This window comes from Elephas maximus, chromosome 2 (genome assembly GCF_024166365.1).
Source record: "Elephas maximus indicus isolate mEleMax1 chromosome 2, mEleMax1 primary haplotype, whole genome shotgun sequence".
In the NCBI taxonomy this organism is placed as follows: domain Eukaryota; kingdom Metazoa; phylum Chordata; class Mammalia; order Proboscidea; family Elephantidae; genus Elephas; species Elephas maximus.
This window is the reverse complement of record NC_064820.1, coordinates 232,749,332-232,819,975: the sequence shown is the minus strand read 5'-3', so window position 1 is coordinate 232,819,975 and position 70,644 is coordinate 232,749,332. Positions and strand designations below refer to the sequence as shown.

Here is a 70,644-nt window from a genome sequence, read left to right as displayed (position 1 = left end):
TTGTCCCGCCTGGGTGTCCTTCTCCTTGGCTGGCTAAAGTCAGTTCTGCCCTGCTTGTCCTTCCTCAGTCTCCCTTCTCATGCCACAGCCAGCATCTGCTGGGGCTGGGAGGGAGGGTGTGTGCTCTGGGGAGTCTGCCTGCGGAGCTGGCACTCAGGGGCCCCTGGGATCATCCCGGCCACAGCATGCAGACAGCTGTCTTCTCAGGGACCCTCTGTCTCAACCTGCCCTGAGGGTAGCTGCGATGTGTAGGTGAACGGGGCATCACCTGCCCACTGTGCACCCCTTTTTCTCCCAGGGTTGTGCCAAGGGGGCCCATGCCTGGTGCCAACTGCTAGGACATCTCTGCCAGGTGCCCCCCCATTAGCGCCCCTTTCCTCAGCTTGCCTGTGCCCCTACCATGTCAGCATCCCCTCCTCCAAAAGGCGGTGGAACACTGCCCTCTCCACTGTCCCCATAGATGGTCTCCAGGGACCTTTTGTCCCCTGCTGTGCTATCTGCAGGGCTTGGGGCATGGGGGGCGCTGACCTGAGCCTCAAAACCTTGAGGGCTGAGGGGAAAAGAAGACACACGGCACAGGGGCCAGGACTGTGGGCAATGCCACCTGTGAGAGTGGGGGGGGCTTTCCAGCCCTGTGGCTACAAGATTCCATAGTGAGGGCAGGGCCAGCACAGCCCCTCAGCAGGGGGTGATCCCACAGAGACCCCACTGACAGCTGGGCTCCAAGCTTCAGCTTCCCAAGCTGTGGTCTGAGATGGGCCCCATGCTGTCTCATACCATCTGCCTGTTCACCTGTCGGGCCAGTCTCTCCTGAGCACAAGGTCCAACTTCAACACCCAATAGAAGCAGGCCCTGCAGCCGTCTTGGGGGCCATTTCCCCACTGGTGACCAGGAGAGCTCGTGGGTGGCCACGTCCCCATGGGGCCAGCTCACTGTGTCCTCCCTTACCACAGGACCTCCGGGTCCAGCTCCCCCTCCACAAGAAAGCATGAGCACTCCATCCTCCGCCACCCCAAGACTGTGCCGCCTGCCCTGAGCCCCAGCCCCCAGCATGACACCACTGAATTTGGGTGCATGTCCACTTTGAGATCCACAGTATCTTGAGGGCCCATGTTGCAGGTAGACAAACAGACAGGAGAAGGGTGCCCAGATCACACAGAGGAGGAGGCAGGTCTGGGGAAGGTTGTCAGGGTATAGACAGGCTACCAAAGAGCCAGCAATAAGGCTACCAAGGAGGCTGAGCAGTGGGATGTGGCAGGGCTGAGCAAGCTCCCCATGAAGACCCCTACCCTTTCATGGCCCAGGCGCAAGGTGAGACGGAGCACAAAGGATGGCTCCCTGAGTCCCAGTGCCCCCCCATGACACAAGAGGAAGAACTGAGGTCCAGGGAGCAGTGGGTCCTGCCTTCCCCCTGAGCACGTGACAACCCCCATGTCCCTCCACTGTCCACAGGGAGCCCTGAGACCTTGAGAGAGCCAAACACCTTTGGGGTCCCTAGTGGTCATGGTACTGCTCAGGAGGCACCTGGGGGCCACAATTCCTCCAGGCATTAGGGCCTTCTGGGGTCAGGGTCAGGGCTGAGGCTGAGGTCAGCCTGGTGTCAGGGCCAGGGTCAGGGCTGAGGCTGAGGTCAGCCTGGGGTCAGGGTCTGGGTCAGGTTGAGGCTGAGGTCAGCCTGGGGTCAGGGTCTGGGTCAGGTTGAGGCTGAGGTCAGCCTGGGGTCAGGGTCTGGGTCAGGTTGAGGTCAACCTGGGGTCAGGGTCTGGGTCAGGTGTGAGGCTGAGGGCAGCCTGGGGTCAAAGTCTGAGTCAGGTCTGAAGCTGAGGTCAGCCTGGGGTCAGGATCTCAGGCTCTTTGGGACCCCCCCCCATGCTCCCTTAGGACCTACAGCCACTTGCATCTCTGGAGACTAGCGTGGATCCCAAACTGGCCAGGAACCCGCCCAAGCAGCCCTGACTCGGCCTGTCCCCACCCTGAGGGACACCCCAGAGGCCTCTAGGACAGCCTCTAAGCCCACAGTGGGGCCTTGGGAGGGGATGGCAGCCAGACAGGACAAGAAGTCAGGCCTCCTGGAGGAGGGAATGGCATGACTGGGTCTGGAAGGATTAGTGTAAGGATTGGGGAGACTGAGAGGGAGTGGGGAGGCCGAGGGGAGCCTAAGTTAACCATCCAGCAAATAGAGTTCATCGGGCCTTCTGGTGGGGCGGGCAGGGCTTGTGATCTGTGAGGGGTGTGCAGCTTGATGGAGGGCAGCAGGGCCTGTGGACGTGAGGAAGCGAGGTGAAAGGTTGGGGGGTGTGGGGCTGCAGACCTCCCTGAGGTGAGGGACAGCGTCCTGGGGACAGGACACAGGCATACAGAGAGAGCACCTGAGGACAGGGACAGAGCCAGGCCTAGTCTCCAGTGCTTGCACAGCACCCCTCCCCCCCCCACCCCCCACCCCACAAACAGACACAGGAAGCACCGTGAGGAGATGCAGCTCCATCTGGCCTCTCCCCCACTCTGGGAAGCCTGTCCTCCTCTGGACTGGGACTGTGGAGCCCACCCTCGGGGATAGACTCTCTCAGGCCTCTGCAGCTCCTCAGCTGGCCTCTCTCCACCATGCACCTCAGCACCGTCTTCAGAGTCGTGGGTGACACCCTGGTCCTGTCCTGCAGATGGACAGAGGGCTGAGGGAGGTGGCCGGGCTCAGCAGTGCCCCAGCTGAGACAAGCCCTCTAGGCCTCCTGCCAGCCGAGTCCTGCCCCTCATGCCACACTCCTGACCCCTCTCCAGACTTTGTTTCCAGCCCTGCTGCTGACCAGTCATGTGACCCCAGGTCCCTCTGGAACCTCAGCCACCCCACTACAGAGTGGGTGAAGGACCAGAACAACGGGTTCCAGGCAAAGGCCCTCCCGGGACTGCACTGGGAGGGGGTGGCTGGTGAATCCATGCAGAGGAGTCTCGGCATCCCAGCAGGAGAGGCCTGGCCACAAAAGAGGGCAGGACTGAGGGAAAGAGACAGGCGCAGGCTCAGGCAGGCGCAGGCGCAGCACGGCCCATCACAAAGGAACGTGTCCTCTCCCCAAGCCCACCTCCAGCCTCTGTCTCACGGGGGTACGCATTCTGCTCTCGCCTCCAGACATCTGGGCCCGTCTCCTGTAACACAAGCAGTGAGGCAGGCTTCCTGGGCCCACACCAGACCACAGGGGCCAGGGTGGGTGGTGGTCCCCCACAGGGCCACCTGTGCTGTATGAAAACACGTCGGGGGGAGACCTGTTCCCCAGGGCAGCAGTAAATAAAGTACATGACCCACCCACATCTACAGGAGGATGCCAAAGCAGCCAGCCGAGCCCTGCTCTAGATCCTTGTCCACAGCAGAGCTGGAAAAGTCAGGCCTCTCTGGGGACAGGCTCCAGACAGACGTGGGAGCGCAGCTCTGGGATGTAGGGGAGTCCATCTGGGCATGGGGAGAAGGGGACCCCCAGGGTATGGCACCCCAGCCTCTGTGCTGTGGGGAGCTTGGGAGTAAGGACTTCCCAGAGTTACCCCAAATCAAGGTGAGGGGCAAGCCTCCACACCCCATGGGACTGTCGCAGGGTGGCCCTGCAAGGGGGCCTGACCTCAGGAGAGGGGCTTAGCGCCATAGCTGGGAGGGGAGGGCACATCTGCTTGTAGAGTACTACAGACTCTGACAACTACTACCGACTCTGACCACTCCGTGATTCCAGTTTGGACAGCAGAGGGGAGGCCCATTCGTGTGCAGACAGCCAGGGGAAGGCAGGCCCCGCTCCCTCCTTCTTTCCTCCCCTCCCTCCCTGAGATATTCCTGATCACCAGGCCTGTCAGTGTCCTGGGAAAGCAGTGGTGACAAAGCAGACCTGTCCCTACCTCCCTGGAGACTGCAGCCAAGATGGGGGCGGGGCAAGGGGAAGGGGAGAAGGGGAGATTAATAAGCAAGTCAGTGGAAAAATGTATAATTTCAACACATGACAAACGCTTATTAAAAAAAAAAAAAACAGGGTAGAAGAGAGCAACACTGGGAAACCGTGTTCAGCTAGGCCACCGACAAAGGCTTGTCTGGGGACTAAGGACAAGCACTGGGTCCATAAAGGTTCACGGTGATGTGGGGAGAGGGTCACGCGGGCAAGAGTGAACGTCCATCAGCAGGTGATGGTGCACAGGCAGCCCGGGTGGGCAATGAGGACTCCTGCCTGGGAGCTGGCTGCCAAGACAGGTGAGAACAAGGGAGCAAGAGGAGGGATAGCTCTGCCTTGAGCGCCAGGGGCGTGGATGCAGGGACATGGACAAGACAGAGAGGAAAGGATCTGGGGCTAGCTGTGAATTTTGCCTTTGGGCCCTCGTGGCCATTTTCCTTCTCCAGAAGTGGCCACAGTAATATTTCAGGTCCCACATGCTGTTCTGGAACCTTGCCACTTCCCCACCAAGAAGTGAGGTCTATGCTGGCCCAACGGAGACTGGAGAAACCCTGAGAGTATGACCCCGGAAATGCTTTCAGCTCAGTAATGAAGTCACTGCTGAGGTTCGCCCTTCAGCCAAAGACTGGACAGGCCCATAAAACAAAATGAGACTAAGGGGGCACACCAGCCCTGGGGCAGGGACTTGGAGGCAGGAGGGGACACGAAAGCTGGCAATAGGGAACCCAAGGTTGAGAAGGGAGATTGTCAACATGTCATGGGGTTGTTAACCAAGGTCATAGAACAAAGTGTGCCCTGATTGTTTAATGAGAAGCTAGTTTGTTCCGTAAACCTTCATCTAAAGTACAATAAAAAATTAAAATAAAAAAAAAGTGAAGCCTATTTCCTTTCTCTTGAAACTGAGGAGGGGGACCTTTGTGATGGCTAACATACATAAAATTCCATACAAGTGGCTCTGGAGAACCTCCGAGGCTGAGGACAGGAGGTGATACAGCCTCCACTTGGCCCACTCTCCTCTTGGGATTCTCGCTCTCAGAATCCAGCTGCCATGCTGTGAGGAAGCCCAAGGTACAAGGAGAGGTCACATGTGGGTGTCTGGCAGACAGCCAGTGCCATCTTCCCAGGGCCGTGTTCTGGCTGGGGCTCTGGTGGGTCACAGGGACCATGAGGCCAGAGAAGGGAAGCTGAGGAGGCAGATATGTTAGTTCCATTGCCCCCACCCAACCAGCCAGCAGCTCCCTGAGCCTGTGAACTCATGGTGAAATTGGCCCATAAGGCCAAGGGACCCAGGCTGTTGTGGCACCCCTCAGCCACAGCAGCGGGCTGGGAAACCTCTGGAGGAGTGGGCCTGCTATACGGCCAGAAAGGGTGCCCTAGGGAGGGATGTCAAGTGCCCTTCAAAGGTCATGCAGAGATTGGGGGCCTGGGCCCTTAGGAGCCCCCTGAAAACCTCAGCCCACAGGTATAATGTCCTTACCCTCTGCCTGGCATCTGAGGCTCTCTGTGGCTCTTGTCTCTGGCTATACTGACCTCCCACACCCAGTATATCCTCTCTGGACACCGGCCCTCCTCCTGCAGGAAGTCCCCCCCAACCATCTCCCCTTGTGCTCCTGGCCAGATGTGGGCCGGGTGTGTGCAGGGAGAAACCAGGGCTGCAGACAGCAAGTCTGCACCCAAGGTGTCTTAGAGGCCCTTGTCAGCAGCACCCAGGGGTGGGGCTAACAAGAGAGAAAAAATCAGGGGTGGGTGAGAGTGTTGGGGGCTTTTAGGAGATCCCCAAATTTCCACTTCTCCAGGCACTGTCCAGGAGCCCTGCAGTGTGGGTGCTGGAAAGGCCTAGTCACAGCCGGGTCTGTGGAGACAGGGGGCTGCCAGCGTTTGTCCCCACCTGTCCTGCCTGGCCCCCTCCAACACTCTCTCCACCCTCCCCTCCCCGTCCTGAAACATCCACAGCAGAACTCTGGAAACTGCAAGGAAAAACACAAAAACAAGGCAAAAGGAGTCAACTTATCTCCTGGAGCGTCTTGCACATTTTTCTCCTGAACCTTAGAAAAATAAACCTGTCACTTTGAAGCCTGCCTCAAGGAGTGGAATTTCTCCAGCTGCATCAGATTTTTCCATGAGAGAAGGGAGCATGTGGGGTGGGGCAGGGCCACATCTCCCGATGCATCTGCACTTCTGTGTCCCTACTCTCTGCTCACACGGAAGTTGGGGTGTGCACACACATCCATGCACACACATGCACGCACACACACGCATGCACGCACACACCTGCACATACACACACATGCAAGCACATATGCACGTAGAAGCACATACATACGCACGTGCATGCACGCACACGCATACACACAGGCACAGGCGTGCAGGCATATGTTCACACACGTACATGAACATGAGTAAGCACACACATGCACACAGACACACAGGTGCATGCATGCAGGCACATTCACACACATGCACACTGTCCATGGAGTTTGGAAAGAGGGAAAGAAGGGGGACCTTGAGAGCTGGGGTAAGGGAACCCCAGGAAGGGGGGATGCCTGGTAGAGAGGAGGCATGCAAAGGGCCTCTAATCCAAACTGGTCTTCCTGGGCAGGGGTGCCCCTGCCACCTTGGAGCCCCCCAGGTCAGGGGAGCATGGCCGGCCTAGGTGGGCCCACCATTCCTCTCACTTGTCCATCTGTCACCTCTGCAAAGGGCTTCCCTCCCAGCCCGCCCCCATTTCCTCGGACGTGCAAGGGGCAGCCAGGGGGCAGCGGGGTGCACAAAAGATGTCCCTGCACTTGCCCCCACGCCCTCCACCTGACTCCCACCCCCACCAGATGCACTGGCCACCCTGAGGGGCCACCCTACGCTCGAGGGCCATGAGCTGGGCGGCAGTGCAGTCCCCTAGACCCACAGGCAGGGGCCTGAGCGCCACCACCTGGGTGAGCACAAGGTGGACAGGGTGAGTGCCACCACCGACTGTCCCTCCTGAGGGGCACATGGGGCCAGGGGAGACCCCACCCTGCAACAGCACCCACACCAGCCCTGTCTTCAAGGCCTCATTCTTCACATTCCATCAGAGGGCAAGATCCCATAGGGCTCCTCCCAGGACTCTTTTCCCAGAGCAGACCTGGCAGGCTGCTCTGCACCGGGCCCCTGCGAAAAGCCTAGCTGGGCAAAGATGCCTGGCAGCAGCTGCCTTCACCGTCCATGCCCTCAGGAACAGGGCCTGGACTGCCCAGGGGAAGCGGGCACAAAGGGGCAGTCAGTCCAAGGAAGGCCCAAGGGAAGATGGAGCCAGACTCAAGTCTGCCTTTGTCTCTACCTCAGTTTCCCTATCTGGGTGTCCTCCTGCCACCCACTGATCAGTGTTCATTCCCTGAATAGTTCCTGTGCTGACTCCATGCCGGGCCCCAGTCAGGTGCCCACAAGCAGGCACAGGTGCACACAGAGCAGCAAGGGCAGGCCCATAGCAAAAAGGCACCTAGGGCGCTATGGGCATCCTGCTTTCATTCCAGGGGACTGCAGTCAGGAAGGGGGCCAGCAAGGGATCTGTCCCCAGGGCCTCCTGGGTCAGCTCTGACCAAGGCATGGCCCACCAGCTCACCAAGGATCAGCCCTCAGAAGGCAGATGGGAGCAGGCCAAGTGCCCCAGGCTCACGGTCAGCATCACATCTGTTTAGAGAATGAATGGGCAAGGGATCAATGAGGAATGAATGATTTTGTCTTTCAGCGGGCATCTCCCAAGAGCCTAGGGTCAGTTTCCCAGTCCCAGGGTCAGGGCAGCTAAAGGGGTCAGAGGCCAGGAAGAAGGCCAGGGCTCGTTTTCCTAGAAGACTCCAGGGATAATCCAGGTGATCCAAGGCCCCTGCCTGGCAGCCCTGTGCCCTAGGGTGGGAGTCAGCATGCAGCCAGGGCCTTTCCACACCCCCTTGACTGGTCCATGCAGGTCAGCTGAGCCACCACCCAGAGCATGGTCCCCTCTCTCACCTGTGAACACTGAGGTGGGGGAGGCAGAAGGATGAGGGAGCTGACTTCACTGGCTCTGGGACTTCGGGCACCACACCCCTCTCTGAGCCTCAGTATCTCCCCTGTCAAGTGTGTTTCAGTTGTCATGTCCCTCTGGGCAAGTCACTGTGGCCAAGTGGAAGCCAAGCTGGAAAAGGAGAGCTGTGTGTCTGGGGCTGTGTGGCCAGCACACCCAGGCAATGTTTCTCCACCTTCCTGGGCCTCAGTTTCCCCATAAGAAAAACGACAGAGGGAGATTAGACCCACTGTCTTGGTCACCAAGTAAGGTCACGCAGCCCAGCAAGCGGCAGGGCTGAGTTCCTAGCTGGGTAGGCCTACCTCCAGCCCAAGCTGGGACAACTTCACACTCAAACCACACACAGCCACAGACATACACACACCCCCCAGTCACATATACACGACCTCATACTCAAACCACACACAGCCACATGCACCCACACCCCCCAGTCACATATACACCTCATACTCAAACCACACACAGCCACATACACCCACACCCCCAGTCACATATACACGACCTCACACTAAAACCACACACAGCCACATACACCCACACCCCCCAGTCACATATACATGACCTCACACTCAAACCGCACACACCCACACCCCAGTCATGTATACATGACCTCAGACTCAAACCACACACAGCCACACCCCCTCAGTCACATGTATAAATCTCACACTCAAACCACACACAGTCGTCACCACACTCAACCACACAAGAGCTACACCCTCCCTCAACTACACAAGCACGGCCATGCCCAGCCCACAGGCACACATAAGCACACATGCACAGGTGTCTTCCTTGCTCCCAGGACAGGGACCCGCAACAGTCTTAGGCCTCCCTGCAACCTTCTCCTCCATCCTCACCTAGGCCGCCTCCCCTCTGTTCACCCTCCTTACCACCCAGACTTACCTAAGCCCACCCCTTCCTGCTGCCCAGCAGCTGTAGCCCATCTTTGCAGACTCACATCCCCACCATTCGCCTAGCCCTCTCCTCCAGGAAGCCTTCCCTGATTGCCCAGGTGTGTGTCAGATCTCTCTTTCCCGGGTCTCTATGTTCCCTGTAGGAGGAGACCCTAGCTTCATGTCAGCCCTGGTTTGTGATGGTGACTAACCAAAGGGGAAATGAACACTCCCTCTCAGAGCTTCTCCGTCCTTGCATGAAAATGGGCTGAGGGAGCATTCCATCTGCTGGCCACCTGCGGTGGGTGTTTGGGAGAAGGGCCAGCCTGGCTGCTCAGGGCATCACATCTTCAGGGTCCTGTTCCAAGCTGGCCACAGGGTCAGCAGGCCAAGGGCAGGAGTTTGTCCTGACCCTTGGATCCATGGGCATGGGGAGTGCCCAGAGGCCAAGGCTCAGCACCCCTGCCCCTTGCTGGACTGAAAATGCTCAGGCCTCTTACTCACTGAGGTAGACTAGAATCCCAGATCCCTAACCCAGAATCTCAGAACCCAGGCCTGAGCCTTCCCCCACCAAAGCCCACCTCGGCTTCTGGATCCAAGGATGGACAACAAGGAGTCCCAGGGTTCCTATCTCCTCCCAAAGCCCAACAGGGACTGAGAGCAGGGGGCCCACCCAGACTACCGTGCCACCAGTGCTGCCATGAAGGGCAGAGGGAAGAGCTGAGTCCGCAAGCGGGGCCCAGGCTCCCTGAGTGTGCTCAGTGACAGAGTTGGGGACTGGCAGAAACCCGCCCCCCCCTTCAGAGCTGCTTTGCTGTCACTCACACAGCCGCTGTATCCCAGAGCCGACTGCAGAGAGAACCTCCTGGAGCAGCTTTGTTGCTAGGCCCCCACCACCAGGAAAGGGGTCCCAGGGGTAGGTTTACCTGGGTATTCTGGGCTGAATTGTGTCCCCTCCCCAAAAGATGTGTTCAAGCCCAAACCCCTCTACCTGTGTACTTGACCTTGCTCATAAATCATTTGGCAATGTCATCAGTTAGGCTAACCTGAGGTCATCCTTGAGTAGGGTGGGTACTAAGCGTATATGGTAGGAGCCCTAGTGACACAGCGGGTAGAGCAATTGACTGCTGACCAAAACCACCAGCAGCTCAAAGGGAGAAAGATGTGACATTCTGCTTGGGTAAAAATTTGCAGCCTTGGAAACCCTGTGGGATTGCTATGAGTCAGAATCAACTTGACGGTAGTGGTTTGATTTTGGTTTTTTAATCCTGTTTAACTCCTTATAAAAGAGAAGAGATGCACAGACAGGGAGACAGAGAGAGGTTGCCAAGTGACACTGCAGCAGCAAGCCAAGGAGCACCAAGGGTCGCCAGCCGCTACCAGAAGCTGCAAGAGAGGCCCCAGAAGATGTCAACAGGGTCTACACTCCGACTTGGACTCCCAACCTCCAGCACTGCGTGACAATAAACTTCCATTCTTAAAACCACCCCCTTTGTGGTATTTTGTTACAGCAGCTGCAGGAAACTAAGACTCTGGGCAATGTGAATTGAGTAAGCCTCTCCAGGACCCGGACTGGGAGCCCCTCGGCGGGTGCCTGTTGAAGAAGAGCTCCGTTCTATCAGGGAGAGCTCTCAGCTGAAGGGGAGCTCCAGGCTGAGCAGGGAGGCTCGGCTTAACCAGGGGAGCCTTGAGTCTGAGGGAGAATCCTCATCCGATGGGAAACCACCATCTGAGGGGAAGGTCTTGCTGAGCAGGAGACAACGCACACAGCCAGGAGATTCCGGGGAACCCGCGGCCACCCCCAAGCCTGCTGGTCTGCACCGGCTCCAGGAGCCAGCTCCTCACCAACCTACTGAGTGCCAGGTTGGGGTCAGTCAGCTGGAGCCCTCTGTATTAGGGCACACAGTGACCAGGTCCTGGGACTGTCCTGGGCACCAGGTAGACACATGGATGGAGGCACAGGGCGGAAGAGGGAAAGTCAGATGAATTGTTGGGTTTCTGGGTGGTGGAGCATGGATGAGTTGGGCTGGCAGGCAGGTGGGCAGGTGGATAGATGCTAGGGAAATGGATGGCTACAGGCTGTTAGACATATCTATTGTCCAGTAGTGGAAGCAGGACTGGCGCGTGACATCCTGTGGGTACAAACCACTGGGCCCCCCTAGACCCTCACGGCCCCTCCCCCCATTCATCTCAGAGCTTTGGGTTCCAGTGCAAGCATGTGTTTTCCACCATGAGCACGCGTTTTCCACCACAGGTGTTCCTGCATGCCCACACGACCAGGCATGGGGCACACACACATGCACTCACAGGCACACAAACCTGTATACACACGCACGTGCGCCACATACGCTCCTGCACACACACATATCTATCTGCACGCAAGGGCACATGTTCCTGCATATGCACGCAGGTGTACGAACACATGCGCACATGCAGGTGCATGTGTCTGCATACACACACATACGTGTGCACACATGCTCCTGCGTAAGCACACTCACGTCCATACAGCACACACCTGATTTCTAAGAAGCATAAAGCAAGGTGAGGCCTTGTCATCAGGGAGGTCGAGGGACCCTGAGAAGTGGTGCTGAGGTCAGAGGGGAAGGTCCATTGTCAGGGTGGGAGCCAGCATCCCAGGGGGAGAGGGCAGAGGGACTAGCACACACACAGTCCTGCACACACGTACACATACACATGTGCATCCACGCACACTCCTACACAAGCACACACATGTGCATGCAGCAAGCACATGCACACACAGACACACGTTCCTGCATATACACACATGGGTACACACTCTCCCACACAGGCATGCAGCACACATGTGCACACGCAGACACACGTTTCTTCATATACACACGCATTCACACTCTCCCGCACATACACAGGCATGCAGCACACACATGTGCACACGCAGACACACGTTCCTGCATATACACACACATTTACATCCTCCCGCACAAACGCAGGCATGCAGCACACACACACACGTGCACACACAGACTCATGCTCCTGTAGCACACACACAGTCACATGAACACATGCTCACCGTGTGTTTCAGGCTCACCCCTACTCTGCTCCCAGCCCGGGGCCTCACTTCTGGAGGCTTCTGGGTCTATGGCCATCTTCTGTTACACACCCCACCCCACCCCACCCTCCCTGACACAGCCCAGCCTCTCTGGGCCTTTCTGTCCACTGTACCGGCCCTAGGCCCAGCAAACACCAAGCCCATTTCTGGTGACTTATAACTCGCACTGGGGACCTGAGACAGTGGTCAGAGAGAAAGGACTGGAGCAGAGGGAGCAGCCCAGCAAGAGGAGGGAGAGGATGTTTCTGCTGGGTTTTCAACTGCAAATGTAGAATGAACAGCTGGATGACAAAGCAAACATCTGTTTCGCTGATCCCTCTGCCCTCCTCCCACCCTGATGGCCAGCAAGAGTCTGGACCTCCCCCTCTGACCTCCTCAATGCCACGTCTCAGGGTCCCTCGACCTCCCTGCTGCTGACAAGGCAGCCGCCTGCCACTCCCTCCTCACTCTCATTGCCTCTTTTTGCTTCAAGCTTCTGAGAGCATCTACCTGACATCAGGACTCTTTTATCTTCCTCTGTCTCTTTCCTCCTATCTTTCTCTGTTTTTCTGTCTGTTTCTCTGTGTCTCTCTCCTTCTCTCTGTCTCTATGTGTCTCTCTCTGTCTCTGCCTCTGTATCTCTTGTCTCTGTCTTTGTCAGTCTCCAGCTGTCTCTGTCTCTCTTTTTCTGCCTCTGTATCTTTCATTTCTGTCTGTCTCTCTCTCTGTCTCTTTTTCTGTCTCTGTGTATCTCTCTGTGTCTCTATCAGTCTGTGTCTGTCAGTCTCTATCTCTGTCTCTCTGTCTCCATATCTCTCATCTCTATCTCTCCCTCTCAGTCTCTATCTCTGTCTCTATCTCTGTCTTTCTGTCTCTGTTTCTCTGTCTCTCTATGTCTCTATGTGTTTCTCTCTGTCTCTGTATCTCTTGTCTCTGTCAGTCTACATCTCTGTCTCTGTCTTTCTTTTTCTATCTCTGTGTATCTCTGTCTCTGTCAGTCTCTAGCTCTGTCTCTGTCTCTGCCTTTTTCTGTCTCTGTGTATGTCTGTCTGTCTCTATCAGTCTCTATCTCTGTCTCTGTATCTCTCATCTCTGTCTCTGTCAGTCTCTAGCTCTTTCTCTGTCTCTCGCTGTCTTTTTCTGTCTCTGTGTATCTCTCTCTGTCTCTGTCAGTCTCTATCCCTGTCTTTCTGTCTGTCTCTGATTCTCTCTCTGACTCTCAGCTACACATCCTTCTCCTTCCAGACTCTCCTCCTCCCAGCTGTTTTCCTCTGGGTTGAGTGACGGGGAGGGGGAGGAGCTGGAGGCTAATGGCTCTCACATGATGCTCTGTTGTTGCAAAGTTCCCTTCATCTAGAGCCAAGAACCAGAGCGTGGAGGCTGGAGCAGGGAGGAGGGGCGGCAACCTGCCATCGTTCACTGGCCTGGGAACAGCGCAGCACAAATTCCTCCTGGAGGGAGGGGCTTTGGGGGAGGAGGATGGGTACCCACCTCGGGTGTGTCTGCAGTCCTGACCTCACCCGTGTTGGGAGACCCGTCAGAGCCCTGTTTCCGTGTGAGGCGGGGCCAGGAAGAGGTCTCACCAGCCCCATCATTCCCCTGCCCCCAACCTCGGGCCTCTTTCCAGGACCACTCCCCTTCCCGCACCCCGCGGGGCCACAGACAAGCCCTTACTCCTCCATCTTCCCCCATACAGAAACCCCGTCCTGACCCCGCCATCTGCAGCAAACCTCCTTGAGGCCGCATGCCAGTCCTCACAGGAGGGTCCCCAGCCCCGTGCGGGCATGGTACATCATGCTGCTCAGTCCACAGGAATGGCATCTCCCCACGCCGCCTCCATCTCTGGGCCTCTGAGTGTCTGAGGCCCCAGGGCTCAGCCTGAACCCCACCTCTGCCTACACTGGACTCCTGGGTGCCCTCGCCTGTCTCCAAGCTCACGCCTCCAAGTGTGTGCCAGCCTGCAGCGGGAGCTCTGCCCTGGACACCAGGTCCCATGTGGATGTCCACGGCCCCCACAGCCCCCACCTCTCATGAGCCAAAGTCCTTGGCATCCCCCTGGACTCCTCTCCGGCACCACATCCACCTCACAGCACACTGGTGAGGGGCTCGGAGGCCTCCAGAGCTCCCTCTTCTCCATCACTGTCGCCATTCTCTGAGCGTCACCCTTCCCCCCCACCACCACCACCACCAACACGGCAGCAGCCTAGGAGTTGAGGCAGGTGAGGCTGGCCCAAACCTACAGGGTCTCTGCCCACCCCCATCACTGCTCCTTCCAGTGACCCTCTTCAGCAAGCTCTCCCCCCACCCAGCCCAGTCACCCCTCTTCTTGGGCTCAAGTTCCTCGGAGGTACTTCTTCCCTTGACTTATCAGTTCATTGTTCATCCTTCTGGGTGAGGGTAGATTTGAAGTCCGTGCCGTGTGGTGCTGGGCCTCAGTGCTCCTCGTCCTGGTCCGCAGCTTCCCCACCCGGGGGGCTGTGGGGGGGAGCATTGAGAAGCCTGGCGGTGACAAGGATGTGTGCGCCCAGCCCTGCGAACAGCCGAGCCCTGGGTCCCTCCAGACCTCCCCACCCAGCAGGGTGCCCTTGCCAGCCCTCCTCCAGCCCCATTCTCCCCAACCCTGCCCTTAAGGAGTGGACATTCTAGAAAGAGAGACAAACAGCCAGCTTGGTGCACCCCTGTCCAGAGCCCTTCACCTGCAGTGCTGGAGAACAGTGAGGCCCCTGCAGGGGCTTGAGGGATTGCTCAAGTGCCTGGCTGGGCTTCAGGGGGCAAGCGGCCGGCCCACCCAGAGAGCAGCCTGCCTTCCTCCCAGGGTTGGAAGGGGCCCTGCCAGCACCTGCTCAGCCCTGACCTGCTGCAGGACCCAGACCCTACCCAGGGACCCTGTGCCATCTCTGGGCTTCTTTCCAGGCCTGGACATGCTCTCCAGGAGCCTGCTACCTTAGGCTCTGCCCTTGTGGCCCCAAGATGCTCCAAGGCCCCCTTCCCAGGCCCCCACACTGGGCAGGGCCCCTCCCTGAGCCTCTCCCCACCCTTCTGCGCCAGCTCAGCTCCCCCCACATTAGAGGATGATGATTTCACCCTGCTAGAATCCTAGAATCCAGCAGCATGCAGTATTTACATAAATACACCCCCGCCCTGGAACGGGGCTGTCTGTGGGCTGCTCCCTCCCTCCCCCTAGCCCTGCAGGCCTCCTGTCTCCTGGTTTCCCTCTAGGTTCCAGGCAGCCAGCTCAGACAGTTTCTCTCTGGAGCTGCTTCTAAGGCTGCAAACGTTCAAGGCCAGGAGCTCTGCACAGAGGGAGAAGGGAGCCCACCCCAGCTCTCCCTGGCCAGCCCACCCTGACCTCAGGGTGGCTACCTCTCCCTGTGGGCATTGTCTTAGAGGGCAGTGTAACCACTGCCCCTACCTGAGAGCCACAGGAAACATTCTCACTGAGAGGTCAAACCCTCTGCCTGGGGCGACCCAGGGAGGCTGCTGTTGACTTGAGTCTCTCCGGATGAGATTTTACCAAGCAATGAGGGGCTGGAATGGACCAGGCAGAGGGGCCAGAACAAGCAATAGTTCAGAGGACTCGCAGCAGTGTGAGCCACAAGAAGGGACAGAAAGCCTAGCCACAGGGCCCCGGGCATCGGTGCAGGAAGGCAGATGGGCAAGCAGAGTGGGCCTGAGGCTCTAGCCAGGGGTGGTCCTTAGAATGACCTGAGACCAGCTTTGCTGGAGGCATGGGCCCTGGCAGAGGAAGGCAGCAGCCCACAGCTTTCTGGGTAGGGGTTTTGGAGAGTGGGCTGAGTAGAGGGGGAGATGATAGGTGAATAAAATCATGGATGTGGATGCTCAGGGGAAGAGTGGTTTGAGGGGTGCCCAGAACAGAGGCCAGCGAGTGGGGCCAGCTCAGGGCATAGGCTCCACCCTCTCTTGAACTTGATCTGTCCAATCCAAGTCCAGTCTTGGCAGCCCCAAGAAATGGAAGAAGAGGGCCTAGGTGGGAAGGGGCCCCCAGCTCTCCCAGCTGCTCCCCTGGGACCTCAGACCCCTTCCCCAGCAGCCACAAGCCACCCTGCCCAGACCAAAACCTGTGTCTCCCTCCCTGTCTCGCTCCTTCTCCAATGAGCCGCTGTGATGGCAAGAAAAACACCTGGCCCACCTACCAGCTCCGGGCCTCCTGGTTGGTAGAAGCATTGACATGCCTTTATCTCCCTCTTCCTCCACAGCTCTGGGTGCTGTGCCGACATCCCTCACCCTGAGGGCTGTGGCTTGCTGAGGGCCCTGAGGGAGGGGAGAGTGAGACTCTTGAATGGCTTTAAGAAAACAATTGGCCAGGCAGGATTGGGACCCCAGGGCCAGGGGTTGGGACAAGAAGACATAGTTGGAGGGGCTGGGGCAGCTTGAGGACCAGGCTGAGCAGGGTCAGACTGGGCCAGGTGGACACTGCCGAGGGCGGAAGAGGCCCCACCACCCCAGCCTGGGCCTGAGCCCTGTACAGGAGCTCTGAGTACAGTCTCATGTGGGCTCCAGCCCCTCAGAGCCTTAGTTTCTCCATCCACACATTGAGGGAGGTGAGTCCCTTTCCTTGAATGATCTTCCTAGACTCATTCTGTCATCCTATGGGGTTAGGATCCTGTCCAAGGCTGCTTGCTGCGCTGGAGCTGGGGTGGGCAGTGAGGACATGTACTGGGCCCCGGTGGGTGGACAGGGACAGAGGCTTAGCCCTGGAGCCACGAGGATGGCCCTGAGGCCAAGGGTGTAAAAAACTGGAAGCCATATGGCCACCCACTGCTGTCACCCACCACGCTATATAACCTGATTGATGTAAGGTTCAACTCCCTCATCTCACCTCCCCTCCCAGGGCTGGGCAGAGGCACCTGGGGAGAGCAGCCTACAGGTGGACTGGTGGACCAGGGGTCAGATGGGGAGCTGAGAGATTGTTGCAGGTGCCTCTGACCCAACCTTGACTTCCCTGGATTGATGTCAGGGCTGGACTCAGGCAGTAGCAACCTGGGCTGAGCTATCCCCCCTTTACTGTCCCAGCCCACCTGAGGGGTACACCTCAAAGAGGGCTCTGATGATTCCACCTCCCACTCACTCTGGGGACAAAGAGGAGTCTGGGCTGGGGGGCTGCCTGGAGGATCCCCCATCCCCCAAGGCTGCACCAGGCTGATGTGGGAATGTAAGAGACCAGAGAGACTGTGGGTCACAAGGAGACCCACCAGACCACAGCACCCACTGCCCTTCTGACCACACCCACCCTCCACTTCCCACAAGCCCCAGGTGGGAAAGGGGCCAGAGGAAAGCCTGGCCTTGAAATTCTCAACTCTGGATCTAGAACTGCAGACCCCCAAGGCCCCTCCGCAGCCCTCAGCTTCCGCTCACACCTCCAAGGTAGCCTGTCCCCACCACATTTCTGCCTTGGACAAGGCACTCCCCGAGAGTTGGAAGCCACCCTGGGGCCCCACTCAGCCCGGGTTGCCCCATCCCCACAGCAATCGGAAACACCCTCGAGGCCAAACAGGGCTCACGCACATCTCTATTCCAAGGCCCACGTGTGCCAAGCCTGGACAGGTGACAGGTGGGGCGGAGGTAGAGGCCTGCCCCATTTACCAAAGGGGCATGGCCACGGTGGGCACCAGAGAAGGGCTAATCACCTCACCTTGGGGGCTCTAGTCAGAGGCGAGGACAATCTACCAGCTGATAGCATACAGTGGGATGTGGCCTACCCTGGGGTGTCTGGGGGGTCACACCCCTGCCCTGGGTGGGCCTGGGAACACAGGCCTGCATAGAGGGTCTCAAGGAGACATGGCCCTGTTCTAGGGGGTCTAGAAGGACTCAGACCTGCCCTGGAGGATCTGGAGTCATGGCCCCACATTGGGAATCTGAGGGGACATGGACCAGCCTAGAGGGTCTGAATGGCCATGGTTGTACCCCCTAATAAAGGCTGGCCAGGTCCTGAACACGCAGGACAGTCAAATGGAGCCAGGCCCTGCCCCAGCCTTCTCCGGCTGTTTGACCTTGGCCTTGTCCGCCCAGATACCCCCACCCTCAGGGTACAGGAGGAAGCGTGTGCACAGCTGGCTGGCTGGCGGCCTGTGCATTCCAGGCTCCCATTAGAGCGTGTCCCCATACCGCTGAGTCCAAGCCCCAGCTGCTCCAAAGAACAATCTGCCAGTGGCTGGAGCAGAGCTCCCAGCATCCGGAACCCCCAAGGCCCTGCATGGGCTGAGCCCTCCCTGTCTCCTGCAGGGGCAAGGCTGCAGGGCTCGGGCCTTGGACCTAGGGCAGGCTGGCCTGTGTCCTGACACACACACACACACACACACACACACACGCACACTCTCTGTCTCCATCTCTCCACCATCAGGAGTTACAGGCATGCTAGGTTCAGACGGGGCCAGGCTATACCCATCCAAGCAAGCTCCTGCAGGACTCAGTAAGCAGGTTGAGCAGCCCCAGTGGCGTGGGGACAGCTACCAACAACCAGGAGTGTGGGGACAGCTGCAGGATCACCTTGGGGAGCTGAGCGCACAGCTGGGGCACAGCGAGGGCCCTACTCCATGTGTTTGTGAGTGGGAAAGTCCTTCTCTCCCAGGGCTGGAGGCTACCTGGGACTGGAAAGGAACGTATTCCCCTAAGCCCTAAAAGCTGTGCTGCCATCTATATGACCTCTGGGACTCTGGGCCAGGCTCGCTGCTCCGCCAGTACTCTCCCCCCGGATGCCCCGTAGTAGGGCTGGGTGGGGCTGTGGAGGGCATGGCCTGGCCAGACCTAGAGGCTACTGACAGACGAGCCACTGGGCCACTGGGTCTGCCGGCTCACCACACAGACCAAGACTGGGGTGGCAGGGCCCACCCAACCCTGGAGCAGCCTGGGAAGAGCGGGCCAGTGGGTGAGCTCCAGCAGGCAGGTAATTGTCCCCAGATGTGGCTGCAGGATCCCATGAGGTATGCGCCCTCCTGGGCCCCTGACCCCTGAACACTGTGGCCCTGCGGCTAGGGCCCTGGACTTTGAGGGGAGTCAGCCCTCCACCCTCTACTAGGCACCCCGTGTGGTCCCATCTGCCTCCAAAGGGCCCTCTGTGCTCTGTCCTGGGCCAGCTCCCTCCTGGAAACCTGGCCCACCTGCGGCTGTGGCACCTTTTCCCAAGCCAGAGCACTCCAGGGCCAGTTGCTGTCCCTGTTCCCTCCTCCTCCTGTTGTCGCCAACCCTGGTCCTCCACCCCAGGCAGTGCTCTCTCCAGAGCATGCCAGAGGACTCACCAAGCTGCCCCCAGCAGGAGGATCAGCACCTACAGTTGCAGGACCAAGGAGGTGACACTTGTTTTAGGGGGGATGTCCTGAGGGGGCCATGTCAGTGGAGCCTCCTGGCCTTTTTTAGTCTATGTAACACAATGAGCACATATTGAGCACCACTGTGTGCCTAGCGCTGTCAGTCCCATAGTCTGCCTGCCATGTGGAATCCACCACTGAAGGCAGGTGTCCCCAGCCCAACCTGCCAGGAGCACACACTTGCTCTGAGGGTGCAGGGGTTCTGTGCTAAGTTAGGATGGATGATGGATAGGGGGCAGGTCTCAGCCCCCACCCCTCTCCAGGTCCCAGTGTCCTCCCAGCTCCGCGGTAAGTTCAGGGAATCCAGTCCAACCACCCGCAGCCGCATGAGAAATCCCCCCGCAGAACAAGTCACGTACTTGGCAGAAATCAGATCCCGGCTTCAGCGGCTGCTGGGGCCAGTGGGGGGGCGGGCAGGGGAGGTCTAGGAAGATCTGCCGCCACCCCCCAACCCTGGGGGGCTGTGTGGGGCCCAGGCGCCCTGTAATAAAACCTTTACAGCCCCCCAAGTTGTCCCTGCTCCATATTTTAATCCTCCATATGTGGTCCCTGCTACGTTCTTTGGCCTGGAAACTGCCCCCGGGGCAAAGTAAATGTCACCGAGCCGTGGATGCTCTCAGTGACAATCCTCAGCCCTCCCTGCCTCCCACGTGCTGTGTGACCTTCCTGCCGTTCCCACCCTCTCTGGGGCCCAAATCAGGGCTCCTATGTAATAAGCTCTGCAGAGAACCTCCTGGGGGTTCTCACCCTCTCAGGCTCCCAACTCGCCCTGCATGAGTCCAGCACAGGGGGATTGACGCACCTCTGCACACAGGCAGGTACCTCAGAATGAGTCCAGTGCAGGGAGAACTCACACACCTCCACAGGCAGGCAGGTACCTCAGAACGAGTCCAGTACAGGGGAACTCACACACCTCTGCAGGCAGGCAGGTACCTCAGAATGAGTCCAGTGCAGGGAGAACTCACACACCTCCACAGGCAGGCAGGTACCTCAGAACGAGTCCAGTACAGGGGAACTCACACACCTCTGCAGGCAGGCAGGTACCTCAGAATGAGTCCAGTGCAGGGAGAACTCACACACCTCCACAGGCAGGCAGGTACCTCAGAACGAGTCCAGTACAGGGGAACTCACACACCTCTGCAGGCAGGCAGGTACCTCAGAATGAGTCCAGTGCAGGGAGAACTCACACACCTCCACAGGCAGGCAGGTACCTCAGAACGAGTCCAGTACAGGGGAACTCACACACCTCTGCAGGCAGGCAGGTACCTCAGAATGAGTCCAGTGCAGGGAGAACTCACACACCTCCACAGGCAGGCAGGTACCTCAGAACGAGTCCAGTACAGGGGAACTCACACACCTCTGCAGGCAGGCAGGTACCTCAGAACGAGTCCAGTACAGGGGAACTCTAACACCTCTGCATGCATTTAGGCGCCTCAGAACATTCCAGGTGTGTTCTCCAAGATGCCTGGGCATAGCGCTGAGGCCCCAAGCCCGCCACCATGACCACCACTGCACTTCTTCTGGAAAAGGACCCCTCACATGACCCTCCTGGAGCCGGGACCCTTCTCCAGGACCCCCTTCTTTCCCCTTGTCAGTAGTCGTAATGTGTGAGCCCCCTGTCCCCCACTCGGAAAAAGCCAATCTCAGAGAGAGAGGAGATGAGGCACAAGGACAGAGGGGTCCAGGAAAGACAGAGAGGCACGAGGTGCCTAGTCCACAGGTGCCCTGAAGCTGGCTGGCGTTGGACCCCTGTTCATAGCTCAAAGAGGCCCTCACCTTCTCAGTCTGGGTAACCCGAAGCGTAACGCCGACAGGAGGAAGGGGATACAGCCTCATTGCACCCAGCAGCAGGGGAGCCACCCTGGAAAAAGAGCTCTGCCGGCTCAGTATCTGGCCCGCTGCACCCACTCACCCAAGCTCAGGTCCTGGGCCCCTGGCTGTGGGTAGTGTGACCATGATTGGGCCCTGAGGATTTGTCCAGCCTGGGTCCCCGAACACACTCATATTTCACCAGCATGTTCCCCCCAGGCCCACTGTCTTCACTTTAGGGACCTCTCCTGAACCACATGAGGACCAGGAGGGACACTGTGATACAAACTGAAGAGGCTGCCTCCCTGGGACTCACTTCAGGGGGTTCCAGAATCACCAAGTGACCAGAGATTGTCAGCTGATCCAAGTTAAAGAGTCCAAGGCTGTGGAGGTAATTTGGTGGGTGGGGAAACGGCCTCAGAGGCAAGAAGGTGTCTGGTCTATACCCAGGGCCCTACCTCCTGGTACCTTGGCGAACCCCATCCTGACGTATACCCACTGCCAGCAAGGAGGAGGCTGGAGCAAGAAGATGTGAGGGGCAGCCAGGACCTGGGCCCCAGAAGAGACCCCACCCTGGGCCAAACGATCCCTTGCCCACCTGCCCCTGTCACTCCAGCTCTGGCCAATGAGTTGGAGAGGGTTCTACTGGGGGCTCCTGGGAAAGACTCTCATTTTGCTTCTGGAGAAAGAGGCTACCAGTCTATCCCATGGGACCTTCGTGCCCCACTGGAGCTGGGCGCCCAGAGCCTTGACAGAGGGGCCGGATTGCCCCAGCCCACTGCTACACCACATAGTCGGAGCCCCATGGGTAGCTAGCTGTCTCACTGGCAAGAGTATTCCCCACGGATAAGGAGCACCGTGCATGCGAGCAACGGGAGAGCAGGCCCAGAGGGTGGAGAGATGGGCATGTCCTGTCAGGCAGGGGTTAGGAGGGGCTGAGGGCCAGGTGTTCTCCTTTTCTCAGGATCTATAGCCCAGTGCATGTTGGCTGCAGACAGCCCAGGGGCACGTGCCATCCTGTGGCCCCAGGGGCTCCTCTCTCCATGGTCGTTCCTCTTGACTGTCCAGGGCTTGTGTGTAAGTCTGAGATGTCATGTTATCTGCAGCCTGGGACCATGAATCATGTTCCACCCTCATCTACTGCAGCCACCCAGGCCCACTGTCTTCACTTCAGGGAGCTCTCCTGCACCAGGTGGGGACCAGGAGAGACACTGTGACACAGACGAAAAAGGCTGCCTTCACGGGGATTCAAGCAGGACAGGAGCCAGGGCTCAGGCTGAGTCTCGCCTGAATCTGAGGTCAGGGCTCAGCAGGGGTCCTGATGGGGACACACACACACAGGGCTTCCTGTCTGCTCAACCCAGCTCCATCCCCAAGGATGCTGCCTGCAGAGCTTCCCAGTCTCTGAGTCCTCCCATCCCAAGTTAGGAACTCTGTCCTGAGCCCCTGGGCCAGCACCACCTTCTCTCTGTCTCCACTCTCCTAGCCCCACGCTTTCCTCCTGCTGGATGCCCCCTCTCTCTCTCCAGCACCATCAGCTGCTCCATTTTGCTTTCTTGTTCCCACTTGCCCAGAATAAGGTATAGGGACAGGTGGCACTCTCTAATCCCTGGCTTCTTTATCGGGTACCCAGAAGCTGGACTGCCAAGTCCCGGTGCATTCTCGTCATGGGCTTCGTGAGCAACACCTGCACGGACTTGTGCAGTGCCCAGGATATCAGGCATGCGTATCAGCCCCCATCCCCGGCCAAGCTGCAGGGAGCCTGGGGTGTGGGTGCTTGTGGACTAAGAGGGGGCATGAGGTGCAGCGCAGGGGATGTCGTCCCGTCCTTGCTCCCACCAGCAGCACAGGCTCCTTGTCCCACACCTGCCCACCCTGGCATGAGGGTCCCGCTGGTTCTCGGACTCACCGCCAGCTCCCCCTCCCTGCACTGCCAGTGCCTTCTGGGCCCTGGGGCCGGAATCTTTTCCAGGAACACCTGCAGGGGTTGCTTTGCCTCCGAGTGAAATGCTGGAAATGTCTTCTCCCACTAGCTGTCTCCGTGGTGTTATCAAATTCAGCAAAGTGGTTTTTGTCTTATGGTTCATGCTATTCTACTTGTGTTTTCAGGGTTCTCCCTACCACGAACGTCTCTTCCTCCTATAAGTTTATACGTGTAGCTCTGACTTTTAGATCCTTCATGTATCAGTATGACCTGGCACACAATAAAAAAGAAAAAAAAAAAAAAAACCTGTTGCCATCAAGTCGATTCTAACTCATAGGTGGTCAATATATATTTGTTGAATAAGTGAATGGATGAATTGTTAGAGGAAAGTCCCCCCTGGATGGGCACAAGCCTCCTTTTCTTTACCCTTTCCCCAGCCAGCTCCCCTTCATGAGCCCCGCCCAGCTGCCCGGCCCACCCTCCCCTGACTGCTCAGGTCACCCAGTGGTCACTTACCTCCTGTGGCCAAATCCAACCACATTTCCTTTCTTAGTCTCGCCCAGTTCTCTGCACATTGGTCTAACTGTCCATGCCCTCCTTCAACTCTAGAATGACTTTTTCGAAAACAAAATTGATTCACACTGGTTATGTTTGGAAATCAAGCAAAATACAAATATACAAAGAGAGCAAAGCATTACATCCAAATTCCTCCACTCAGAGGTAACCCTTGCTGACAGGAAATTAATTTCACTCCAGGCATTATATATGACCCAGGAATCAATATGTGGGCAGAAACACTTATAAGTTTATTAAAATGCTGCTTTAAATTAATACAGTTAAATGTAAATATGATTTTCTTTGAATTCTATAGGAAAAGGAAGGAAAGAGAAAGAAGGAGGGAGGGAGGGGCAGGAGGGGAAGCGAAGGGAGGGGAGGAGAGAAGGAGAGAGAAGGAAAGACAGAAGACCAAGTGACGAATCCGAAGGATTTACTTGCTGAACTTGAGATAAATATTTCTTCAACACATGAGATATGTTTCTAGAAGAAACTATGAACAATTCTGACGTCCGTTCCCTTTTCGGCAGCAGGGTTGACCCCTCTGAAGGAGCTCCTCCCCTCCCCCCAATTCTTGTGTTTCAGAGCCACAAGGTTTTCACTTTTCGGGGTTTGTACCATTGGCCTTAATTCCCCCAGGGATTAGTCTTAGGTCTGTATTTCAATGGGCTCAAAGCTCTCCCTACCCTCAAGCCAAAATGTCTCCATTCACGAGGTCTTTGATTCTTCTTTCCAGGGGCTGGATGGTACCATCAAGTGCCTGTTTTGTTTTATTGTTTTCACAAGGATCCACACCTGCTGGATGTCATCAGTGCTGGGACATTTGGCTGCATTTCTTTTTTCCTTGTGTTTTTTTTGCCTTTTTCCTACTCTCTGGGGTCCTCCACCCACTGTTTCCCTCCTGGAACCCTCCTCCTGCTCCAGCCCAGACAGGCCTCACTGTCATCCTGGGACCTCTCTTCCTCACTGTCCTGGGTGGGACTCCAGATCCCTGGACTCCTGAATTTCACTTCTTGGTTAAGGCCCTTGTTTTGTGGAATATGTCTTCAAATAATTTAGTAGAAGTGTGCGCAAGGGAGGTAAACTTTCTGAGAACTTGCCCACCTAAATTTGCCTTCGTCCTAGTTTTTTGTTTAATGAAGTTTGGCTAGGCATAGACATCCAGGCTGAAAATGATTGTCCCTTGGAGCTTGAGGATGTTGCTCTATTTCAGCCTAGTATCCCCTTTGCTCCTGAGAGGTCTGCTGCCAGTCTGACCTTTGTGTCTGTATATAGACATCTGTTAGGAATGATTTAGGTGACAAATGACAGAAAACTCAACCAATTGTAGCTTACACAAACATGTTTGTTCATTTAAAATCACACACGCACATAAACAGAAGATGCAGTTTACGGTTAGTGCAATAGCTCAGTGAGGTCCCTGGGGAGTCAAGCTTTTTCTATGTTTTGTTCCATTATCCTTAACGTTGGCTTCCATACTCGTGATCTCAAAATGGCTGCTGCAACTCCACCATCAGGTCCTATGTTCTAGGCAGGGAAAATGTGGAAGAGTAAAAAGGTGATGGGCAAAAAGGCTATTCTTCTAGCAATGCTTTGCCTTTTAATTAGAGAACGGACTATCTCCATAGGGCTTATCACTACATCTCATTGGCCATAACTGTGCCAGGTGATCACCACAGCAAAAAAGTAGCTAAGAAGTTGACTTATTTTCTTCTCAGCAGGCTTCCTGGGCTTAATCTTTCAAATTCATTATTGAAAAAAAGTTTTATTTTGCTAGCCATATTTTCATTTCCAAGAGTTTTTTGTTTGTTTGTTTTTATTGTTCCTTTCTCATAGATCCTGTTCTTGTTTTATGTAATACCTTCACAAAATCTTTCTAATGATACTAATTGGAGTATAGTTAAAACTCTTTTCTGTGCCCTGAATTATTTCTATTTCTTCCAGTGTAGTTTTTTTAATATCACCTTACAGCAGCCAGAGTGATCTCATGAACACATAAATCAGACCATATTTCCCTTCTGCCTAAAACACTGAAATGCAGAAAGCAAAGAAGTCCTCAAAGACTAAGAGGGAACAGTCAAAAGGAGAACAAAGGACCCCCGGTAAATATGAAAAAATGTAAGCACTGGAAAAATAACAGTGGCATTACATTGTAAGTCATTGAATAAAAACCATAAGAATCCATGTGTCCTTGGTGATACTAAGAAACAAACAAAAAGTTGGGGAGGGAAAATTCTTTACAGAAGAATGTCATCTAGTGAATGTAGACAGAATGGTAGAATTAGAAAATCACCGTTTTGCAACTCTCAGTGTAATAAATGCTTCGAGCATGCGTGTCTGTGGTTGCTAACGACCACCACGTGAAGGTTGTTAGTGGCAGATTACTCCTTAGTTGTCTGCAATGTAGAGAAAGAGTTGTTACCACCTCAGCCAAGTCAGCAGCACCCATGGGAACCAGCAGGCCCCATGGGAACCACCAGGCTCCTAATGGAATGAGGTACACGCTTGATTGGATCTGGGATCAGGAAAAAAATAGCTAAAGGGAGCATTATTGGGACACCTGAGGAGAACTGAATGTGGACATAGATGAAATCATATAATTTTAATCCATGTTGAATTTCTCTGGCCTGAGGGTGGTTCAGTAGTGATGCGGGCAAATGTTCCTGTTACTAGGAGATGCAGGGTGAAGTGTTTAGGGGCAGAGTGTCAGAGTGTTTCCAACTAACTTTCAAAGGGTATCACAAAAAATACATAAATACATAAAAAGCATGTGTGTATTTTTAAAGAGGAAGGTAAAGCAAATGTGACTAAGTATTAACAATTGGTGAATCCCGGTAAAGGGTACATGGAGTTATGGCAGACCCACTCTCAGACATCCCCCGGGATTCCTGCTTCCTGTGTTCACACACTGTGTAGTCCCCTCTCCCTGAGTGTGGGCAGAACTGCGACTTGCTTTTAACCAACAGAGTATGGCAAAGGCCATGGGATGTCACTTCCGCGACTCTGCTGCATAAGGTTGTAGCTTCTCTCTTGCTGGCTGACTCTATTGACTCTCTCCCTCCACAGCTTAGGCGAAGTGGCCACCACTGGAGAGACTCATGTGGCAAGAAACAGAGTGGCCTCCAACCAGCAGCCCACAAGGAACCCACATCCTCAGCCCAACAGGCTGCAAGTTTAGAAGCAGACCCCATTCGAGCCTCCAATGAGACCTCCACCCTGACCAACACCCTGATTGCAACTCATGCAAGACCCTGAGCAGGGGATCCACTGAAGCAGTGCCCAGATTCCCAACCTACCGAAACCATACGATAATAAACACGTGTTGTCTAAACCACTAAATTTGTGGTAAATTGGTTACGTGGCAGTAGATGATGATATAGCGTTCACTGTGGTGTGAATTCTCATTTTCTGTAGACTAAAATTTTAAATAAATAAAAAGTTGAGGGGAAAATCACTTGGACAGCAAACTGTCACCCCTATGATAAGACCCATACCCAGGCCCAACCAGGCTCTGCCTCCCTAACCCCCATCTGGTTGATTCCTTGGGCACAACCAACTCATCCCCCTTTGCACAGGCTATTCCACCTGCCTGCACACCCTTCCCCATCTTCACGTGGTGGGCCCTTCTCTTCCTCCATGCCTCCTCCTCACAGAGGGCTTCCTGGGCCCGGCCAGATGCAGCCCACCCTCCCCTGCCCACTTCCAACATCTTCTAGGTGTCCTGGCTCTCCTCTGGTGTCCTGTCCCCTCCTCTGCCCTCCTCCTCTACTCCCCCTTCCTCTCCCTTCCTCTTCCTCCTTCCCCCTCTTCCCCACCCCCTGTCTCCCTCCCCTCCATCCACTCCTCTTTCTCTTCCTCCTTTCCACCCTCCCCTCCAGCGTTCTCCTCTCCCTCCTCCCTCCCTTCATCTCTCCTCTTCCCTCCTCCTTTCTCTCACCCCCTTCTCTCCTGCTCTCCTGCCCTGGGAGGCTGGACCTGTGGCTGCCTGGCTAATAACCACAACACACACACACACAAACTAGCCTCCCCGTCTCTGCACCCCCAGCTCTCAGCTGTTTCCATGGACATAGGCCCAACACAAACACGGGGATGCTGCAGCTCCCCCTGCCAACCCAGGACCCCCCACCTCTGGGCCTGGTCTTTGGAGCACAGGGCTGGGTGGGCAGATGAGGTCATTGCCAAAGGGGCCCCCCCGCAGATCTGGGGGGGTGGGATACTATTTATTTGGTCTTGTTTCCCTGGCAACCCCCCAGACCCTCCTCCACTCCTATCCACAGGGAGCAGATCCACCGCTACAGGGAGCGAAGCTGCCCAGGCAGGCCTGCTCCCTCAAAGCCCCCATCTCCAGCCCACCCCACCCAGCCTGGGCAAGGCTGGGACAATAGGCTCCAGCGTGGCCAGCCAGGACAGGAGATCCCAGCCCACGATCCTGGGCCCTTGGATCTCAGGAAGGGGCCACACACCATCAACCCTATTCCCAAGGTGTGTGTAAGAAAACTAAGGCCATAGCCCAGGGCTCTCCCTCCCCTGATGGAGGACCTGGGGCCGCTGCAGACCCCTGACCTCAGGCCGTGTGGCTCCAGGCACGCAGCACCCAGAGCTCCTCTCTGGAGCAGCACCCTGTGCCCCCCTCCTCTCTGGGGGTCAGTATCCTGACCTGTGATATAGTTGGCAAGACAGTCCCATTGCAGGAGAGGAGCCCCCCAGAAACAAGTGAGGAAGGTGACAGGGAGGGCACTGGACTGCTGGGGCCAGCAGTCAGGGAGGGCTTCCTGGAAAGGGCTCAGCGGCCAGTGTGGGTGGGAGAGAGGCTGTGGGCAGCCTAGGCCCAGGGTGTGGAGGAGGTGGAGGGGTAGGCAGTGCCAGTGCAGGTACATGGGCCACTAGAGGGACAGAGGAGGTGGGGAAGCAGGAGCGAGACAGGAGTGGACAGCACTGCCAGCACGGTGGTCACCACCTCTACCTCAGGGCCACCATCACCATCCCAAGGTCCTCAACCCCAAGGGCACCACCACACTCCCATAAACATACTCACTGCCCCGTCACCAGCCCTGCCACTGCTGTCCCTACAAGTGAGCAGAGAGCCCTGCTCAGGCACGCCACCCTCAAGAAGGGCCACTGCTTCCCTCACCCCCATGGCCTTCAAAGAGCCCTGAGATGGGGCCAGGGGTCTAGGGTGAGGGCCACCTCTGGGGTCGAGTCAGGCTGAGCCTACAGGGAGGGGTGGGGGGGCCATATGGAACAGTCACATGGAACAGAATGTGTGTGTGTGCAGAGGCAGCCTCAGCCTGTGAGATTCCTAAGAGCAGAGGGATAGTCAGTGGTAGGCCGTGAGCCTCAGCCACTCACCAGTTACTGGAGCAGCAGGGTTGGGGCCGAGTGTAAGCCTGACCTCATCACAACCCTCCCAGCTCTCAGCATGGCTGGCCCTTCCACAGCCCTGGGCCCTGGACCTGACCCTCCTAACAGCCTGATGTCCCCTCCAGGAGGCGCCCACTGAGCCTCGTGACCTGGTCCCCACGGGGAGCAGATGGCCTGGAGGCCTGGCAGCGGGCTACCGGGCACGGCCTCACTTTTTCCGTCTGCAGAGCCCCAGCCGCCCCACCTTCATCCTCAGTCTCTGAAGCCAGCAGAAGGCCAGGCGGGATTCAGCCGCAGTACCTTCTCGCTGGCCTGGCCTGCACAGCCTTCCGAGACATTACCTAACTGCGCCTTCTTACCTAATCCTCCAGCCATCTCCTGCTGGGCTGTCCGTGGGGGGAGGGAGGGGGACGCAGATGGTACAGCTGCCCCACCCCCACCCTGAGGTCCGAGGACGGGCCTGGCTGACAGCCCACTGGCCACCTGTGAGCCAGGCTTGTGGCCCCACCTGTGAGTGGTACCTCAGGGCTGGTGTGCTGGACGCATCTCTGAGCAGCCTCACCAGCCTAATCCTGGCACCCTGGGACCACTCCTCCCTCTTTGTCTTCCTTGCCCCCAGGTGGCCTGGCTAGGAAGGCAGGAGGGACACCCCGTCCTTCAGAGTTTCCCAGGAGTCACTTACCTGCCTGGGTGGGCCAGTGAGAAAACACCTTTGCAGCCTCTTACGTGTCTTTACCCAGTTTTTTGGGGTGTGCTCAGACGGAGATGGGGCCTTCCTTCTGGCTCAGGCTCCCTGCCAGTGGGGGCTTGTCAGCTGAAGGCACCCAGAAGGAGGCTTTGAGGGGTGAGGATCAGACCATGGCCACACAGCAAAGGCTGATGGACAGAAAGGAGGTAAGCACAGCCCAGTGCCCACGACCTTACAGGCCATAGGTCCATGTGCACATACATACACGCGCACACACACATGCACACATATGCACATGAACACATGCACACATTCCATGGGCACACAAATATACACATGACACATGTACATACACACATGGCAGACACGTACACACACATGCTCATGGACATACACATGCACATGGACATGTGCACACTGACAGACATGCACACACACCAACACATGAACACTTACGTGCACACATGCACATGAATACACATAGACAGGCATGCACATACACCCCATGGGCACACGCATATACATGTGACACATGTACATACACATGCACACAGCAGACATGCACACACACATGCATGTGAACAGACAGGCATACACACACACACGTGCACAAGACACGCCTGCACACACATGCACATGGACACACACAAATGCACACTGACACACAGACATGCGTGACCACCACATGCACACAGATGCACGAACACACAAGGACACATACAGACACACATGTGCACCCCAGGACAGGCCCAGACCTGCAGAGCATCCACTGCGCACAGGAGCACCATGCACTCAGACGACCCAGGACCTGTAGAGGGACCAGCCGTGCAGGAGGCGCATCCCCAGTGCTGAGTGTGGTGGCTGCAGTGACTGGCTCCCTCTCCCTCCACAGCCCAGGCCTGCTGGCCTCGGCCTGTCCCAGAACGGGTTTCAGCTAATTTCGGCCACTGTTGCCCAGAAAGAATGGTCCCATGAGGTCGCCCTGCTGCCTGGCTGCTGCCTTAAAGCCCCTCCAACTTCAGTGCAGGCCCATCCCAGATCACCTCTGTCCCCATCCGTCTCCCTTTCAGGAGCAGGGCCCGGAGATGAGGCCCTCGTTCACCAGGCAGCCTGTGACATAGTGAGGAGCTACGTCTGTGGTCCTGGTCACCCTCAGAGTGAAAAAGCTAGTCAAGGCTGCTATCCACATGGGACCACCTGCAGGCAAGGCAGGTGGGCTCCTCACATTCAGAGGCCAGTCAGGTCAGCTGCTGCTGCCTCATCCCTACAGCCGAGTGACATGTCTGGCCTCCTAATCTTCTTTTCTGATCAGGGGTATCCAGGGAGCCAGAATGGGACCTGGGGGTGGGCACTGGACCTCTGCACCTGAGCAGCAGGGTCAGGCGGGTCATTCCTGTTCCCTGTCCCCTGCATCTGGGGTGGAGGGGCAGACCCCGGGAGTCCTGGAAACAGATATGACACAGACGTGGCAGGGACAGGAGAGGGGCCTGCGGAAGAGGAGAGGAAGGGGTTTCCAGCAGAGAGTGGCATCCAACTGGCATGTCACAGCTACCCCGGGAGCCTCAGGGGGGTGGGCTGTGTGGGCCAGGTAAGCAGGGAGCCAGGGAGGGGGGGGCACATCAGGCCCTGAGGACCCCAGACCCAAAGAGCACTTGATGGGGCCATGTCGGGGGCCCAGCACAGCAGGAAGAGGCTGCAGGAGTGAGTGAGGGAGGTGGGGCTTGGCTGGATGTCCCAGCAGGGACAAGGGCTGGCCAGGACTTCATCCTGGAAACAGGAGCGAGGGGTAAGAATGGGGAGCCTCGCCGAGGGCTAGGGCCTGGGGAGACCCTCTCTGGCCAGGCCCAGGGCCACTCTGTCCCATTTCAGGGCTCCTGCCCATCTGAGGCCAGGAGCAGGGCAGCCAATGCACCGGAGGTGGGTGCCCAAAGGGTAACAGACCTCTAGAGATGAGAGCTCCACCCCTGCAGCCTGAGGCTTTCCCCACCTGCCTGAAGGGCTAGGATCTTACAGTGATGTGGGAGGGATTTCCCAGGAAACAGAGGCACCTTTCTTATGGGAACCCTAGTGGTGTAGTGGTTAAGAGCAATGGCTACTAACCAAAAGTTTGGCAGTTTGAATCCACCAGGTGCTCCTTAGAGACTATGGGGCAGATGTACCCTGTCCTATAGGGTCACTATGAGTCAGAATTGACTTGATGGCAATGAGTTTGGTGTTTTGGGGTTTTTTTTTGCTTTTTTAAAAAGATAAGGAGCCCTGGTGGCGCAGTGGTTAAGTGCTCGACTGCTAACCGAAAGGTCGGCATGCTCCTTGGAGAAAGATGCAGCAGTCTGCTTCCATAAAGATTACAGCCTTGGAAATCCTATGGGACAGTTCTACTCTGTCCTATAGGGTCATGTTGAGTCAGAATCAACTCGACAGCAACAGTTTTTTTGTTTTTTTTTTTTTTTTGGTTTAAGAAGGGCTGTCCTGCCCACTTCAGCTCCGGGCTGTAAGGACGGGCCCCACCTTGAGCAGTCTGAAGTGGCTGGTGCTGCCCCCAATACTGGCCAAGCCATTAGGGCCTGGGAACATGCCTCCCAGCAGCCAGGGCTGCCCCTCTTCTCATATCTTAGAGGCTGTAGTGGGGTGAATGGCGTCCCCCAAAATTCACATCCACCCAGAAGCTCAGAATGTGACTGGTTTGGAAATAGGATCTTTGCAGATGTAATTAAGGTAAGGATGGAATTAGGATCATCCTGGATGAGAGTGGGTCCTAAATCCAATGACAGTGTCCATATAAGAGACAAGAGAGGAGACACAGACATACACAGAGGAGATAGGAGTGATGTGGCCATAAGCCAACGAACGCCTGGAGCTACCAGGAGCTGGGAGGGGCCAGGAAGAAGCCTCCTCTCGAGCCTCAGGAGGTACCACGGCCCTGCCAACACCCTGACTGTAGACTTTCCAGGAACTGTGAGAGAATAAATGTTTGGTTTAAGTCACCCCGTTCGTGGTACTTCGTTAGGGAAGATGGTATTAGGAGCGACGATGGGGACCAAAGGCTGGGTGCCCAGGTTAGTCCAGAAAGTGCTCCCTGGGGGCAGGACCCACAGGGAACAGAGACACGGGGGCCTGGGCGGAGGCCTTGGCTTCTTCACCCCTGACGTGGCAATGCCACGCCCACCCTTCTTCCCACCGCCCACCCCACAGCCCGCAGGAGCCCCCGCAGAGTCAGACCGAGAGTGGCTATAATTTAAAATACATTTATTTATTGTTTTCCATTTTGTTTCTGGCTTTGTTATACAAAGGTGTTAAATAACTTAAATACGTTTTCCACAGTCACTCAGGTACACACCTACTTGCTACACTGATGAGGTAGAGAAATCGAAAGGCTCCCAAGACTCTGAACACAAGGACGAGAAATCTTCACAAGTGAATATGTCCCTCTTTTCCCGGCCAGGGTCAAGCCCTGTGTATGAGAGGGCCCGCCATGCAGCCCCTTCCCCCTGGGGGGAAGGAGGGCCAGACCTCAGCCCCAGCAGGTGGTGGTGGGACCCCCAGGCCACGCACTCTGGGCCCAGCTGCAGGAGGCCAGGCCGAGGAGAGAATGTGAACGCCACCCCATATAAGGCTTTTTCTTCAAGAAATACTCTGTCACACCAAAGAGAAGCATGGTAAATAGGAGACCCCAGCAGGGGGGCAGTGTCTTTGCTTAGTAAGACGTTCTGATATATATTTATATATAAACAAGCAAACCAGCAAACGTTTTCAGTCTGCCTTGTTTAAAAAAATACTTTTCTTAATATTTATGGCATAGAGCTAAATGTGGTATTTGATTAAAAAAAAAAAAAAATTCTTCCTCTGACGGGCCGCCACTTTTCCACAGACCCGAGAGTGACCAGGCACAGTCTTGTCGTGACAGTGGCCAGCTCCACCACGGAGCCCCAGCCAAGGGGATGCACGCCAACCTCTGACTCACCCAGCCAGGTCTGCTGAAGGTGGAGGGACAGATGCAGCCTCGTGGTGCTGGGGTCCTCATGTCCTCATGTCTCTTGCTCCCTGGCCCTTCCCCCAAGGACATGCATGCCCTTCTGGGAACAAAGATGGCCCTCCACTCCAGCATCTCCCTTTCAGCACGTGGTTACTTCATAGGGTGCTTTCTGAACCACGGGAGAATAGACTTCGCTATTTACACTATATAACAGGGACACCAGAGACCCACATCAACATAAATAGGTTTTCTTTTAAAAGCACGGTCACCCCGGGCTTCCTCGAGACCCTGGGACTCAGAGAAGCATGCTCACTCAGTAGTTCCTGCGTCCACACCACCTGCCACCTCAGCAACCACACAAACCTGGCCCGGCACATGCGTGTGCACAGTGCATGTGCCGCCAGCCCCACAACTCGGGGAAGGAGCCAGAATAGAATGCTCTGAGGGAGGGCCCCCAAGACGGCTGCCACACCCCAGCTGGCCAGTGACCACTCACACATGTACATTCACATACATGTGTACACACGTACATGCATACATGTGCATATGTGTACACGTGTTTGTATGCAATCACACTTGTGGACATACATGTGCACATGAAAACACATGTACACACACAATATGTGTGCACACACATGTACCATCACACACACACACACTCAAACCAAACCAGGTCAGTGGGAGCCATCCTTTCCCTCCCCTGCAAAGAGAACAGCATGGCCAAAGGGAACAGCATTCAGTTGGCCAAATCCTAGCCCAAGGCTCCCTCCACCCCTACCTGTCCCCACCCTGCCTCTCCTGCAGTGACATAGAGCAAGCTGTGGCTTCTGCATAAAACGGACCTCTGCTTGCGCCTGCTTTGGGGGAGAGCAGACCACCCTCTGCCACCCCCAGCCCTGAATCCACGTCAAGGGGCCCGGAGTGCTGGCCGTCTGCTCACAGCATGCCATACCCAGCTGGCAGGGGAACCCAGCTGCCAGAGCCCTGGGCCCATGGCCACACACAGCTTTGCTTTATTTCTTTAAAGAAAAAAAAAAATCTATCTTGATTTAGTGGTTTCCAAAGACAAAGCAGAGTCAGGCAAAGAAGGGAAGGAGGGAGAGATTGGGGAGAGTAAGAAACGGCCCTCAAAGAGCAGCCTGGGGAAAAATAATAATTACTATATTCATTAAATAATAATAATTTAAAAGTCACTGATATTCACTCCAAAGAGAAGTGCTTGATGTCAGAGAAGGGACCCAGGATTGGCTATGTCCCCCAACCCAGGGTCCCTGGGGCAGGGCACCGGAGCAGAAGCAGGCTGCGTTCTCTTCTAGTGGTTTGACGCTCTGACCACAGTGCTGGGCAGCACGCAGCCTCCGCTGGCTGAGCTGCCTGCTGCCGCCCCAGACCCAGGCCCCAGACGCGGTCAAGGAAGGTGTGCCTCAGACCCCTGGCTCCTCAAGAGGGAGCAAGGAGGTTGGAGGAGGACCATCAGCAGAACTGCAGTGAGGGCAAGTGGCAGCCGACAGGGGCCCATCTCTGTGCCCTCGGGAACTGGCATCTCAGGGACGACAGGCAGCTTGGGAAGCATCAGCCCAGTGCTCTCAGGTCACAGGATGGGGAAAGCTGAGGCCGAGAAATGGACCCTCACAGGTCCCAGGTCAAAAGCAGAGTGGCTACAGAGACTGAAGCCACCTCCCAGCCCAGGGCCCTTGGAAAGTGGGCAGTGGGCATGGGCTCAGCTCTTGGAAAGGGGGCCCTGGGTGTCGGCTCAGCCCTTAGTGAGGGGGCGGTGGGCATGGGCTCAGCCCTTGGCGAGGGGGCGGTGGGCATGGGCTAAGCCCTTGGCGAGGGGGCAGCGGGCGTGAGTCAGCCCTTGGCGTGTGGGCGGCAAGCGTGGGTCAGCCCTTGGAGAGGCGGCACCGGGCGTGGGTCAGCCCTTGCAGGTGTAGACCTCCTCGCGCTGCGTGCACTGCTTGCACTCCACGTAGCAGCACCAGCGCACCTGGCACTGGCAGGGCCGTGTGACGGCCCGGCTCTGCGTGTTGTGGCCACGCCCGCAGCAGATGCTCTCACAGTTCTTCTCACGGTGGCACTTACGGCCGGCGGTGCCCGGGGAGAAGCGGCCAGCCAGACAGAAGCTGGGCGAGTCGTCCAGATGCACCAGCTCGGGGGTGCGAGGCAGTGGGTCGCTGCCACCCGCCCCCGGTGCTCGACCTCGAGGTGGCGAGATGTCACCTGCCTCGCCTGTGGCCTCGTTGGTGGTGCTGCCCACCTTGAGCGCAGTCTCATACTTGTGCTTCAGGTGCTTGCCCACCTCGTGGAAGGGTGCCAGCTGGCGCCAGCAGGTCCGAACTGTGCAGGAGCCAGACACACCATGGCACTTGCACGTGGTCTCCACCCCGGCCTTGATCACCTGTGGCGGGGAGGGAGCAGTGAGGTGGTACCCAGGACACGCCCCCCCACCCCAACCAGCACCCCTGGCTCCAGTAAGCCTGGGGAGGGAAGGCCAGGTTCTGCCCCACTGAGCAATCTCACCCCAGTTCTGGGCATCTGAACCAAGCCAGGCTGTTCTCCACAAAAGCCAGGCACTCCCTACCCACCACCATCCATCTCACTGGGACCTTGCCGTGTGGGCTTAGCATCTGTGCACGAGTCTTATCTAGATGGCAGGATGGGCACCGTAGTCTGCATGTAAACTGAAGTGCCCCAGCCTCAGCAACGGGGTCAGTGTCTCCTACAGGCCACCAAAGCTGCTGGCTGCACCTGTGCCTGCTGCCCAGTGAGCCAGCCACGAAGGGAGCAGGGTGGGACACCCGCTAGAGTACAGTGCTTAGGCCAGCCCCCCAGGGTGAGCAGCCATGTCCTTGCACACACAGGGCCGAGTCTGCACGGCTGAGCACCAACTCGCAGTTTGGGAAGCTGGGTAGCACCTGCAGGGGCCCTTCCCCTCCCAGGACTTGGGGTCTCATCTACAAGGACAGGGGACCCATATCCCCTGCTGACCACTGGCACCTGAGGGCCCTGCAGGAGTCACCCCCCTCCAACTCTGTGTGAGGAGGGGGCCCTGGGCCAGGCTGCTGAACTCCCACGCCAGCCCCAGGGAGAGGCCGGCTCCAGGGGGATTAAGAAATTTAGCAATCCTCCAGGCGGGCGGGGAACACAAGAGTCACATTTAATGACAGTTTGCTGAGAAACCCAGACAAATTTAATTAAAACATTGCTTACTCGGGTCCGGTGGAACTAATCGAGCACTTTTAATATTCTGACTTTTCAATAATCACTTACAAGGAGTCGAAGTGCAAAGAAAGGGAGACCGGCAGAAGAAAAGAGAGGCCTTGCCGGGAGTTTAATCCAGAGGTGAACCCCGCTCACCTCTGCCCCTAGCAAAGGCTCTGCCTGGCAGCTCCCTCCCCACAAGGGCTGAAGGAGGGACAAGAGCTTTGGTCAAAAGGGGGGAAATTGAATTTTTAATGAGTGGTGATTCAGAATCCTACTTTTCTCAGTAAAGAGGCATACACAGCGGGCCAGCTCTAATTACTCCATCCTCCCCAGGCAGGCCTGGCCACTCTCACAGTCCCTGGGGAACACAAGGGACAAGGCCACTGACAAGGGAGCTGCCAGGGATGGCGGCAGACGGGCAGGGGAGAGAAATGCTCTCAGCGCCCTGGCAAAGGCCGTTTCATGTAAGGTCTCTCTATGAGGCCCACGGTCACCTCCCTATGTGAGGTTCACGGTCACCTCTCTCTGTGTGAGGCCCACAGCCACCTCCCTATGTGAGGCTCACAGTCACCTCTCTCTGTGTGAGGCCCACAGTCACCTCCCAATAAGGCCCACGGCCACCTTCCTATGTGAGGCTCACAGTCACCTCTCTCTGTGTGAGGCCCACAGTCACCTCCCTATAAGGCCCACGGCCACCTCCCTATGTGAGGCTCATGGTCACTTCTGTGTGAGGCCCGAGGTCACCTCCCTATGGCAATCACGTCCCCATCCACCTGGTGGGAACCACAGTCTCACGGGGATGAGGACGTGTCTGCCTGGAACCAGACTGGACCTGGAAGCAGCCTCTCCCCACCTCCCGGCCCAGCACCTACAGGTGACCCCCTACCAACCCAGTAACCCAGGTCCCTACTTGCCTTCACGCCTACGAGGTTGTTGTGGAAGTCCACGCGGGCCCGCAGGTCCTTGCTCGACCTGCGGCCCAGGAATTCCTTGACGAACTTGCTGCTGTACTTGAGGTTGTCCCCACAGCCGCCCCACTGCCAGGCCTCACGGTTCTCCAGGTCAGGCGCCTCGTCACAGGTGCAGCGCTCCATGCGGCCGGCGCTGCAGGCCTTGGCCAGCGCGTGGGTCAGCCCGGCCGAGGAGATGGCGTACAGGAAGGCTGTCTCCTTGAAGCCTTGGAGAGACACAGCACAGGTCAGCGGGGGGCCTCAGCAGTTAGGCTCTCCTGTAGAGCTGCCCACACAGGCTCCTCAGAGAGGCCCTCTTAGACACGGGCCTCAGCCAGGCCCATGCATCACCTTCATTCAAAGCACAAAGCCCAGACGGGAGCACCAGAATACTGACCCCTCCAGCAGGGGACTGGGGGAAGAGGACAAGGGGAGTATCTTTCCTGCTGGTGTTCAGCTGTGGAGGTGCTGGGGGCCACGCCCTTCCCACACTGCTATGTACCCGATTACAGGTGGGCACTGCAGTAGGCAGCACCAGGCACTGGGGGTAGCAGCCGACTTCTGGCCCAGGGACCCCCATCAGCTCTCCAGTCACCTCCCTAGGCAAGACCCAGGGTCACTTCTCCCCGCGCCGCCCTCAGCTAGCCCTCCCGGCTCATCTCAGCTCCCCAACTTTTAAACAAGTCTGTTGGGACTGAGGTCCCCAACTTCTAAATAAGCCTGTTGGGAGTGTGGCTCTAGTGGGAGCCAGAGACCCAGGCAGCGTCCACATGCAGAGAGAGGGAGGGAGGGGGGGAGGGAGGGAGGAGACGGGGCTCTGTGCTCCAGGGCCAGGAGGCACCAGCTGCAGTGCCGGCCCCGTGCCCAGGCGGTGGGCTCTAGGCCACCCAGCACGTGTTGGGAGCCATCAGAACGTGCCCCTGGCAGCCTCAGACCCTCCATAAAAAAGGCTGCACAAGCGGGCCCTGTCTCCCCAGCAACTGTTCCACCAGTGTGAGGGAGGGGCAGGTGGGAAGGAAGGGGGGAATAAAGGGGTTGGGCCTCCAGGCACTGGGACACTTGTTCCTCATCCACCTGCCGCCCAGCCCCAGGTGTGAGAGATAGTGGCTCTGCCCCAGCAGACTCGGGGCTGTTCTCTACAACTGCAAAGGCACAGCCATGGGCTCTGGGAGAAGCCTGCTCTTTTTCCAGTACCTGGAGCAGTCCCTCCCTCCTTCCCAGTGCCCAGGTCAGCCTGCTGCCCTCAGGACAGTGGAACTGCCAGTCCCAGGGGCTGAGTTCGTCCCCACACTCCCCAAATCCCACAGAGGAAGCACTGGGCCACCCTGCAAGGTCCGGCAGCAGCCACCTGCAACTTGCCCAGCCCCTCCTAGAATATCACGTGGCCACTCTCACCAGAGCCAGAGAGAGGCCCCAGAACTGCACACAGAGCCCCAGAGGCTGGCCCGGGCCCACAGCCCTCCCACCTTTCCCCTGCCATCACCCCAGGGCTGGGGGACACTGGACAAAGCCCGATACCCACCCCCACCCCTGTCTACCACATGGGCCCCAGCAGCAGGTCCCTTGACACAGGGCTCTGCCCTGGCTTTGTGGGGCCATGGCCAGGCAGGTACTGTGGTGGGTGAGGGCAGGGGCCCGGCGCTGGCCTGGCAGCACTGACCTCGCTTGAGCAGGCTCGCCCGGTAGCGGCCCTCCAGGGTGCAGTTCCATCTTTCAAAACGGAACTGGTACTGGCACTCAAGGGCGCTCATGCTGATGGCCTCCACCAGCGTCTCGGCCACCCCTGGGTCCCGGCGGCACATGCGCCGCTGCTTCCGCTCCAGCTTCAGCCGGTCACAGGCCTTGTAGTGTGCCTTGGCGGCCGCGGCCTCAGGCTCCAGGGTCAGAGGGAGGATGGTCAGGGGCTCACTGCCCGTCAGCCTGGGCACACAGAAGCAAGAGTTACCAGCACTCTGAGAGAGTGGGCGTCAGGAAGACAGCACATAGGCGTCAGGGCGTCCCCCACAGAGAGACAGCAGAAGGCAGCGTGGGGGCTGCAGAGGCAGGGAGAAGCCAGCACTGCCCCTGGGAAAACCAGGGCAGGGAGCCCAGTGGGGCAGGGTGGGATCTCCTCTGTGGACCAAACCAACCTCACACCCAGCTCACATGGCTACCCTGCCAGACCCCACCTGGGGAGCACAGCCTCAAACATTCACCTCACAAGTGCTGACCCCACCCCTGAAAACCGACAGCCCAGACCTTCCCACCCCATGGCCCTGGGCCCAGGGTTAGGGCAGACCCAGGCAGAGGCGAGCCCAGCACGGCCCACTCCTTTGCCTCACCAACCCCACCGTCCTGAGGACCCAGTATGCACACTCTGCTCCAGGACCCTCCCCTGTCCTTGCAGGCCCTCATACGGTGCTTGCCCTCCCACATCCCCCACTGTCCAGCTGTGGGCAGTTGGCCCCCCACCCTCCTGTGGCCCCTGAGGAGAAACCCGCCTTTCCAGCACACTTAGTGGGGCTTCAGCGTTCACAGCAGAAGAGTCACACAGCTGGGCCTGACCAGGCCTGCTAGACAGTGTTCAAAAAGGGTCCCCCACCACAGGACCCTCCACAGCAGCCAGATGAGCCAGGAGGCCAGGACTAGGGTCTGGTCTGGCTGCAGCCCCATCTCTTGTCTGAGTGGCCCTGTTTGTAGGAAGGGTTTAGTATAGACTGCTCTTGCTGAGGGAAGTGGTGCTGGGACAAACTGCCGACTGAGCCCCTCCCCCTGCTCAGCCCCCCTCGGCCACCCACTAAGGGCTTGCTGAGTCATCTCCTTGGTTCCCCAGCCCTGAGTGAATACAGGCAATGCTGAAAATGAGCTCCTTCCAGCCACACCCGCTCCAGGCCTGCCCTGCCCACCCTCCGCCTCCAGGTGTGCTCCCTGTGGTCCAGGAGGGCCACCCACCGCACCCTTCCCAGGCCTCTGGGCCCTGCCATGACCCCATCGCTGTGGGCTTTCCCAGCATCTCTCCTCGCCTGAGCAGCCCTACAGAGCGCCCGGAGCCCCACCCCAAGGCCCCGCCCAGCAGGAATGAGCACCATCCCTGCCCAAGGCACATCAGGGCTGCCACTTACTGCCTGCCCTACCTGGCCCAGCCCACCTGCCAAGGTGCCTCCAGAGCTGGCCCCAGTGTCATCCCCTCCAGCCCGGCAGCACCAAACCCTGGCAGCTTTTATGCTCAGCAGTCAACCACACAAGCATCCCCACACCTCTGCCACCAGGTCCCAGAAACAACCAAGTGTTGATACAATCTCCCCATGGCGCTGGCGAGGTCTACTCCTGAGATCTCATCCTGCTACCCCAGACACTGCACAGGCTGCCCGAGGCACTGAGCAGTTGCTGCAGCAAGGGACAGGCTGCAGAGGCCCAGGGGCGGCCAGCAGCCAGCACAGGTATAAGTACCTGTCCCGTCGCCCTCACTGGACAGAGCCTTGCCTGGGGTTTCAGACACTCCAACAGGGAGAGATGTCTAAGCCAGGCAGTCTGAGGTGTGGTCGGCTACCTCAGGAGACTGCACTGTCCCCAGGCGGGCGAGCCGAGCAGCTGGGTGAGGGGCCAGCATCTCGCAGGCTGGGGGAGAGGCAAGGCCCTTCCAGCAGGTCTGTATCCACAGCAGGTTCTGGGGACACAAGGACCACCAAGATGCAGATCTGGACATGTGGGGGAGGCTGCCAGCCTCAAAGGCAGGGAAGGCAAAAGTCAAGGAAGAGACCTCAGCACAAAGGCCTGCACGGCCTCTGCACCCAGGCACGTGTGGACATTAGCGCGGGATAGGGGAAGAGGCTGATGGGGCAGCGGGGCCAGAGCCCAATCGTGAGGGCACAGAGCCCTATCACAAACGTGGGCTTCGGCCCTCAGGCTCTGGGTGCCTACTGAAGCAGGAGCGGGAGTCCTACCAGGCTGTGTGGACATCTGTGACTCCTGCGGGTCAGCTTACAGAGGCAGGTAGGCTCCATGCCCCACAGCTGTGGGCAAGGAGAACAGCACTGTCCAGAGCCATCCCGGGCTGCCCACTGGGTGAGGGGGGCCCAGAGCCACATCCAGCTGCCCACTGCGAGAGGGGGACCCAGAGCCACATCCAGCTGCCCACTGTAAGAGGGGGGCCCAGAGCCACATCCAGCTGCCCACTGTAAGAGGGGGATCCAGAGCTATGCCAGGCTGCCCACTGGCAGAGGGGGACCCAGAGCCACACTGGGCTGCCCACTGGGAGAGGAGACCCAGAGCCACGCCGGGCTGCCCACAAGGAAAGACCAGCCCAGAGCCATACCAGGCTGCCTATGGGGATACAGGGGGGCCCAGAGCTACATTGGGGTGCCCACAGGGAAAGAAGGGGCTCAGTGCTGCACCAGGCTGCCTCCAGGAAGGGAGTCCCACTGTCTGCAGAGAGAGAGCAGGGTGCTACAGGGTGGGAGCCCCACCACTGCCAGCCAACTCAGCTGGGACAACAGGAACACCACCCCACCCCTCCATGCTGGAAACAGAAAGTACCACACTCTCCCAAACAAAAGCTAGCTCACACGACGGAGACCTCTGTCCCCAGACAGGAATTCTAACAGCTGTGCTGAGAACAGCGTGCCACCAGGAAACACTCCCATGGCAAACCTGCACACGCCCCGAGCCTGGATTCTTCAAGATTAACTGAGCTCCAGGGCCAATGCCAAAACATTCCGACGTCCCACAAGAGAGTTCCCTAGAGCGGGGGCCACCGTGCTGGGACACCGGGCGGGCTGGAAGGCTGGAAGGGCAGTTGTGACTGTGGACAGAGAGGGCCCTCAGCACTTGGGTGACATCATCCCTGACCCAAGTAGCCAAAGGTGTCTGGTGCCAACCTGCCACCACACACTGCCCACGGAGGCCTAGGGTCCCTCTGCCACCCTACCCGGGCCAGTAGTCTGGACACAGAAAGCAGCTTTAGTGAAGATGAGCCAACATTTCACAAACGCTTTCTGCAAAGTTCTCACTAAATTATCGAAATAGCCAAGCAGGAAATTTGAGTCTCCTGGACTGGTGAAGAAAGTTAAATCCCCATGAGGTCTAGAGACCCATTGGGGCCACACAGAACCAGAGCCTGAATGGGCACTGTGAGGGGGCTGCTTCCTCCTCTGGCCCAGGACACCAACTTCTGTCTGCCCCATGCACCCTGGGACCGAAGCAGCCGCAGGCTGGCCTGCCTGCTGCCCTGCAGCCAAGTGAGCTGCTGGGGGTCTGGACAGGACAGGCTCCAGCCACCCAGGAGGGTCATGCCCTCCATCCACACAGCCCCTCTGAGCTCTGAAGCTATGTGGGGTCCACTGCTACCCTCCTCCCCTCCTGAGGCACCCTGCTCCACCTCTCCCCCTCCCAGAAAGGTGATCTCCTGCCTGAGGCTGCCCTTCACAACTGTCCAGCAGGTAGGCTCAGCATGCAGCCAGCCTAGGGGACCTACAGCCTAGGGGCAAAGGGGCAAAGGGGCAGAGGGCAGACCAGGAACCAGGATGGGGAAGAGCCAGGGTGAGAGGGGGAAGAGCAGACGACACTCTGGGCTGGATGTGGGCTAAGGGAGGCGTGGCCTCTGTGGAAGCCACTGGGCCGGGGGGAGCACGGCTTTGCAGAGAGTGTGGGGCTCCCAGCTGGACCTTCCAGAACAGAAGTCTGGACACAGAAATGAAACCACAGGAGTGCCAGAAGAAAATACGAGAGGGGTTTTAAATAATCTTGGAGAAGGGAAAGCTCTTCTCAGTATCACTCAGAATCCAGAAGGCATTTTAAAATTAATACATTTAGCTATCTAAAAGTACAATAATCTCTGCATGGCAAAATAAATAAATGAGAGCCAGCACAGAGTCAGAGACAAAAAACATGCTGGGAAAAATGTTCACAACTCGTATTGCAGACCACAGGCTATTCAGTCTGTGTATGTGTGCGCACGTGTGTGTGTGCGTGTGTACTTATGTGTGACTTTCTGTGGAAGGTACAGGCATGTATATGTGTATGCATGTGAATGTGTATGTGTGCTGTGCAGCTTCCTGCATGGGGGCATGTGGATGTGTGTGCACACTGTGTGTCTTTCTATGCATGTGAGTGTGTGTACATAAGTGTGACCATGTGGACTGTGGGATACGTGTGTGCATGTACATAAGTGCATGGACGTATGTTTTTCCTATAAATCAATAATAGGAATCAATTGGAAACAGACAAAAGACATGAATACATGGCTCAAGGAAAGGAAATATAACTGGCTCTGAAAACGTATGATAAGATACTCAACCGCATTCAAAGAGATGCATATTACCTTATAAAAAAAAAAAGTGCTATGTTATTTTCGTCCATCAGATTAGCAGGAATCAAAACATTTGATATGATTACTGTCAGGGACTCAGGGAAAGAAGTACTTCTACTTTGCTGGGATTCTAAACTGATGTATCTATAAAAATGAAGAATTAACCCACCAGGCTAATAGGCCACATGAACCATGCCTCTTCTAACCTGAGACCAGAAGAACTAGATGGTGCCCAGCTAACTCCACTGATGGTTCTGACCAGGGATACAATAGAAGGTCCTGGATAAAATGGGAGAAAAATGTAGAACAAAAAGGCTAGAACTACTGGACCAATAGAGGTTAGAAGAACCCCAGAGACTATTGCCCTAAGATACCCTTTGAACTTGGTAGTGAAGCTACCCCTGGAGGTTACCTTTCAGCCAAATAATAGATTGGCTTATAAAACAAACAACATCACCCGTAAGTACTGTGCTCACTTAATCAACTAAACGAGACCAAATGGCCAACATTTACCCAAAGGCAAAGATGAGAAGGCAAGGAGGGGCAGGGAAGCTAGATCAATGGAAACAGAACAAACAGAATGGAAATAATGAGAATGCTGACACATTGTGAAAAATTTAACCAATGTCATGGAACAATCTGTATAAAAATCGTTAAACGGGAACCTAATTTGCTGTGTAAACTTTCATTTAAAACACAGTATTAAAAAAAAAAAAAAGAATTAAGCCTCTCTGCGAATACAGCCTACCTACACGTTACTTTACATGACCTCACAGTGTTGCTCACGTGTTATTCAATGTGTTGTTACACACAAACATTAGAGTTGAATGGGAGGAGCTGCGAAAGTCAGGCTCCTGCATCCAGTGGAAGCTGCGGCAGACACAGGGAAAGGATGGGGCTTACGCACGTGGATATGGCATGACCCTGTGCTCTGGGTGGGGTACAGGGGATGACCTGGGAGAGGGCACCTAAGCACATTTACGGAAAGAGGAGCAGACCCACGACAGAGGTGGGACCTGGGCAGACGAAGCGCATCCGTCCTTCATCTTACTACGCGTGGACAGCCTGTTCAACAATGGCAGATTAAATGCAAAGCCAGTGACATGGTGTGAGGCCCTCCCAGCTCCCACCACCGCCTTGGCCCTTCACCAGCCTGGCACCAGGGCCCATCTTCCAGAGGTTTCTGGTGTGGGCATGGGATGATGACAGGGAGATGGGCCCCATCAGAGACGGAGCACTAAGTGGGGTTCGGGGACAGACTCATCCTGCCCTACTCCGGGCTTCAGCCTCCCAGCCAGGAAGCATCCCTGCTACTGGCACAGCCCAGGCCCTGGCACCCCACCCACCCAGCTGCCCAGGCCACACCATGCCCAGTGCACCTGCTGCCCGGCTCAATGCAGCTGCCACTGCCCAACAGTGGGCATCTGACCCCAGACGGGAGGATGGGGGCAGCTGGGCACAAGCAGGACCCTTAAGGAACACAGTGACCCACAGAGGTGGCAGGCAGGAGGCTGCAGTAGCAGCTGACAACCTGCCCACCCTCACAGATCCAGAAAACACCAGCATAGCCACGCCAGGGCACACGTAGCTGAGGAGGCCAGAGCTGGGCATACAGGGTCCATCTGTGTGCTATGAAGAAACCAGAGACAGGGGGCACCAGGGCCACCCTTCCCCTTCAGCTGGCCCCTCTCACCCTGCACCCTCTTCCCAGGAAGAAATAAGCACTGTATGATATTCAGTTATTTTATCATCAACATTTTTAAGACATATAACGTGCAGAAAAGTGTTTCGTACCAATGAGAATACAATAAATAAAACAGTTGCCTTCTTAACCAAAACCAGCACGAGAAATAGCCTCACAGCCGAGCCCCACGTTCCCCCTTGGTATGAGAGGACCACCACCTGACTCACAGTGGTCAGGCTGGACAGAACCCCACCAGTTAGACACGGTGCAGACGTTTTTTCCCCCTCAGTGGGCTGCCCTTCCCCTCTCTCAGTGCTTTCTTTAGAACAAAAGTTCTTACTTTTATTGAACTTTAATTTTCCAACCTCCTTTATATGCTATGCCTTTCTATCTCACTTTAGATCTCCATTCTACAGTCATAAAAACCTTCTAAGTTACAGTTAGGGATTGAATTGTATCCCCCAAAAGTAAATGTTGTAAATCCTAACCTCTAGGCCTGTGTTTATAATCCCATTTGGGAATGGGTTGTCTTTGTTATGTTAATGAGGCAGGATTAGTATAGGGTGTGTCTTGAGTCTATCTCTTTCAGGATAGAAAAGATTAAACACAAGCTAGCAAGCAAAAAAAATTTTTTTTTTTTTAGCAAGCAGAGCTGGGGAAGAGAGATGCCAAGCCACGTGAAGATATCCAGGAACAGAAGTTCAAAGAGACAAGGAACTTCCTCCAGAGCCAACAGAGAGAAAGCCTTCCCCTAGAGCTGGCACCCTGAATTCAGACTTTTAGCCACCTAAACTGTGAGAAAATAAATTCCTGCTTGTTAAAGCCATCCACTTCTGGTATTTCTGTTACAGCAGCTCTAGGTAAACTAAGACAGAATTTGCAAGAGTGCAGTGCTGCTCTAACAGATACCTAAAATGTGAAGCTGTTTTGGAACTGAGTAATGGGTAGAGGCTGGAATGGCATAGTAGTTAAGTGCTATAGCTGCTAACCAAAAGGTCAGCAGTTCAAATCCACCAAGTGCTCCTTGGAAACTCTGAGGCAATTCTACTCTATCCTGTAGAGTTGTTATGAGTCGGAATCAACTCAACAGCAACGGGTTTGGGGTTTTTTTCAATAGTAAAAGGGAAACCCTGGTGGCGTGGTGGTTAAGTGCTATGGCTGCTAACCAAAAGGTCAGCAGTTCAAATCCACCAGGTGCTCCTTGGAAACCCTAGGGGGCAGTTCTACTCTGTCCTACAGGGTCGCTATGAGTCAGAATTGACTTGATGGCAATGGGTTTGGTTTAATAGTAAAAGCCTAGACAGCCTTAAAGAGACTGTTGGTAGAATGATGGACGTCATTTGCAATTCTGGTGAGGGCTCAGAAGGAAGTAAGGGGAGCTATAGAGAAAGTCTCTAGGGTCTTAGAGAATCCACATGGTGCCAGCAACAGAACACTGCTAGAAATACAGATATTAAACGTGCCTCTGGTGAGGCTTTAAAGAAAATGGTGAACACGTGTTTGTACAATTGAGGGGGGTGATGCTTTTTATGCAGTGGCAAGGCCTTGCCTGAACTATGTTCAACTGTTTGGTGGAAGGTAGAACTTGTAAGTGATGAACTTAGATATCAGGCTAATGGGATTTCTATGCAAGATTAAATGGATTGCATTCTTTCTCCTTGCCACTTATAGTAAAGTGTGAGAGGAAAGAGATGGACTTAAAAATGAACTGTGCAAAATTAGAACTTAAAGGTCGAGAAAATTCTGTTGTACAAACTAAGGACACATGTTCTATAAATGTCCACCAAGGATGTGACTACACAATCTTTTGTTAAAGAGATTAAGCCTGTGACTGATGGATCTAACCAACTGCCACAGCAGAAAGCCCATCAGCTTAGACTGAAACGGACAAAGAAAGAACAAAAGGAAAGAACACTCGCTGTCTGCCTCTTGGAATTCTACAGGCAGAAAACAAGCCAAAGGAGCTACATCTGTTGTCCTCCAAGAAAAGAAAAGGACCATCCCTGGAGCAGCTTGGAGATCAGCAGAACTACTGGAAGGAGCGTGGGAAGCAAGGTCTCCTTGGTTTCAAAGGGTGGGGTCATGGTCTTCTGCATCTCAAAGGACGGGGCCACAGCCTCCTAGGTTTCAAAGAGTTGGATCTGCACCAACTCAGTTATGGAGTAGAGGGCTGCCATTAAGGTGTGCCAGGAAGATGGGGCCACCGCCCAAAACTGAAGGAGCAGGGCTGCCATAACCAAGGGGCAGAAAAATAGGACCTGCCAGAGCCGAAGTGGTGGGGTCACCACTCAGATGGACCAGGAAAATGGGACTATCCAAAGCCGAGAAGCAGAGCTGAAGCCCAGGGCTTCCACACAGAATCCAGAGGGTACGGTCAACACCCAGAGTCTGGAGGGTGGAGCCATTGCCTAGATTGTCTCAGAGAACAGATGATTATTCCCAAGCCTTGAAAGCTAATATAATTTGCTCTGCTGGGTTTTGGACTTGCTTGGTGCCTCCAATTTCTTCCATTTGTAATAGAAATGTCTACCTTGTATCTGTTCCACCATTGTACTTTGGAAACAGATAATTTGTATTCTAGATTTCACAGGTTCACAGATGAAGAGGAATTTTGTCCCAGGATGGAATATATATAACTTCTCACCCTTATTGGATTTCGATGATTCAGAAGATGAGCTTTTCAGACTTTTGAGATGATGTCATGGGGTGAATGTTTTGCATGTAGCAAAGACATAAATTTGGGGGGCAGGGCAAAGGCTGGAATGTTATGGATTGAATTGGTAATTCAACCCATTTGGTAATGGGTTGTCTTTGTTAAGTTAATGAGGCAGAATTAGTAGAGGGTGTACCCTGAGTCAATCTCTTTTCATATATAAAAGAGAATAAATGCAAGCTAGCAAGTAGAGATGGGGAAGGGAGGTGCCAAGCCACATGAAGATATCCACGAGCAGAAGTTCAAGGAGACAAGGACCTTCCTCCAGAGCCAGGAGAGAGAGAAAGCCTTCCCCTAGAACTGGCATTCCCTCCTGAATTCAGATTTCTAGTCTCCTAAACTGTGAGAAAATAAATTTCTGTTTGTTAAAGCCATCCACTTGTGGTATTTCTGTTACAGCAGCACTAGATGACTAAGACACTTATCTACCAAAAGCACTTCCATTTTTGCCTTCACAGTTAGTTCTCCTATTCCGCTACAAGTGATGTCTGTGTAGGACGTGAGGTGGGGGCCTACTGTCACCTCCATGAGGACACCTATCATCCTAGCACAATTTATTGGAAAGACCCTTGCTCTGCTGCTCTGCAATGCCACCAAGATCACCCTGAGTGTGTGGTTTCATTTCTGAGCCCTCCTCTCTGTGCCGGTGGTCTTCAGAGCCTGGGCCAACACGAGTCTGACATTTATTATAACTTTATCATAAGCCACGATGCCCAGTGACGGAACTCCTTCCACCTGGTTCTCTAAAAATGTCTCGGTTCTTTGCATCTGTGTGTGTTTTTTTTTTTAGAATTCACTCATCAAATTACACACACACTTGACAGGGTGTTTATTGGGACTGTGGGGAACTGACCAGTTTATAATATTTAATCTCTAAATCAGTGAACATGGTATTTCTCTCCACTTATTTAGGAATTCCTGTCATTCTCTAAAGTTTTATAGGTCCTCCACCCAGAGGCCTTATCTAGTTGTTAGATTTATTGGATCTAAATGCTGGGTTCCATTTACAATAACATTCAAAGATAAAATTTCATTTTCTCTATCTGCTGCTGATATACAAAAACACAACTCAATCCCATATTGACTTAGTATTCAGCAACCTTGCTGAATTTGGTCTGCAAAATATGGCCTTAGTTTCCTTTTTCTTGCCTTACTGCAGAACAATGTTGCAGAATCTGCCAACTGCCTCCAAAATCCAGCCTTCCCTGCTTCCACAGAGATGGAGTTGTGGGCGCACGACTCAAAAGCTGCCCCGTCAGACTGCATCTCTCAGCTCCCCTTGCCATTAGGTGTAGCCATGAGGCTAAGTCCTTGCCCATCGAATGTGGGAGGGTTGTGAGCACCACTCCCAAGTAGAGGCTCAGGACAGGGGGGCCTGTTATCTTGCTCATTTCCCTTCCACAACCAAAGACACGTCTCTGCCACCCAGACTCAACCACACAGGCTATAAGGACCACTCTAAAGAATGGTAGAGAAACAAGATGTAGGAGAGTAAACATCCTGGAATAAATGTGTCCACTGAGCCAGAGCTCAAATTGTTATGTGAGAGAAACAACCTCCTATCTTGTTTGAGCCCTTACAAAACGGAAGGGATCCGTTAGCAGCACTCCAACACATACAAGGGTGAAAGTAGGCATCCTGTCTTATTCCTGATCTTAAAAGGAAAGTTTTAATCTAAGATATTCCACTGGTCTCACCCCTTCGGGAGCAATGAAGAATGAAGAAAACTAAAGACACAAGGGAAAGATTAGTCCAAAGGACCAATGGACCACAACTACCACGGCCTCCACCAGACTGAGTCCAGCACAACTAGATGGTGCCCAGCTACAGCCACTGACTTCTCCGACTACGATTACAATAGAGGGTCCCACAGATATGCTGGATAAAAATGTAAACAAAATTCTCACAAAAAAAGACCAGACTTACTGGTCTGTCAGAGTCTGGAGGAACCCCGAGAGTATAGCCCCCAGACACCCTTTTAGCTCAGTAATGAAGTCACTCCTGAGGTTCACCCTTCAGCCAAAGATTAGACAGGCCCATAAAACAAAATGAGACTATAGGGGCACACCAGCCCAGGGGCAAGGGACAAGAAGGCAGGAGGGAACAGGAAAGCTGGTGATAGGAAAATCAAGGTTGAGAAGGGAGAGCATTGACAGGTCGTGGGCTTGTTAACCAATGCCATAAAACAATATGTGTACTAACTGTTTAATGACAAGCTAGTTTGTTCTGTAAACCTTCTTCATCTAAAGTACAATAAGAAACAAAAAGAATATAAAAAAATTTCAACATTTCATCCTTAAGCATTATGTTCACAGTACATTTTTTTCTATTCTTAGTTTGCTAAGAGTTTTTTTTCTAATAATAAGTAGACATTGAATTTTATCAAATGTCATCCTGCATCTTTTGATATATGATTTTTCTTCTTTACTGAAGTGAGGAATTACACTAATTGATTTCCTAATGTTAAGCCATGCTTTACATTCTTGGAATAAACCCTTGTCATTTTCTACATTACTGGATGTAATTTGATAATATTTTGTCTAGGACGTTTGCATCTGTGTTTGTAATTTTCTTCTCTCATGCTCTTCCTGTTGAGTTTCAGTACATTAATAAGTGTTCTTTTTTTTTTTTTTTTTTTAATTTCCTGGAAGAGTTTGTGTAAGATTAGAATCATGTCTTCCTTGACTGACTTCCATCTAGGCCTGACCTTTTCTTTGAGGGAAGATTTTCTTTCTGATCCAATTTCTTTAAAAAAAAAAAAGTTTTATTGAGATATAATTCACATACTATAAAAGTCACCCTTTTAAAATGTACAATTCAGTGATTTTCAGTATATTCACAGATACGTGCTACCGTCATCACAGTCAATTTTATAACCTTTTCATCACCTCAGAAAGAAATCCCGTATCCTTTAGCTATCTTCCCCTCCCCCTCCCCCTAGCCCTTAAAAACCCAGAAAGCCCTTGGCAACCACTAATCTACTTTCTGTCTCTGCCTATTCTGAACATTTCATGTGAACGAAATCATACAACATGTGGACTTTGTGACGGACTTCTTTCACTCTGCACGATGTTTTCAAGGTTCATCCCTGTTGTAGCACATACCAGTACTTTATGCCTTTTTATGACCAAATAATAGTCCACGGTGTGAATATATCACCCTTCATTTATCCATATGGGATGAACGTTTGGGTTGTTTCCACTTTGGGCTATTAAGAATAATGCTGCTATGAACATCATGTACAAATTTTTGTGGGGACATGTGATTTCACTTCTCTTTTTTTAGGGTGTATACCTAGGAGTGGAATTGCCAGGTCATGCTGTTGTCGTTAGTTGCCATTGAGTCAATTCAAACTCATGGCAACCCCGTGTGTGCAGGGTAGAATTGCGCTCCATAGGGTTTTCAGAAGCAGATCACCAGGCCTTTCTCCGAGGCGTCTCTGGGTGGGTTTGAACCACCAAGCTTTTGGCTAGTAGTCGAGTGCTTAACCATTTATACCACCCCGGGACTCTATGCTAAGTCATAGAGGAACTCTATCCAATTGTTTGAGGACTTGCCAGACTGTTTTCCAAAGTGGCTGCACCATGTTACATTTCCATTGACCCACTTTATTTAATTACTATAGGATTAGTCAATATTTCACAGGTAGCCCTGGTAGCACAGTGGTTAAACACTTGGTTACTAACCAAAGGGTCAGCAGTTTAAACCCACCTACCACTTCGTGGGAGAAAGATGTGACAGTCTGCTTCTGCAAAGATTTACAGCCTCAGAAACCTAACAAGGTGGTTCTAGTTTCTCCTGTAGAGTAACTATGAGTCAGAATCGACGTGACAGCAATGGGTTTGGGCTTGAGTCCGTATTTCTATACCTTGAGTCTGTTTTTAGTTATTTTCTGGTTTTGTCCATTTCATCTAAATTCTCAATTTTATTGGCATGAAATTGTTTATAATATTATTTTTATTTGCAGAATCTGCACGATATCTCTTCTAGAGGGGATGCTAGTAATTTGAGCCTTTTTTTTTTTTTTCACTTCATTAGTCTCAGATATTTTACAAGTCCTTTCTCCTATCTCTATTGCATTTTTTTTTTTAATTTCATTAATTTCTGTTTTACCTCTACTTTCTTTCTTCTTTCCTCGGGTTTCTCTTGCTCTTCCTTTCCTAGCTTCTAAGATAAATGCCTGCTCAATGCTTTTTAGCTTCTCTTCTCTTCTCATGGCGCCCTGGTGGCATGGTGGTTAAGAGCTCTGCTGCTAACCAAATGGTCGGCAGTTTGAATCCACCAGCCACTCCTCGGAAACCGTGTGGGGGCAGTTCTACCCTGTCATATAGACTTGCTATGATTCGGAATCGACTCAACAGCAACGTGTTTGGTTTGGTTTTTTCTTCTACTCTAAAGCACGTATTGAAGGCTCTCGACATCACAGCTGTTGTCACTACAAAAGCCCAGCCCCAGCTACAGTCCACGGGTCGTCAGTCGGAGCCTCTCACGGCAGCGTGGTTCTCTGTTCTCTAATACCATTTTTTATTTAAAGCCCATTAATCAACGTTTACAGGTGTTCTTTTCCTCCTTTTACTTTCTATATCTTTATTTTTAGTTGTGTCTCTTAAAAAATAGCCAATAATTAGATTTTTTAAAAACCTAACTATAATTTTGGAAACCTGGTGGCGTAGCAGTTAAGTGCTATGGCTGCTAACCGAGAAGTCGGCAGTTCAAATCCACCAGGCACTCCTTGGAAACTCTATGGGGCAGTTCTACTCTGTCCTATAGGGTCGCTATGAGTCAGCATCAACTCAACAGCAGTGGGTTTGGTTTTTTGGTTTTAACTATAATTTTAACCATCTTAGTCTTTTACCTAGATCATCTAGCCTGCTTTCAATTATCTTAGTGTTTTACCTAGATCATCTAGCCTGCTTTCAATTACACTCAGTGGTAGTATGGCTTCTGTTCACACCTTGTTTTATCCTTTCTATTGGTCAGAACTGTCCTGTTTCTTTTCTTCTCCTTTCTTGACTTCTTTTGGATTTTAATTATTATTCATTTTTTCTTTTGCTAATTTGAAGTTTTCTAGTCTTTTCTATCACCTTCACGGTTACTCTCAAAATTTCAATACAAATCTGAAACTTTTCCAAGTCCACTATTGGTCAATACCTTCCCTTTCTGGGTGATATAAGCACCTGAGAACACAACTTCCACTGGCCCTTCCCAAATTACCCTGGTGGCATAGCGGTTAAGAGTTACGGCTGCTAACCAAAAGGTCAGCGGTTTGAATCCACCAGGTACTCTCTGGGAACCCTTTGGAGCAGTTCTACTCTGTTCTATAGGGTCACTATGAGTCAAAATTGACTCAACGGCAACAGGTTAACAGGGTGTATTTTAACTCTATAGTTAGGACCCACAAGAGGGTTGTTTCATACAGTCGGTGTTTCCACAGTGACCATTTTCACTGCTCTTCATTCCTTCCTGCATCTTGGAACATAGCAGGTACCATCTGCCACAGTCTGAGTTACAGCCTTTAATGCTTCCTTTAGAGTGGGTCTGCTGATGTCAACTCTCAGTTTATCTGAAGATGTCTCCATTTCACCTTCATTTTAGAAACCCGTTTGCTGCATGTTGAACTTTCAGTTGCCAGTTATTTTCTTTCACACACGGACTGTGTTGTTCCATTGTCTTCTGCTTTCAATGTCACCATTCTGGAGTCAGCTGTCAGCCTCACATGCCTTTGAAGGTAGTCTCTATAATTCCCCTCAGAATGCTTTTATGACTTTTTTGCCTTTGGTGTTTTGCAGTTCTACTTTGATATGTTCTGGAATGGGTTGATTTTTATTTTTTCTGTTTGGAAAGACACCTGGCTTCTTACATCTTCTTGATAGTTTTAAACACTTTCAGAAAATTCTCAGTAATTCTCTTCAGATATTACCTCATCCCATTCTTGTTCTCTCTTCTACTTCTGGGGATCTGATTAAACCTCCTAGATCTTTTCATCACGTCATCTAGATTTCTGGACCTCTCACTATTTTCTGTTTGTCTTTCCATGTTACACACTGGATAATTTCTTATGATATATCTTCCAGTTTAAAATTTTCTTCAGCGCTTTCCAATCTGCTTTTAAGTAAGTCTATTACTTTAAAAAAAAATTTTTTTTTTCCTAATTCTATTTTGTTTTTCCAGACTTGCCAGGTTGGTTTTGGAGGGTTTTAGTTTCTTAACAGATACCCCAAGCTTAGCTTACTTCTTTAAATACTGTGAGCAGAACTGTTTTATTCAGTGCGATGCTCTGTTTACTGGTCTGTTGCTATTACATCTGCAGGGCCTCACTTGGTCTCGTTTCTGCCCGTGCCTAGTTATCTCTGACTGTGTACTGGTCATTGGATTTGAAAAATTATTTGCAAGCATAATTGAAGCAGAGGATAAAGGTACTGTAATGGATTGAAGAGTATCCCTCAAAAATTCATGTCCTCCCAGAATCTCAGAATGTAACTTCATGTGGAATAAGGGTCTTTGCAGAAGTAATTAAATTAAGAATCCTGAGATGTGATCATCCTGGAGTACAGTGGGCCCTAAATCCAATAAAGTGTCCTTAAAAGAGACAGAAAAGGAGAAGATGAAGAGACATAAAGAGAAGATGGCATTTTTGGTCTGTTTTCTCATTCTAGGCCCTCCTGTATGGGGCCAGCCCTGCCCCAAAGCCTCTGCCTCTAGGTCCAGGATTCACACAGTGAAGTTTGGTTCTGACTACCACTGGTCTGCCTTCCAAGCTCTCTGAGGGAGGAGCTGCTCTAAACCCAGCCCTCACAGAAGAGTGCACCAGGGTAGAGTGCCCCTCTCACGCCACCACTCCACAAGCCACAAGCCACGAAACACCAGGAGGTATCAGAAGCTGGAAAAGAAGCAAAAATGATCCTCCTACAGAACTTTCAAAGGGAACGCAGCCATGCTGATACTTGACTTAAGACTTTTAGCCTCCAGAATAGTGAAAAGAATAAATCTCTGTTGTTTTAACCCACCAAGTTCATGGTAATTTGTTGTGGCAATCCCAGGAAACTAATACAGACTTCAAAAAGGATTTCTTTATGTGTACTCCAGCCAGGCTCCTACAGGTCCTTCCAGTCCCAACTAATGAGATCAAGTGCAAGGCTGGGGGCCTGGACCATACAGGGGGTTTGAGCCCAGGCTACCCCCATGCACAGAGCTGGCTGTCCCTGCCTGTTGGAGGGCCCCTGCGGCTGTGGCCTTCTGGGACCCCAGCTGCTGTGCAGAGGGTCTCCTCGAGCTTTCCCACCAGGTGCAGACCCTGTGTTTGCTCTGCCCCTTCATCCTGTGAGACCACTAAAACAAAAATTCATATTTCCTTATTTGGTATACTCTCAGGGCAAAAGCTATTTCCATACTTATTTATTCCTCTGGGTTCCTGTTACCCCTTCATTGTATCAGCTCTTTGACACTTCTGAAATTAATTTTTTTTTAATAAATTCAGTTTTAGCTGTTTTCAGCAAGAGGACTGGTCCAAATTACATGGGTTGCTGTTACTGGAAACAGGAAGTCTGTACTCAAACAACGTTCAATATATTTTCATGTAATCCCCAACAACCTCGTGAGGTGAGCATTTTCGCTCCAGTATATAGGTAGGAAATGGAGGCTCAGAGGGCTTAAGTAACTTGGCCAAGGTTGTATAGCTCATAAACTGGAACGAGGTCCCCAAACTTAAAAACAGCCTGACTGGCCGCTGCTCCCCCCATGGACCAACCAAGGCTCAGGGCCAGCTCCCTCCGAACACTCTGACAGTGTTCGCTTCCACCATGATGCCGGTGTTCCTCAGCTAGGCAGGCAAGGCCACCAGTCAAGCACCAACCTCTTCATTATTCAAGTCATGGACACAAGTGAGTAGCAGACATGCACAAAGACATAAGGTCAGCTAAAAAGAAGGAAGAAGTTTCTAGAAGTGGACAGCAGCTGCCACACTGAGCAGCACAGATAAAGAACATTTCCATCACTGTACAACGTTCTACTGCACAGCATTGGCCTCAAGGATGGTGGTGGAAGGGCGCCTGAGAGGAGCACCCTACCCTGGTGTACTCTTCTGTGAGGGCTGGGTTTAGAGCAGCCCCTCCATCTGGGAGCTCGGGAGGTAGACCAGTGGTGGTCAGAAGCAAGCCTGTGTGTGTGAAGCCTGGACCAAGAGGCAGAGACCTCAGGGCAGGGCTGGCCCCATGCAGGAGGGCCTAGAATGAGTATTCAGGCTGGCCCAAGAGGCTGTATGCTTCCACGGTCTGGTTGTCTGACCATGTCTTTGGCAGCTCCCTAGGGCAGATGGGGAAACTGAAGCTCCAGGCCAGTGTGGGGTCTGCTGCACCCAAGGTGCCCACCGTAGGCTGGCACATGAGGCAGAGCAGGTGGGCACAGCTGTCCTGCTCATGTGACTTCCTATTCGGCCATACATGCTACCTACCTGGGCCATCCACCTACAAAGGCACCTACCACGGAGCCTACCCTCACCCCACTCCCCTCCCTCCATGAGTGCTCCTACTTTGCAATTCCTTCCTGCCTTTCCTGAAACACTCAAGTGCCAACCCTGAAAGGCCCACCCTCGGCCGCCTGGGCAGAGCACAGCTGAAGCCCAGCATCTTACCACTCAACAACACTTTACAGCTCAGCCTCCGCTCTCTCAGCTCATGCAGGCAGGGCAGCTCAGCAGGCTCTCTGCAAAGGCCAGAGCTCTGGGACCCAGCCTGGCAGAGCCCCTTCTGTGTTGGATGGGTCACAGAGGTCTCCCTGACCCCAAAGCCCCCAGCCTCACCTGTGGCATGTGGTGGTGCTGGCACTTGGGCCCCCCGGCTTCACACAGGAGCAGGGCAGAGCCTTAGGGGTAAACAGCCCCAGAAGGACAGAAGCTCATTTGTGGGCCAGAGTCCTTGCCGTCGAGGGCTCAGGGAGGTGGCAGGAAGAGCCCAGTCCCCATAGCTGCGCTCTCGACCATAAGAGCTGGCGGGGACTCTGTTTCCTGGTGCTGGGTCTGAGACCTCCCCCACTTTGAGTCTTCTGGTCCCCCTGTCACCCTCTACCCAGCACCCAGGTGCACATGCACAGACTCCCTCCACTGGCAGGCGGTGGCACTGATGGCATCTGAGCTTTCCACCATGAGTAGCACTGGGGGGTGGGTAGACCCCAGCATCCGCCCCGACAGTCTTCCCTCCTGCCGACTGGCCCCAGCCACCCAAACAGCCACCTCTGCCACCAGCTGCTCCCCGGCGTCGGTAGCCGAGAACCTAGGGTGGAAGGCTGGAGTCTCAGAAGCCATAGCTCCTTGTCAAAGAAACCTCAGCCCCACGAGACGGCATTTAATTTTTGTATGTAACAAAATCAAAATAAATTCCATCCCTGAGAAACTGGTTTTGAGATTGACCCTGTGCCCTCCCTACGGCCTGCAACTCAGCCCACCTCATCCTCACTCTTCTTCAGCAGCGGTAAGCAATAAGCTGGCTGAGGCCTCCTGGAGAGACGGCTAAGGGCATGGATGCTGGCAGGCTGGCAGCCCTGGGCTCCTCCCAGGCCACAGACATGTGGAAGAGGTGGTGGAGGACATGCAGCCCACTACCGTGCAGGGCACACACACCATAGGGTGAGCGCCGCAGGAATGCGGCACAGCAGACAGCACCACCCAGACAAGGAGGGCCGCGAGGGGCTCTGAGGCCAGGCTACCTGGGTGAGGGCAGCATGGGCCTGCTGGGCCGTACATCCCTTCTTCTGGGAGGCAAGCACACAGCGTTGTCCAGGTAGTCCTGGCTCCATCGCTCACCAGCTGTGTCCACAACAGAGCCCAGACCATGCCTTCCACAGGGGCAGTGAGCACACAGGAAGCTCCCAGCTCAGGCTGAGCAGACAGCTCTGATGACTGTCATCTACTAGAATGCAGCCCAGCCTCCTTCCCACAGCCCCAGGTAGAGTAGGCCTGGACCCCTGGGAGGTCAGCTGTGAGGCAGGGTCACTGGGCAGACATATGTCCTCAACTGTTCCGGCAAACTCCTCCACCATCATGGAGGTGAGACACAGCAAGTTCCCTCCGAGTGAGCTCCCACTGCTCGGAGCAGCCCCCGCCCCACCCAGTGTATGTAACCTTCTGGGTCCAGGGAGACCTCGAGGGCTGCCAGCAGACCGTCACATCATCCAGAGCAGGACAGAAGCCACCGTCTCCAGGGCTGGTACTGAAGCCTGAACCCACCCCGATGTTGGCTCCCAGAGGCCTGGCCCTACATGGGCAGCCCCAGTTCTCCGCCCAGCTCAAAGGGGTGCCCAGCCTGGGTCTGTTCTGCATGCTGGGTAAGCCCCAGTGCCCATGGCAACCTTGGCCACCCATGGGAGGCTGAAGACCCAAGGCGGGCTGCTGGACAGAAGAAGGGTCCCTATTGCCCAGACAGCAACCCAGGAAGCAAACGCACTCGCCTCCGCCTCAGGCTGCTGCATCTTTGCCTTCTGGCCCCCATGGCATTGTGCCCCCAGACGCAGGCTCCCTGACCTCACTCACACCAGGGTGGACATGGACAGCGAGGAGCACCTCAGCCCAGCCCGCTCTCCACCCCAGGGTGACCTGGGCCGCTGCTTGTCAGGAGGAGGCTGGCTCAAGGCCCTGATCTGCCTCTCTGACGCAGCACTCTGGCTGTGTGATCTTCTCACTGCCTCTCCCCTGCGGGCCAGATCTCCAGCCCACTTCCCCTGGCTCCTCTACCTCAGGTATCGCTAAGAAAAACAAACGCAGCCTGAGGTTTGACTTTTTCCATTCCCTCGTCCGGGATGCCGGTCCCGCGGTCAGGGAGCTGCCAGCTGAGCAGCGGCATTTCCTCCAGCAGGCAGGGGCCAGCGCCCAACCCAGGAACCATGGCTGGGGGACCAGGAGGACCGCCGAGCCCTGAGGCCTGCGGGTCACAGGCAGGGACAGCAAGGCCAGGGCGCCGCCCAGCGCAGAGACAGCCGAAGCTCAGCCACCTGCCTGCCAGCCCCAGGGGACAGATGTTCCTTCGTGATTAACCCCACAGGAAGCAGGGGTTAATCACCACCAAGCCCGGCCTCTGGCCACACTCCGGACACCTTCAGGTCAGGCTCAAAGCCCACCAGCCTCAGGGCCCAAGCCACACTTGTGACACCCCCACACGTCCTGCTGGAGTACCCCTGCTCGCTCCCAACCCCCTGCCAACTCCCTGCTCCCCACTCCACCCCCTGGGGCCACGCCCCACCTGGCCGCTGTCCCTAAACCCAGCCGAGGGCAGGAGGCAGCTCCCCATCATGGACCTGCCCTCCACACACTGAGGTCTGTGGCTGAGCTATCAGCCTTGCCTGCACTGGCCTACCACGCCAAACCAGGCCATCAGTGCCCAAGGCAGCCTTCGATTCCATTCATCCCTGAACCCCTCTGCACAGCAAAGGGTCCCCCTAGGACGTGAGCCACCCATGCCGTCTCAGGCATCACGAATCCACCAGGAGCCGCCATAGAGCTACGAGCTCGCACTCTGCCCACACAGCCTGTGTCTGGGTCTTCTGTCTCTCCCTCCACCCAGGCCCACGTGGTCCCCCACCCCAGCTCAGGCTGGAGGCTTTGCAGTACACTGTCTGGCGGGCAGTCATCAAGGCCACAGGCCTGGAGAGGAAGGCAGGCCCCACTATGCCAACTACTGCCACCGCCCAGCCAGAGCAAAGCCCTGAGGCACAGCAGCCCCAGTGGGCAGGGGTGGCCTGGCCTGTGCATGAGCGCTGGCCCCCCACCGGGCTCCACAGCCATGCCCAAAAACAGGCCTCAGAATCACCCACAAGCTTTAGCTCAGGGAGGAAGTACAGTGTGTGGTGACCCCTAGCCCCTCACCCCTGAGCTGAACTACCACGGCAGAGTAGTTATGCTGGGGCTATCAAGTCGGGCTTCCTGGAAGAGGTGACAGCAGAAATAGACCCCAAAGACTGGTAAGGGCCAGACAGGATGGGCCGGAGCCCCCTCTGCCCCTCAAGACCCAAGTAGCCTTCTTCTGTGCTGGTGGGCCTGGCCTCCACAAGGTCAGACAGAAGGAGCAGCTACCAGGAGTCTGGCCCCTCAAGTGGGCCTCCCCCTACCCCACCTCGCCTCCAGGGAGAAGGCCAAGTCTACCTTCCCAAGCAGCTGTGCCTGTTCCTGACCCTTCTCCCCCAGCTCAGCCAGGGTGGGCACCGTGGTGCACCCCTACTGCCTATGACAAGGCACAAAGGAGGCCGGGTGCCCCGCAGGATGAGGACTAAGGAGGAGTGGGGAGCGAGGTCTGCTCAACAGGTGTCATCTTTCTGCAGCCAGGAAAGAGGACCCACACTCGCTGCTCCCTCCCAGCATGCCTGCCAGCCTTTATCAGCCCATCTCCCCTCCCCTGGGGCTCCGGCAGCCACCAAGCCGTACCTTCCCCAGAAGGAATCTGTGTGCATGCATTCTTTTCTAGGAGAAAAAAAATTACCCACACACTTCTCCTATTGTGTTCATACGATGTAAGGCTAAACCCCCTGGAGCCGGGGCCGGAGGGCAGCTGGGTGCCCTCACCCTCCAAGGGCCACCCCGGAAGCCACTGGGAGGAACACCTGCACCCCTGCTGATGCCCACTGCCCACAGGGGCTCTCCCATCGGGCCCTGGCCCAGGGTGGGGACCCAAGCCACACTGGTGGGAAGAAAGAGCTTGTGGAGCAGCCCGGAGGCGAGATTAGGCCCAGCTGTCTCTCTGTACAGACGGCCGCCGGCACAGGAAGCCCAGGCGGCTGTGGGCAAGACATCTGTTAACACAGCTGAGGGAGCCAGGTTGTCGTAGTTCCAGCCCTCACCTCACAGAGACATTGCTCCCATGTGAGCTGGACATACCCCCACCTCGGGGCCCAGAGTGGTAGAGGCAATCTCCAAGGGTCCACCTCAAGGGTCTGGTCTTGGACTAACACCAAGCACCTGTCTGCAACCAACATCACCTCAGTCCCTGTGTTGGGGATCAAGAGCAGAGTGCCAGTCCTGGAGAGGGACCCCATATGCACCTAACAGAGAGCTGTGGGTGGGAGGGCCAGTCTGGGGCCTCTCCAGAGCAGACTGGATTGGAGCGGGTAGGGAGAGAGGGGCTCTGGAGAGAGGCCCCTGGAGAGGCTCCAACACCCCCCTCAGAAGGCGAGGCACTGGCCCAAGGGTGCCTTGCTGCCTGCCCGCTTGCAGCCCACTGGCCAGGATGTCCAGTCCCCTGGTCTGAGCAGCATGTCCCCTCCACTGACTGCGGGATTCTGAGTCCTAGAAGGATCTCCCTTTTTCCCCAGGCAGGACACCCAGGGCCATGGTGGGCAGAGCCAGGCTGGATCCCACCCTGTTCTGCCCCGATTGGCACTTTCTGGGGTCTCAAAACAAGGCCTGCTTGCCCCTCAGCCCACTTGGGGTCTCCCTCCAGCTCTCTCAGAGGCCTGGGCACCGTGGGTCAGGCCCATCTCCTAGACACTGCCCTTTCCCTCGTGGCTCCCTGGAACACTTTGGACATTCCACGGCCCTCTTCTGGGCTGCGTCTCCATGAGCAGGGCCTTCTCAGAACTAGAGCTGGTACCCCAAACCGGAACTGGAGCTACTCTTCTCCCAAAAGCCCACCTGTCTTCCCAAATTCCTGCCTGCCCAGACCCCTAGCCAAGAAGTTGGACTGGGGCGAGGCACCAGTCACCACCCTCTGTCAGCCCCTCACCTGGCCCAGCTCTGTCCCCCATCTCTCCCCAGGCACTGTCACCCCTCCCTGCTCTGGGTCACCCTGGCCCCAACATCATTCATCTAAGGAGTCCTCTCCAGATCCCCAACACCCACAGGGAGGCCTGAGCCTGGCCTGCCCCACCTGCACTCAGGGGCAAGGGTGTCCCCACTCTCTAACAACCCTCCATGTTTTCCTTTGCCCACCCTCTGGCCCCACCATGGAGCCTACATGGCTGGGCAAGTTCCTTCTGCCACCTGGGAAACCTTTCCCACTTCTTCACTCCCCACCAGGAAACAGGCAAGCGCCCCCTTCCAAGCAGCCAGCGGCCTATGTAAGTGGCCTCACGGGAGGCAGGACTGGTAGTTGCATCCCTGGGGCCCCAAGCTTGTGCACAGGGATGCAGGGGACTATGCCTGACCTCTCAGTGGGGGTGGGGGGAGCTAGTCAGCTTCCCTCCTGACCCCAGGGGCCTGATGTGCAACACCCACAGAAAACACTGTGCCTCCATATGGCAGCCACCATGCCAGGACTAGTAAAGTGTGGCAGCTGCCTCCACACTGGCTCCCCCCGCCCCCCACCCCACCAAGCCAGCCAGCACAGGGAGGCAGCTTTGGGGAAGACCCAAGCCGCCCAGGGGCCAGCAGGGCTGGAATGCCCTATGCACAGCAGTGAGACAGAGGACTAAGGTACAAGTCAGGAGATGGGGTCGCCTTGGTCTGGGGATATACATCCTGTTTACACAAACAGCGTACACAACTCAACAACAAAAAGACAAACAACCCTTTTAATAAATGGGCAACAGATCTCAACAGACATTTCTCCAGAAGAGTTACATGAAAGGCCAACAAGCACATGAAAAGGTGCTCAACATCATGAGTCATCAGGGAAATGCAGATCAAAACCATAATGAGGTATCACTTTACCCCCACTAGGATGGAAGCCCTGGTGGCGCAGTGGTTAAGTGCTACGGCTGCTAACCAAAAGGTCAGCAGTTTGAATCTACCAGGCGCTCCTTGGAAACTCTGTGGGGCATTTCTACTCTGTCCTACAGGGTTGCTATGAGTCAGAATCAACTCGATGGGTTTGGTGTTTTTGGTTTAGGACAGCTATGACCAGAAAGACAGATGATAGAAAGTGTGCACAAGAATGCAGAGGAATTGAAATCCTCATACACTGTGGGATTGTAAAATGGTGCAGTCACTGGGGAAAGCAGTCTGGCGGCTCCTCCAAAATTAAACATAGAGTTACCTACCACACAACCCAGCAAGTTCACTCCTAGAACTCCACCCAAAAGAAACAAAAATATGTGCCCACACAAAAACTCGTACACAAAAGTTCATCCGCAATAGCCAAAAAGTGGAAACAGCCCAAGTTGTCTATGAACTGACGATAAACGGATAAATAAAATGTTGGTGCATCCATATAACGGAATATTATTTAGTCATAAAAAGGAATGAGGTTCTGATACACGCTACAACGTGGATAAGCCTCAAAAACGTGATGCTGAATGAAAGAAGGCAAACCCAGAAGGTCACCTGTCATATGATTCCATTTACATGAAATGTCTAGAACAGGCAAACTGTAGAGACAGACACCGATCAGTGATTTTCAGGGCTGGGAAAAGGGGAATAGGCACCACTGTAACGGGTAGCGTTTCCTTGATGTGATGAAAATGTTCTGGAGTTAGATCAAGGTTGGTTGCATAGTCTTGTAAACATACTAAAAACCAGGGAACTGTACATTTTATAAGGGTGTACTTTATGGTATGGGAATCCCACCACTATATCAAAAGGAGACCAGTTCTCAGGCCTTCCTGGCACCTAACACACGTGATGGCAAACAGGCAGCCCATCCAGCCTTGGTCCGGCACTGATGGCCTCCCGGAACCCTTCCTGCGGCACGTGGCTGGCAGCGGCCCCTCCCGCTAGGTCCTGCTCCTCCTCTGTGCAGGTAGCCGGGCTGCATGAGACAAGAGCAGAGGACCAGCCCTCAGTCGACGAGCAGTCAGCAGCAGGGCCTGGCCATGAGCAGCCTGCAGAGGCTTCTTGACCAAGGCAGAGTATGCAAGACTAACAGTAGAAAAAGTGCCTCCAAGCTTAGGGCACTTTCCTCCTCTTTCAAAGAAGAAGCCAGGCGGGAGGCCTCAGGTCATCGCTTTGTCCAGACAGCCCTGTGAAGCAGCCTGGCCAGCTTCCTCCTGCCAGCCTCCCGGAGGACCTCGCTGGAGCTGGCAGGCTCCACGGGCTCTCTAAGAAAAGGGCAGCAGGTCTAGGGAGCTCTGCAGCAGGCCTCGCTCAGCCCCTCTCTGGGCGTCCAGCCCCACTGTGGAGTGGAGGCCCAGGGAGAGGCCAGCTGCACCAAAACAAATCCTAACCAGTCCCTCCAGATCCCCTCCCGGCTCTGACTCCACATCTGCGGGGAATCCACGGGCGGCATGCCCAAGGGTCTGGACTTTGCTGGCCCAGCCAGGGAACAACTCCCCACGTTTGCTCCACGTTTCATGCACACGGCCTTCCAGACCCCTCATCTCACCAAACCTTAAACATCAGCCCGGGGGCTGTATGGGTATAAGCCCCTGCTCACAGAGAGCAAACCAAAATTGTCAACCCACCCAGGTTCACCGTCCACAGCCTCCAGGAGGGGACACAGCAGATCTGAGTCCAAGTAATCTGTATCCCAAACTTGCCAGGTGACCTTGGGCCAGCCCTTCTGCTCAGGGCTCAGGCCCACCCCTCCGCCAAAGAAGGGCATTGGGCCAAACCAGCTAAGGCCCCTGGAGCACAGACATCACAGCAGCGCCCAGAAGAACCAGATGGAAACACCACCTGCTAATCAAGCCAAGACGCACACAAGCCAAGAAGACACTGGAGCCTGCCACAGGGAGGAAGAAATGGGGGTCCTCTTGCCCGGGGGGGCGGTGAGGGTAAGCCCAAAGGGGTCTGGCCTGGTGGCTGGAGGCTGCAGAAGAGGGCAGGAGGAGCAGCGCAGCCTCGGGTAGGGTTGCAGGCTGGGGGAGGGGGCGGGGAGGGTGCACTTGGCCACGTGACGCCTCCCCCAGGCCAGCCTTGCTGGGTTTCTGGGCTGTAACTGGAGCTGCCTCCTTGCCTGGGAGCCTCCGTGCCAGGCAGAGCTTTCTGAGGGGGGAAGGGAAAAGAGGCCTGGATGGAGCCCCCTCCTCCTACTCCCTCTACACTCCTGGGCTCTGGGAGAGAACCAGCAGTGCCTCAAATGTCCCAGCAGACACCAGTGAGGCACCTGCCCCCTTGAGCCTCCAGCTCCAGCCCCTGCCCAGCCCTGAAGGCCTTGGCCCCATCTCAATTCTCCTCCTCCCTCTACCTCTGTATCTGGCCCTTTGCTGGACCAGGAGATAGTCCCAGATCTGCCCCAGAAGGTCACAGTCATGAACTGTCTTACACTCCCCTTTCCCTCCTAGACACCCTCCGCAACCAATGTTCCCTAGGCTCTGCATGACCAGGCACACCCCGGCCTGAGGTCCCCTCTAGCCGTCCTCTGGTCCCTCCTCCACCGCCCACCCAGTTGGCATCTGTCCTGCTCTCCCAGGAAGCGTCCCTCTGCTCCTGCCACCTGGTTTGGGGAGATCCCACTTTCTGTCACACAGTCCCCCAGGGCAACATGCCTGCCTCCTCTTTCTTCTTGCCCAGTACAGCTAGAAAGAGAGCTGGGCTCACAGAGCTGAACTCAGAAGACGCTCTCTTGATGCCTTTTGGGGGGCAGAAAGCAGGGGTCAGGGGGCTGGCTGGAAGAGCCACTGACAGCTCTGAAGCACTTACTAGCTGCAACACAGGGTTTGTTCCCTGCAAGGGAGCTAAACACATAAAAAAAAAAAAAAAATTTTTTTTTTTTTAACACATACATAAGTCTAAAACAGCAGAACACAATGACCCCCAGAGGAGAAAAGCACAGAGAGAGCTTGGAGAAAGAGGAGTGTTGTCTGTGTGGCTGGCAGTGCTGAGCAAGACCCAGACCTCCAAAAGGCCCACCAGACTGGACCTCAGGGGGAGTGGGACCAGAAGCAGAAGACTGCAGGCAGAGAAGGTTACTGAGCAAAGCCCCGGTGCAGACAAGCCAGGGTGTGTGCAAAGCTGGGGAGCAGTCCCATGTGCTGGGGCCTGGGAGAGGAGGAAAGCACGGCTGGCCTACAAGACCTTTCAGTGACTCACCATGGACCTGTAGCCAGAGTGCGCACCCTTTAACCCTCCCTCCTGTCCAGGCGGGCATAGCTCAGGGCCTCCCTGAGTGTCTCTAGGGGCTTGCCGACCCTCCTCACAGCAGAGGGGCCCTAAAGGCCTTGCACACAGTGGGCCCAGGTCCAGGAGCCCGGAGAGGGTTCGGGGTAGGGTCTCCAGGGAAAGGAGACACGGAACTGACCCTGGAAGACGACCCAGGAGAAAGGAACAGAAGGAGAAGAAAGGGGGAGAAAGAAAAACACAAAAGGAAAGTTTCCCATGAAAATATTTTATTTTCTTTGAGAACAGGATACACCTGCAGGGCTCCTCGGCCCAGTCGGCCTCTCCCCGCCCAAGCCAGGGCCAGATTCCTAGGCCAACGGGGCCCTCTGCCGGCCAGGCCGCTGAGCGCGGGCGCCCCGGGCCAGGGCAGAGGAACAGGTGACAGGCGGTGGGCGGCAGCCAGGGAGCGCCCGCCGGACCGCAGGACGCCCAGGACAAGGGCTCGGTCGGACGGGGAGAGGGCGGCCTCGGCTCCCTGGGGAGGCTCCCAGGGGTGGCACCCCGAGAAGGGAGGCAGTGAAGGGTGGGGAGAGCCGGTGTCCTGCCTGGGTGCCACCCTGGACCTCGGTGTGCAAAGCGCAGCAAGGATCCCTAAAAGTCGTTCGGCGCGGACATCCCTGATGTGGGGGAGAGGGAGGGTGAAGGAAAGGAAGGAAAGGAGAGAGACGCGCCAAAACCACAATCGGCCGCAAACTGCTGGTGCAGAAGAAACGGGACCGCGGAAAGCGGCCCCGCGAGACAGCAGGGAGGCAGTGGCGCTGCCACGGCCTCAGCCGGGCGCCGGGTCCTACCGACTATGCTGTCGGACGCGCGATCGGGACGGATCCGACAGACGCGCTCCCGCGGGCCGAGGGCGGTGTCAGAAGCAAAGCGCAAGAAAAATAAATTCCTCCAGCTTGGAGTTATTTTTTTTTTCCTTTGGGGCTCAGTGCAAAGAACATCTGGATTTTGTACGTATTTTTTTTGTTGTTGTTAAATTAACTTCTCGAGGAGAGAAAGGAGGGGGAAGCTGCAAAGGGGGTGGGCAGGGGCCGAGAAGGCTCGAGCCGTTTGGCAAGAGCAGGCGGCCTACGCGAGCCGGGACCCGTCCTGGTCCCTGAGCGCCAGGCAGTCCGGCGCACGGCGACGGCGACTCCAGGGTCACGGAGAACCGCGGCTCCGCGCAAGCCCGTCTGGGACGCTCACCTCCCCCCCCACCCCCGCCGCGCCGCGGGAACAGCGACCCGCCGGCCGACCGACGCGCGCGCCGCAAACAAACAGCTCCGGGCAACCCTGGCAGCCCCAACCAAACCCCGGGCCCGGGCACCTGGCACCTGGCCGGGCCGCTGTGCCCAGGCCCGCGGGCGCCACCGCCAAAGCGCCGGCGCCCCCGGCCCCGCGGCGCGCCCGCCCCCAGCCCGGGCCGCAGAGGGGCACCTACCCGAAGTAGGCGGCCGAGGGGCGCAGCGCAGCGAGCAGCAGCGTCAGCGCGAAGGACGCGGCGAGCCAGCGCGCCAGGAGGGGCCCATCCAGCATCTTGCTGCGCCGCGGCGGCTGACCATCGCGCTCCCCCCGGCTCCGAGCAGGGCGCGCCGCGGGCCGCCGCCCTCTTATAGCGCCCGGAGCGCCGGGGGCAGCCGGGGGCGGGGCCGCGCCCGGCCAGCTGGGGCCGCTCCGCCCCGCGCTCGGGGCGGGGGGGACGCCGGCCAGGGGAGGGGCCGAAACCCGAGCCGTGCCGGGCCCCGCCCGCGTCTCCGCCCGGCCACTCGGGGCCCGGGGCGCCCCTTTAGGGGCGGGGCGGGGCGGGGCCTCAGGCGGGCCCGCCCGGGTGAGGTGGGGAGAGCCTGAGAACCGGGGTCGGAGCCGAGCAGCCGGGAGGCCTGGCCCGGGCGGCCGGGACCCAGCCGGGCTGGGGGGGTGCTGGCGGCCCGGGACGAGACGGCCGTTGGGGAGGGGGGAGCCAAGGGCGTGGTGTTGGCAGCTCCGGAGCTAGACGGCCGGGGGCGGGGGCGGGGCTGGAACCCGGGCCGCTTAGGCTGGGGCCACAGGAGACACCTGGCCGCGCGCCCGGAGCTGAAGCGCTATTCGGGCGTTCCCCGGGGGGGATCTGCGTGAGAAGGGGAAAGCGAGCCCGCAGGTAGCCCCACGCCCCTTTGCAAAGCTGGAACGCTCAATGATTAAAGCCAAAGAGGTTCACCTTCCTGGTCCAGCTCTTCCGCCGCTTTTGCCCTAGAAATGAGGCGACCTGAGCAGCTGGGCGCCAGGGTTAGTTGTTCAACCCTTTGGGACCTTGGATACTCCATCCTTAAATTGAGGGACATAAACACCAAAAAAAATAAATAAATAAAGCCTACTGCCAACAAGTCGATTCCAACTCATAGCGACCGTGCAGGACAGAGTAGAACTGCTTCCATAGGGTTTCCAAGGCTGGCCCTGGTGGCTCAGTGATTAAGAGCTCAGGCTGCTAATCAAAAGATTAAAAAAAAAAAAAAGATTGGCAGTTCTAAATCCACCAGCTGCTCCTTGGAAACACTATGGGGCAGTTTTACTCCGTCCTTTAGGAAACCCTGCTGGTATAGTGGTTAGGTGCTAAGGCTGCTAACCAGAGGGTCAGCGGTTCGAATCTGCCAGGTGCTCTTTGGAAACTCTATGGGGCAGTTCTACTCTGTCCTATAGGATCGCTATGAGTTGGAATCGACTCGACGGCAGTGGGTTTGGTTTGTTTGTTTGTTTATAGGATTGGTATAAGTCAGAATTGACTGACAGCAATGGGTTTGGTTTGTTTGTTTTAATCTTTACAGAAGCAGACTGCGGCATCTTACTCCGTGGAGCGGCTAGTGGGTGTGGGGCCTAAAGGCCACTGCCAGAGCTGTTTCCAGGACAGCTTCTTTCTGGGAGCTCCGTGTCCTGTTTGTACAACACGGGTGAGGAGACCAAGGTGCTGGTCAGGCACCACCAGCGAGGGAGCTCTGAGCCCCCAAGGAAACGGAATCTGCTTCTGAAGCAAAGTCGTGTTAAAGAATCCAAAACCACCTTAAAACAAAAACCATTGCCGTTGAGTCAATTCCGACTCCTAGCGACCCTGCAGGACAGAGTAGAACTGTTCCATAGGGTTTCCAAGGAGCAGCTAGTGGATTCCACCTGCCAGCCTTTTGGTTAGGAGCCAAATGCTTAACCACTGTGCCACCAGGGCCCCCTTAAAAACACAAGGGATGCATAAATCACAAGACAGAACCATGGAATGTTCTTCAAGGAGAACCCCTGTGGGGGGGTGGGGTGGCCTGGTCAGCAGGCACAGACCGCTCAGCCAGCATGCATGTCACCCGTGCCACTGAACGGTCTAGGCCCCAGGCACACTGTCAGGAATCACTGTCAAGGCAGCACAGCTCCTGGAGAACAGGCTGCCTTTCTGCCCAGGAACAAAGGTGAGAGGACACTGAAAGTCTACCACCGTGATCTGCTCAGGCTCAGCCCCCCATAAGGAAAGACCTCCCATGGGTCAGAGCTGTCTGAACTTGGAAGAGCTGCTTCTGGGGCAAGGGACACCTACAGAAGGATGGGCTAGTTGGACTCTTAGCAGCCAGCATTGAGCGGCCGTCTCCAGGAGAGAAGAAACCCTGGCCGTTGTCAGCAGATAGCTGGGGTGCTGCCCAGAGAGGCATAGCCAAGTGGAAACCAGGAGGGATGGCCATTGGCAGGCAGAAAACTCCCTCCCCCACAACGGGGCCACGTCAGGATTCCCCTTGTGCCTATCCATGGCTGTCACTGACATCTGCCGTGCAGGCCACACAGATGAGCAAGACCCAGGTCCCTCTCTGGGGATTTCATAGGAGCACCAGCTGGGATAGGCTGGGGAGGAAAAGAATACATGGCCACCAGCTCTGTGACCCTGGGCAAATCACATCCTCCATGGGCCTCAGTTTCCACACTTGAGACTCACCAAACTCCAATGAGCAGTGATGTTTTTTCCAAGTTGTGACGTCTCATGAAGGTCCCACCCGGTGCCCTTTCCATGAGTGCAACCCATGCCTGGGAACTATCCTGTGGGCAGGGGGCTTTCCTTTGTCCTCCCCTGCTGCTCCCTTGGACCCTTGCTGGGTACCCCTAAAGTCCCAAGGGGGCTGGCACAGCAAAAGGAACATCAAAAGTAGCCCCAGCTCCTGCAGTCCACCCTTCCCAGCCCACCCAGGTGGTGGGAGTGAGGGAAGCCTGTCCAGGGTGGGGGGGCTCGGCCCACCTCCAAAGCCTCCAGCCTGAAGGCCTGGCTCCTGCACCCGGGAAGTAAGAAGCAGCCGGTGGGGGACTGCAGGAGGCAGGGGAAGGGAGACGCCAA

The 70,644-nt window shown here is 55.4% G+C and overlaps 1 protein-coding gene across 1 annotated transcript; it reads right to left on the bottom strand.

Moving 5' to 3' along the window:
- Positions 1–32,831: 32,831 nt before the first annotated feature.
- On the bottom strand, positions 32,832–67,929 carry WNT9A (Wnt family member 9A). The gene is made up of 4 exons (XM_049875116.1): positions 67,753–67,929; positions 39,357–39,616; positions 37,661–37,923; positions 32,832–35,940 (listed from the first exon to the last, which is right to left on the bottom strand). Exons 1-4 carry the CDS (start codon positions 67,845–67,847, stop codon positions 35,458–35,460), a joined length of 1,101 nt encoding a protein of 366 aa, XP_049731073.1. The 5' UTR covers positions 67,848–67,929; the 3' UTR covers positions 32,832–35,457.
- Positions 67,930–70,644: the final 2,715 nt, after the last annotated feature.

Bases quoted from the DNA above. Each gene is read 5' to 3' on its own strand.
- WNT9A (XM_049875116.1), bottom strand. From the start codon at position 67,847: ATGCTGGATGGGCCCCTCCTGGCGCGCTGGCTCGCCGCGTCCTTCGCG. The intron at 39,617-67,752 runs GTAGGTGCCCCT...CTGTGTGCCCAG, and splicing joins CCCTCGGCCGCCTACTTCGG to GCTGACGGGCAGTGAGCCCC. The intron at 35,941-37,660 runs GCAAGTAGGGAC...TCCCCGCCACAG, and splicing joins ACAACCTCGTAGGCGTGAAG to GTGATCAAGGCCGGGGTGGA.